Consider the following 69,250-nt stretch of genomic DNA (forward strand, 5'->3'; position numbering starts at 1 on the left):
CCTTCTTCTCTTTATCCTGGAGGCAGGTTTCTGACAAGTCCTGTTTCCATTCCCTGCAGAAAAAAAAGAAAAAAAAAAAAAAAGGAGAAGGATATTGAAGATAGAGCCTGGGAAGGTGAGGATGGAAGTGATAGATCTGGGGTGGCTTTCTTAGAATATGAACAAGTCCAGCTCTGACTTCCAAGGCAGACTCAGCCTGGATGGAACAAAGATCACATTCTGCAGAGAAAGTAGGAGGGACCCTCACGACCCCATGGTACCCAAACTTACCTGTCCCTGGTACCTGAATCTCCTCATTATAGATTTATCCTTTTGAATAGGACTTGTTAGAAATACAGATACTCCTGGGCCAGGCACAGTGATTCATGCCTGTAATCCCAGCACTTTGGGAGGCTGAGGCAGGCAGATCACCTGAGGTCAGGAGTTCAAAACCAGCCTGGCCAACATGGTGAAACCCCATCTTCACTAAAAATACAAGAACTAGCCGGGTGTGGTGGCACACACCTGTAGTCCCAGCTGCTCGGGAGACTGAGGCAGAAGTATCACTTGAACCCGGGAGCCGGAGGTTGCAGTGAGCTGAGATTGTGCCAGTGCACTCCAGCCTGGTTGACAGAGCTGGACTCTGTCTCAAAAATGAAAATAAAAAAATAAAAATAAAATAATACAGGTACTCCTGGAGGGAGACTTGTCAAACTCAGAGTGATTTTGGTGGCGTCTGTGAGGATCCTGTGTGCTTGCCCCCTTCCCCTGCTCTGCAATGGATCACAGTGGACTGCCCCCACAAACTACATTTCCCAGGCTCCCTGCCTGCTGGTTTCCTGTCAGGTTAGACCAATAGCAGCCACTGGCTGGAGGCTGGTAGGAGGGAGAAAAGGAGAAGCCCGGGTATTTCTTCCCACTCCTCTGATCTGGGGTGTCTCTGCTAGTGGCTGTTTATTGGCTTCCAGAGTTTGTCCCTCCACAATTCCGGTTCCAGTTCCAGCCTGGAAGGGCCCTGGGTAGCCCCTTCTCTGCGTCCCAGCTCCCGCTGGGCAGCCTGGCTCCTGGGCTGTCCCTATTCCTGACCTAGGGTGGAGCAGATTCCTGCCATTAGCAATCTTCGGGTCTTTCTTTCCCCATCTCCTGCTCAGCTCCTCCAGCACTTCTGTAATTTTTTTGCATATTATATTCCCTGATTGAACTGCCTGGCAAAGCTCTGTTTTCCTGCTTGGACCGTCACTGATAGAGCTTCTCACCATTAAAATATTCAACACAGAACTGTTGATGCCACCTGGCCTAACACATATCTCTTCCTTCCTCAGTTTTCTCCAGCTCAGTAAATACCACCGCCGTCCACACCACACTCAGGTCAGAAATCTAAACATCACCCTTGATTCTTTCATCACCAAATCTGCTTCCAAGTATATATTCTGAATCTTGGGTTTCCATCATCACCATCCTCCCTCCCCTGGCCTGCAACCTCCCGACTGGGGTCCCTGCTTCTCATTTCCTCCCACAATCTTCTTTCCACATGGTACCCCGACCCACACCATGTCTTCTCCCCCCAGTCTAACGTCCCTCAGTGGCACCCCCTTCAAACTATCCAGGGTCAATCAGGATGTGTGGCCCCTGTGGAACACCCCCTGCTTCTGGCTATCTTAAGAAAAGAAATGGGGGCTCAGAAGTGATGACAGCAGATCTGGAAAACAGGTAAGAGGCATCTGTTGGCGGGAACAGCCTAAGCAGAACACCCCCAAAGCCTCTCCCATTACCACTGAGAGAAAGCCTGACTTTTTCCCCATCTTTGGCCACTTGAGACTCAAAGTCCAGGCAGAAGTGAGCAGTCAAGTCAAGCCACGTTATGTGGCAAATCCTAGCTGAAAGGGAGAGAGAGAAAGGATGAGTCCAGCCCCTCTGGCTCTCTCCCTCTGCCCCCAGATGGGAGGAAGGTGGTTGCTGATGATCGGGGAATGGTAAGTGTCCTTACGTGGCCCTTGGGGCCTTGTGGGATGGCTTCTCTCTCCTCCTCCCCACAGCTCATCCACCCACCCCACCACCCCACCAGGCCCACTCCACACCATGTGGAATGTCAGTTTCTAGAACACAGCCAAACTCTTCCCTGCCTGTACAGTTTCCCGGCAGGGCTGCTCCTGGCAGAGGAGTGGTGCCCATGGCCCTAACTGTCCGTAGTCCTCTTGCTCATTCCACTGTCCCTGCTGGAGGGAGCAGTAGGGAGGGTGGGAGGGCCAGGTCTTGCTGCAGTTGGCTGTGTGGGGTGACCCTAATCCAGCCTTTGGGCCAGCGCATGTGTGAACCCTCAGTGTTGTCAGGGCAGCTTAGGGCTCTGGCTGCTCCCCTCAAGGGAGCGTCCTCTGGTGCCGGCCACCTTCCCCCAAGGCCTGGGATCTGTGGTTGGGGCGCTTCTCCCAGAGGCAGGGCTTGCCTCACTGGCTGTGGAAACTCTGCCTCTCTGTGTCCCATCTCCCAAACACATCCTCTCCCGCCTCCCCCAACCTCCTTTACCACCAACAGCTGCAGAATTTCAGCCGAGAGCATAAAAGACAGGTGCTTGTCTTTGCCTTTGTTCTTTTAAGAAGAAAAACAATGAGGAGACAAACCCTAGGAAATCAAGTGGGGGAAAAATCCAATCCTGCCTTCTGAGGAAATGTTAAATCAGCGAATTGAAATGCCGACATGAAAGCAGGATGGCCGGTGGAGCCTGTCACACCCGGGCCAGCAGGTGGGTGGTGATGGGATGGGGCATAGCTGGGGAAGGGGCCTCCAGCGGCACCAGGCTGAGGCCCCAGAGTTCATACCCCGTGGCTCCCCTTTGGCTCTCTCTGGCCCCTGGGCTCTCATAGTCCCTCCCCACCCAGCAGTACAGTGTGATTTAGGGAGAAATCTCTTGCTTCAGCCCCTCCCATCACCAAATTATACTTAAGTCCCCTGCCCCACCTACCGTGGAGGAGAGCGCTCCCTCCTGGTGGCCTCAGTGAGTTTGGCCTCCTTGGCCACCCAGGATTGGCCCCTCGGGCTGCACCTCCTGAGAGAAAGTGGCCCTGCTGCCTTCCATACCCCCGAGCGAGTTAGCCCTTGAGGAGAGGACTGCATTCCTGTTTCCTGGGCATCCACCGATGCTCAGTGCCCTGGTCAGCACCTTATGACTTTGGACCTGCTGGACACTAGAGGGATCCGAGTGAAGCACACAGGGGCAGTGAGGAAGGAAAAGGTGGCTGGGGCCTGTGAAGAGGGCCCATCGGGGGTAGCCACTCAGTGCTAGGCTGTGGGATGGGGTGTGAAGGAGACCAAACGATACTTGGAGAGGAGAACAGCAACCAGGGAGGCAGCCTCAAGACGGAGCGGGGCAGTGGGAGGAAGAGGAGGCCAGGGCCCCTCCCTGGTACTTGAGCTGGGCCTAGGCCTGGAGAGGGCATGCGGGACCTCAGGGATGGCAGCTTGGGGGTGGGCGGGTGAAGGGAAACCCCTCCGTGTGGTTATCGCCATGCCCAGGCTGTTTTGTCCTCTAACGAGCCATGTCCTCCCCATGCAGCATTGGTCCATGTGGTTCTGTGTGGAGCTGGCCTCTGTGGGAGCCTCCACACACTAAGCCGGCTGGGAGTCTTTTAGGAGTCCTTGGCCCTGTCATCATGAGCTTTTTGGAAAAACACTGAGGGGACAAACTGGACCCCTGTAACAACCTGACAAGGCCAGTGGCTGAGGGGAGGGCTGTACTCGCCATTTCATCGGCCCCCTCCCTTGGGAGCTAATAGCAAGCCCCCCCCCCAGCGGGAGGCTGAGCCCGCCCACACGCCTCTCTCCAGCTTCCTGAATCTCTTGTTTTCCTGAGTACCCTTGAATGAGGGGTAATCATTCCAGAGACTCAGCAGGAGATGTGTGGCTGCCCTTAGGGAAAAGGGAAATATGTCCAAGTCTATTTGTTTAAATTATTCAACCCTCCAGGTTTCAAAGCTGCGTGAAGGGTGGCCAGAGCCATCAGCACCACGGACAGCGCATGCGGGCCCAAGAGGCCACCAGGTACCCGCAGGCTGGAAGCTAGGGAGGAGATGGATTCTAGGCCTAAGAAAACCTCACTCTCCAGGCCCTGAGAGCATGTCCCTTTGACTGCAGCTTGAAGGGACATTGGATAAGGAATGTCACTGCCGGGCCCAGTTGCCTGGTAATCAACCATTCTCAGTGCCCTGCATGGAAAGGCAATTAAGGCAAGAATTAAAAAGCCATCGCATCATTTAAAATCCAATAACACGGCTGGCCTGAAATGTGTCCCCAGTCTCTGGGGAGGGTGTAGGTGGGGTGTGGGAGATGCTGAGGGCAGAGGGATGCGACAGCGAGGGAAGAGAAAGCTAGAAGGAGAGAAGAGGATGGCATGGGCATGGAGGTTCCTGAGGCTGCACACCTTCCCACCACCCAGCTGAAGTCCGCTCACCCACCCCCTCTTAAGAGCCTTTTCTGATGACTCCGGCCTTAAGGATATTCTCTTCTCTGGAGTCCTTCAGAGCTGGCTGCCCGTGCTAAGTGCCGTCTTCTGGTATTCAGCATTGATTCCCGGCTGTTCATCTTTCCTTCTCGAGCAGAACAAGTGCTCCTGCAGGGCTAGGCTGTGCTTACAACATCCGTGTGCACACCCCCACCCGGTGCCAAGCACAGAGCTCAATACTAGGTAGCAATTATTCACCGCTTACCAGTGGGTCCCTTGCTGTACCTTCTACATACTGCCCCTGAACTGAACACAGTCCTACCCTACTCCGCATTACCTCTCTGCAACCCAGCAAGGCCATCCCCCAAATGAAAATAATAAAACTTGTGGTCCTCACAAGTCTGTGTGTTAAATGCAAAGCGAGTAAGGGCATTTCCCCCTTTCATTTCCAGTGTCTAAAAAGGGTTCATGCACATTCCTTCATGTAAAAGCTCTGATTCACTTCTCCCTCCTAAGACAGCCAGAGAATTCCTAATCTACTAAGATGATGTTAACCCTTTTCACATCAAATAAAGCCCTCCTGCAGGTAATCTGTCTGTCACAAGCTGACTGCCTTGATGTGACTTGGAAGTGAGTGGGGATACTCCATTCCCTTTCATTTTCCATCCTCCTTGGTAAAACCTGAAAGCGGGAGGATTCGGGTTTGATTGGAGCTGTTCTTGCAATTTATGCCTTCTGTCCCTCTAGGGCTTACACGTGTCTATTTTAAATAAACTCCCCCTTTTTTATCTCCTTTTTACAAAGAACAACTCAAATCTTCTCTGAGGAGAGCTTTACTTTGGGATGGATTTCAGTTCTGACAGTTCAACATTCATGAGGTGGGCCCTGGGTGAATAATGATTAAATGAATGATCTCTGTGATAGAGTCTTGCTTGAGAGCTGGGGATATTCTCTCAAGGTCCTGCAGTGTTTTTGGCTGTAATTTCCTAATAACTTGGTCGCTCTTTCAAGGAAAATCTTATTCTAAGAGGTGGAGAAGGAAGAAAAGGGATGGATGGTGTCAGGGGAGGGAAGGGCGAACTCTAATGCCCCCTGTCTTCAGAAGTGCCTTGGGCAGTTCTTCCTTGTTTTAGTTCTAGGTAAGAGGAGCTGAGGCTTGCCACTATCTAAACTGCTATCTCCAAATTCATCCTGCCTGCGTCCTGGACACTGCAGTGTGAACACAAGATCATGACTCTGGTTCACCCTACTATCCTACCTGAGATTTTGGGACCTGCCCATTTGGTGCATAGTTAGATGTGGCACACAACAGACTACAAGGATTAGGAACAGAGGATTGTGGTCATTTATGGTGGCGGATCTGGTCTCTACTTAGCCAGACATCTGTGAAGGGGTTGGGGCCTGAGGTCCCCAGAAAATGGAAGGTGTGACTGGCCCCTTACACCAGACCTGACCAGCAAACAATTTCACACTCAATTCCTGGGTGAACTCACCCTCTTCCACCAGTGTCTCACACTTCCCCAGATCTCACCCAGCGACCCAGCCCTATCCCTGGACGCAAGAGGAAACAGAATCCTCCCCTTTCTCCTGCCACTCCAGAGTGGGCTAGTGGAAGGAGACCCACAGCTGTCAATGGCAGAGGCTGCGTGTGGCCCTCTGTTTCCATTTGTAGCGGCTGGCAGCCCCCAAATCCAAAAGCCATCAGCCCAGTAGATGTGGGGAAGTCAACAGCTGAGGTTTGCTGATGCAATGGAAGAGAAAAAATTTGGACAGCTTGCGTCTTCTACCTGAATCCACCCTGGATAAGGCTGACATTTGAAGCAACTTTGGCTCCCATCCTCATGGCATAAAACCTCTACCAAGACTTCTTTCCTTCTTAAGCATGAAAGTGCAAACTTTTCTCAACCACAGACTTCAGACTTCCTTAATCATTTATGAGAATGTGTTAGCTGTCCCTGCCTCCTGTTCTAGTGTCTGGTGACCTCAGCTCGGGGAGCCAGGAGCTCTGCCTGCCCTGAAGGGGTTGAAGAGAAAGAAGCAGCTTTGGCTTACAAGAGGCCAACCTTTCCTTAGAATTAATTCATCACTTCCAAAGCAATCTGCTTTCTCTTCACACACATCCATCATTGCCATAAAAATATAAGTATACATATTTAAAACTTGATTAAAAGGAGATCTGGTACCACAAGCTCAATTCCCAGAAGAAACAGGAAAAAAACAAATCCCATACAAGTCCAGTGCATAGACCCTGCTCTTAGCACCCACAGCCCGTCCTTGGAAAAAAAGTTATGTGATCTCTTCTTGAAGTTTTATAGCAGCAGCTTTGGCAATAAACCCCCGTAAATAGAAAGGAAACCCAGAAGCAAGTTGGTGACAGGGACATTTCTAGGAGTATTTTAACCCCCCGGGGAAATATTGACCAGGAAATCGGCAGGGATGCTATTGTAAAATTCAGCCAAGTCCCCAGGTTGTATGCACACTGTCAATAATCCATGAGGCTGAACCAAAAAGAAAAGCATTTTATTGGATTGTTTCGGGTCCAGGTTGTCACTGCACATTGAATGGACTCAACAGGAAATTGGAGATGCGGGAATGTTAATTCAAGTAGCAGATGTAACACACAAACAAGAAGCTCGGCAAATTGGAAATTAATCCTGGCCGGACCCTCTCTGTGTCAGTGTTTTCCTCTCCACTTGCACTGTGCCTGTATCATGGGGCTCTTGGCATATGGTTTCTGCTGTGTATCATTTCTCAGCAAATCATTTGTGAGTTCTGAAAAAAGATCCTGAGTCATAGAAGGAAAAGAATAAAAATACTCCACAGGTCACCAAAGCCTGTGTCCCCTGGGCCAGGGCACAGTTGTTGCCCAAAATACATCTCTCAGAGCTTTGCTTGACCCAGTTGTAAGCGTTGTCACCATCAACTCGTATTTTTGCTTATGAGTCCGGTCGCACACCTCTGTCTCTGTAAGGGACATCAAAGACTTTAGACGCGAGGTCTCGGCAACAACTCTCTCTCCTCCTGCCCTCCCTCCTGCACCTGGGTTGCCTTGCCTTGGCCTTTGCTCACCATGAGTGATGCACATTTAATTCTTCCCAGCGTTCTGGACAAGCCAACCTTTTGAAACCTTTCATTTTTCATTATTATTCCTTCAGCTTTGGCACTCCTGCAATCCTTAGGCTGTTTTGGTTCCTCTGAACTCTGCCTTCGTCTGGTCGCCACCCTCTGGCTCTTTGAGGAACTCGTCTGGAGAACAGGGCAGTGTTCAAGCTGCCCGGCCCCCGGGAGCCCCCAGTTGCACCTTTTCTTTTTGGCTGGTCCCTCCCTCTCACCCATATCCTCCATCCTGTGTCCTCAGGGCCTTGGTGACATATGTCCAGCAGCCTACCTGGCCATTTCCAGCACGCAGTTCTAACTCCTGACATCTTGTATTAGATCTCTGTCCTCCCTGATGTTTGCTACATCTCCCAATTTAGTATCATCTGCAAATTTAATTAACATGCCGTTGCCTCCCTGTTCCAGACCATTAATGAAGATGTTATGGCAGTACCCAGCAAACAATATTTTCAAGGTCATGAGGAGAGGAGAGCTAAGCTGCTAATACCTCTGCCTGCTGTGGGAGAAAGAGGCAGTCAAGTGCTCACATGTGGTTTGAGCCATTTCCTCTGAGTTTTGTCAACTTTCTTTCCCAGACTTTGGTTAGGTTTCTACGCCTCCCCTCTGCCTCGGCTGCTGCATATCCGTGGCAATTCCCACTTGGAAAATGAAGAACATCAGATTACGCCTTCCTTTTATTTTTGTCCAGTTTCTAGCAGGAGAGAAACAGCCACTAATTGAGCATTTGTAGGGAGAGCCAAGGTACATGGTAAAGACAAAGTAGTGGTTATTAGGCTTATTATCTACCCAGCTCCATTTCTAAAGCACTAACTGTGGCAGTGGAAAATGCCCAGCGAGGACCAAGGCACAAAGAAGGTAGAGAAGACGTATTCCTGGTGAGACAGTTCCCAAAGGGCTGGCCCACACGGCCTGCAGCCCAGAGGGGTGTGAGCGAAGGCCACTGCATCTCAGCAGCTTGTGACCCCAAAGCAGACCTGGAGCCCCCTGTGAGTCTACATTCCCCTTTTGCATTAGCAGGCACAGCTCATTGTGAACCCTGGTTTGCCTTCCTTCCACACCAAACTGCAGATGTCACACTGTAATACTGCAAATTACTTGGGTCAGAAACACTGAATCATGGGAGCGATCCAGGTTAGTGCTATTCACGCCCAGAGAATTGATCCCGGGTTATTTACTGTTTCCCGCACTTCCCTTCTCCCCATCTCTCACTACAGGCCTGTCTTGGGCTTGGAGGCTCCTAATCATTTCTCAGACAGAGTGTCTTGGAGGCTTCTCTGGACCAGAGCCCAGACTGGCCCAGCAGAGGTAGGGCACGGATCTCAGAGCTCTAGTATGGAGGGGCCCTGAGAAAGTGGCCTCAGATGTCTCCTTGTGCTCAGTGGACAGGCCTGGTCTGCCATCTGCAGTCCTCCTCCCAGGCCAAGCCTGGCCTCTCCAAGCCTAAGGACACACAGCACAAGCGGCACTTGTTCCAGTTGCTCAGCTCAGGCTGCCTCATGCTCAGGGACCTCATGGGGGATGGCTTAAGGAGACAGTGGCAGGTTTATAGAGTGGCAGGTTTATAGAACCAGGCCATTGTTTTGTGTCTTCCCCAGCTATAAACATCCCTATGCACACTCACCAAACAATCAGGGGCAGAAGAACAGAGTTATTAAATAAATAAATAAATAAATAAAAACTGATTCTGAAACCAGACTCCCTGGCCTGGCCATCTGAATAGCTGTGTGACCTTGGGTCCATTGTTCCACTTCAGTTTCCTCACATGTAAGTTGGGATAATAACCACACGAACCTCAGGGCTATTGTGAGGTTCTAAAAAGCAGACGCAGGCTGGGCACAGTGGCTCAAGCCTATAATCCCAGCACTTTGGGAGGCCAAGACGGGCGGATCACGAGGTCAGGAGATCGAGACCATCCTGGCTAACCTGGTGAAACCCTGTCTATACTAAAAAATACAAAAAAACTAGCCAGGCAAGGTGGTGGGCGCCTGTAGTCCCAGCTACTCGGGAGGCTGAGGCAGGAGAATGGCGTAAACCCAGGAGGCGGAGCTTGCAGCGAGCCGAGATCACGCCACTGCACTCCAGCCTAGGCGATAGAGCGAGACTCCGTCTCAAAAAATAAATAAATAAATAAATAAATAAATAAATAAATAAAAAGCAGACGCATGTAACATCTNCCCAGGAGGCGGAGCTTGCAGCGAGCCGAGATCACGCCACTGCACTCCAGCCTAGGCGATAGAGCGAGACTCCGTCTCAAAATAAATAAATAAATAAATAAATAAATAAATAAATAAATAAATAAAAAGCAGACGCATGTAACATCTGGCTGTTATTTATCACATGCTCCAGACACCGTTGAGGTCAGGGACCAGCAAACATTTTCTACAAAGGTCCATGTAATAAATATGTTCAGCTTTGTAAGCCACAGGTCTCTGCCACAGCTACTTAAACTCTGCTGTTACAGCCCCAAAGCAGCCATAGGTAACACATAAATGAATGAGTGGATCTGTTCCAATATAACTGTATTTATAAATATGGAAATTAAATTCGCATGTCACTAAATATTCTTTTGATATTTTAATTATTTAAAAAGTGTGAAAACTGTTTTTAGCTCACAGGCTGTAAAAAAAAAAAAAAGTGGCAGGCTGGTTTGGCCCATTTTGCCTGTCCTGGTCTAGGTCCTAGAGATGCAGATGTGATGTGCCCCATCACAGCAGCCCATGCTTATGGATGGAGCTCTCCAGAGCATCCCCCAGCCTGAGAAGCTGAGAGACTACTTCCTGACTCTCAAGGGACTACTTTGCCCCCACCAAGATCTGTGACTTTGTCTTTTTTTTTTTTTTTTTAAGAGACAAGGTCTCAGCCGGGTGTGGTGGCTCAAGCCTGTAATCCCAGCACTTTGGGAGGCCGAGACGGGCGGATCACGAGGTCAAGAGATCGAGACCATCCTGGCGAACATGGTGAAACCCCGTCTCTACTAAAAAAATACAAAAAACTAGCCAGGCGAGGTGGCGGGCGCCTGTAGTCCCAGCTACTCGGGAGGCTGAGGCAGGAGAATGGCATAAACCCGGGAGGCGGAGCTTGCAGTGAGCCGAGATTGCACCACTGCACTCCAGCCTGGGCCACAGAGCGAGACTCTGTCTCAAAAAAAAAAAAGAGACAGGGTCTCACTCCGTTGCCCAGGCTGGAGTACAGTGGCATGATCATGGCTCACTCTATCCTCCATCTCCCAGGCTCAAATGACCCTTCCACCTTAGCCTGCTGCATAGCTGAGACCACAGTGGCATGCCATCATATGCAGCCAATTGTTTTCATTTTTTGTAGAGATGAGGTCTTGCTATGTTTCCCAAGTTGGTCTTGAACTCCTGGGCCTCAAGCAATCCTCTTGCCTCAGCCTCCCAAAAGCTGGGATTACAGGTGTGAGCCACCTTGCCCAGCCTAGCGACCTTTTCCTAAAAGCCCCTGTTGAAACAGGGACAGTAAGACTCCAATGAGGCCCAAGGTTAAGGAATGACAACTCTGCTGCAAATCCTGGCATTTGGAGCTCTAATTCCTGAGATAAGTCTCAGACCTCAGAGCCACACCACACATCTCACAACAGCCGCTGGTCCAGTGTGCTGGAGTTCTTTTTTTTTTTTTTTTTTTTGAGACGGAGTCTCACTCTGTCACCCAGGCTAGAGTACAGTGGCCGGATATCAGCTCACTGCAAGCTCCGCCTCCCGGGTTTTACGCCATTCTCCTGCCTCAGCCTCCAGAGTAGCTGGGACTACAGGCGCCCGCCACCTCGCCCGGCTAGGTTTTTTTTTGTATTTTAGTAGAGACGGGGTTTCACCGTGTTAGCCAGGATGGTCTCGATCTCCTGACCTCGTGATCCGCCCGTCTCGGCCTCCCAAAGTGCTGGGATTACAGGCTTGAGCCACCGCGCCCGGCCAAGTGTGCTGGAGTTCTAACCGTGGGTGCAGAGTGGAGTGCTGTACACAGAGACCCCGCTGGCAGGAAGCGAGGACACCGAGCTGCCATCTGTTTTCATTAAGCGTTGCTGAGCGGGGAAGGCAGAAGTTATTTGCGCTGGGTTTGAAGCACTGCAAACATTTGTTTCTGAGTGGAAGGGCCAGAGCAGACCCAAGGACTGGCTGGGCAGGGTCTCCTGGGTAAGAAGTAGTGCCCCTCTGGATGTGTGGGGCAGCCTCTCTGGAAGGTGCTACTAGCCAACGTAGGTCGCCTGGGAAAATGGCCACTGCCCACCCAGACCCTCAGGATTCCACATCCTGATTGTACCCCACCTCGGTCTCTGCCTGGTCCATCACAGGTACCCAGAAAACTAGAGATCTTCCAGAGCGATGTTTTTGCCCTAACATCCCCTTCAAGGTATCATGAGGATGCTCAATATTCCATTTCCTCCATCAAATCTAAATCCTTCTGCTTGGTTGCTAAGGGTCCGCACACTCAGACCCGACTGAGCGGCTCCCAGACCACACAGGGGACCTCCTGTGACACAACCACACCATTCTAAGCCTGTGTGTGCCCTAAATCCCCAGAAGCCCTCACTCCTGCCCTCTGCTGCACCTGGCCACGTCTGGCCTTCACCCTCATATAAAGAGACCCTGCAGGGGAGTCACAGATGAGCTGTTTAGCAGTGCCTCTGTTTCCTTATCTATCAGATGGGGGAAAAAAACGCACCTACCTTACGGGGTTGCTGTGTTTAATCAGAATGTTCGTGTCAAGCATTTCCTGAGTAATGCTGTGCTCTGGAAATGGCCCCACCCAGCCCCAGCAACAGCAACCCAGGTCTGACTCCAGATCACATTCACCTCTTCCCTCTTCTCTCTTTGAATCTTTACACATACTGTTTGAATTGCATGATTACCATGAAACATTGCCCAGGTAGGTGTCCGTCTCCCCATTTAGGCTGCGGCATGCAGACCTCCCACACTGCCACTCCTCTGCATTTCCTTGGCTCCTTTGCGGCATCTGGCCCCACACAGCCCTGGATCTGGACTCAGTCATTTTCTTTTCATTAATCCACTGAAATGCTGTCACAAACTCCTGAACACTTTCTTTCATGAGGGGCTTCAGGGGGAAGACTGAAGAGAAGTTATCTTTCTAATACAGCACTCTGACAGGTCAACAGAAAATCTGATCACTAGAGCGTTGGACTGCAGACGCTCACCAATGTCACATATTTAAGGAACAAAAAAAAAGAAAAGGCTTTTGTTAAAATGACCTCTGAGAGGCAGCTGAGTTTTCAGTGGACGGGAGAATGCCATCTGGGTGTCATCTGACTGTCGCTGTTCCTTCCAGGAAAGCCCTGGAAGCCCATAGCGTAGCTAGCCCTGCCCGGGGTTTCCACGAGTTTCAAGAATCCAGGCTCCCCCACTGAGGGCCCCCAAAGCTGTGGTCAAAGGTTAATGGGCTCCAAGGGCAGCTCCCAGGGTTGGGAGGTATATAAGAACCCATCAGATCAGTGGGACACCAGAAGACAAGCAGAGAGACTCCTCCAGACCCACTCAGACCACACGCACGCTGTAAGTAGCCCTCGGAGAAAGTGGGTGGGGAGTGGTCGGCATGAGCCCTAAAGCAGAACGGTGGTGCAAGCCAGAGCCAGCCTGGTCCAGGGCCCTCTGCCACCTACGTCCAGTGCCCAGCTGGCCTTCACACTGAGTGCCCGAGCTGATTCCCAAGGCATTAGTGAGCAGAGGCAGGGCTGAGGCACAGAGGTTGGAGGGAAGCAGGTGGGTGCACCTCCTGGCAAAGCAGAGTCTGTTGTGGGTGGGTCTGGCACATCCACGGTGGGCCGGGAACCCAAGCCAGAGCTCATCATGGATGCAGGGCTCCTCTTGGCATGGTGGCTTTGCTCTGGAAAGGTAAGGAAAAGCTGGCCCTGCGATGACTCATGCCTGTAATCCCAGCATTTTGGGAGGCCGAGGTGGGCGGATCACGAGGTCAGGAGTTTGAGACCAGCCAGGCCAATATGGTGACACCCTGTCTCTACTAAAAATACAAAAATTAGCTGGGCATGGTGGTGGGCGCCTGTAGTCCCAGCTACTCAGGAGGCTGAGGCAGAAGAATTGCTTGAACCTGGGAGGTGGAGGTTGCAGTGAGCTGAGATGGCACCACTGCACTCCAGCCTGGGAGACAGAGCAAGACTCCATCTCAAAAAAAAAAAAGAAAAAGAAAGAAAGAAGGAAAGAAGGAAGGAAGGAAGGAAGAAAGGAAGGAAGGAAGGAAGGAAAGAAAAGGAAAGAAAGAAAGGGAAAGAAAGAGAAAGAAAGAAAGAAGGAAAGGAAAGAAAGAAAGAAAAAGAAAGAAAGAAAGAAAAAGAAAGAAAGAGGAAGGAAGGAGGAAGGAAAGAAAAGGAAAGAAAGAAAGGGAAAGAAAGAGAAAGAAAGAAAGAAAGAAAGAAAGAAAGAAAGAAAGAAAGAAAGAAAGAAAGAAAGAAAGAAAGAAAGAAAGAAAGAAAGAGAAAAGAAAGAACGAAAAGAAAAGAAGAAGTTGACCCCAGGGGAGAGCACACGGGGAGGCAAGGCTGGCCCGACCAGGAGTGCTGCAGGGGAGGGCAGACAGTCACCTCCGTCATGCAGAGCTGGGCACTTGAAGGCTGAAGCCCCCCATCTCTGATGATGGGAAAGGAAAGTTAGTGCCTCACTGTACAATGAAAAGCTCCCTCTCCCACTTCCAGCTCGCCAGAACACATGAACTTAGGTGACATGCCGACTGTCAGTTGGATCAAGAAAATGAGCAGCAATTGGATTTTGCCTTTTTTTATTTAAAGTTTTTATTGATTCCTATGGAGTGAATTAAATACACCAGAATGAAACAGGATCTATAGCTTCTCTGAGAAGGAAATGGGACGCTATAAATGTGACACATCCATCTCTGCTTGGGGGAAAAGCAGGCCCCAGAGACTCTTCAGGGAAAGCACAGGAATGAGACGGGAGCAACAGTGATGGGTCCCACCCACCTCAACCCAGTCTCCCTTCAGCTCAAGCTCCTCTGAGGCTCCGCACAGGGCCTCGGCTTCCTGGGAGGTGGTCTTGAGTGGGCAGGTGGTCCTTTCAGCCTGCTGGGAATTTGCATACAGCTGGGATGGGGCGGCTTTCGCTGTCTGAGCTCTCTTGTTCTTGTTCATGGAGTCTGAACAAAATGAAGGGGAAATAGGAAGTGGGAAGAAGAGAGAGCTGGAACAGTAAGAAGGCAGAGGGAGCGTCTGGCTTGGCAGGGTGGCTTCAGATGACTGAGGAGACAGGTCTTGACTGAGAGGCAGGATGCAAGCCTGCAGCCTTGGAAAGTTCTGTTCAAAGGGGGAGCCACGTTGAGACCTGCAGAGGAGCCCCGAGGCCTTTCCAGGGCAGACCCTCTCCTGCTGACAGAATCCAGGCTGCCTAAGGACTGGAGGAGCACTTTATCTGAAACCTTGTAACTACCTCCACCCTACCCCTACTGCTGTCTCGGCCTCCCCTCCCTGCACTCAGTAGTCCACCCAGCACAGGAACAGTGGTGCCCAAGATGCATTCAACAGGCCTGCCCCCTGTGCCTTCTTCCACCTGCTATGGGCAGAGGCAACGTGGAATGGGGTATTGGGAAAAGCACTGGGCCTCAGAAGGCCAAGGTTCCAGCCCCTGCTGCCTTTGAACGAGTCAACCACGGCTGGCATTCAGCTAGGCCGCCCACCCCCACCCCAGGACCACCCTGTCCCTGCCCAAAGTCGCCCAGTGGACGCTTTCTTAAGGCTCTGCACCCCTGCAGTCACCATGCCTAACTGCTCCCCACCAGGACCGGAGCTCCAAAAGCCCACCACAGCCCAATGTCCTGCCAGCTATTCTACACATACCTGCTTCCTGGTCAGCAATCACTGGGTTCCAGGGTGTGAGGAAAGAGGAGGCCTGCTCCCTGCTGTTTCAGGATGGTGGCCAAAGGCAGCTAGATGCACTGGAGCATGGGGCAGGGGGCTTGTTCCCAAGCCATCGCTCCCCCAACAGGGGAGGGGTGCCCTCTTGGCTCAGGGATACAGCTCCATGCTGAATTTTTCCATCTGGCTCATCCTTTGCAATGACAGAGGTTCTACAGACCCAGGGTCCTGGCCTGGCACTTCCAGGCAGAGCCCTGGTCATCTGGGCTTGGGTCCACCCCTTTTGCCATTCTAATAGGCACTGGGGCAGGGAGGTTTCCCGCGGTCTTGGGGCACAGGTCTGTTGATAATCTAGGCAGTCCTTCTCTGAAAGATGAGGTCCTCCTGCCTTATGAGCCCAGCCGACCCCAGAAGACCTCACCTGTAACAAAACAGAAGAACAGACAAGTGAAATGATTCCTCCCTGGTGTGTGGCAAGGGGCTCGACGGCCTTTCCCAGGAGCTTGGCCAGCTGCCACAGCTCTGGGGCAGAAAGGTGCTGAGAGCTCATCTGCTAAAGCTCTGATGCCAGGCCCAAATCCAGAGAGGCTGAGCTCTGGCTGAAGATCACACAGCGAGAGCTGGGGCATGGGCCAGAACTGAGGGCCCCTGCCTCGGACACAGCAGTCTGCCACTATACCCCAAACTTGGTGACAAGAGCTCCTTGTCATTGTTCAGCTCCAAGATGGTATCCCGTAAGGCTGTGGCTGCTCTGCTGGTGGTGCATGCAGCTGCCATGCTGGCCTCCCAGACGGAAGCCTTCGTCCCCATCTTCACCTACGGCGAACTCCAGAGGATGCAGGTAAGAACCTCCTGCTGCCTTGCTAGCAAGGCTGAGGTCACTATGACCTATGCCAGCGATACCAAGGAAAGTGTGAAGGACCAGGACCCAAGATAACCCCCAGTCCCAGCCGCCTCTCTGGCCACCTTTGCGCCTTCACTGGCATCACTCAGACATGTCAGTGGCTCATATGAGCAATATCTTTCCCACCCCTGCTTATCCTTTGGAGGAAATTTTTAATTAACAAGCCAATAAATATTTACTGAGCTGCTCTGCAGTATAAGAGGCCACCCTGGACGACGGGCCCGAGCATGCAAAAGAATCTCAGCACCTCCCCATGTCCAGGGAGCAGGCTGGGGTGCCAAGACACGAACATATGAAAAATTAACTAACAGTCGCAGACAAAAGAGAGACGTCACAGGCAGGGCATGATGAATTGCCCCATCAGTGGTGCTCAGGTTCAGAGGAGGGAGAATCACCAAGGGCTGGAGCATGCTTGGAAGCCTGCAGGGAAAAGGTGGAACTCAGCTGGGGGCCTTGAGAGATCAGGAGCAAGGGACCAATGGGAGCCAGCACCCAGAGGCGGGAAACAAGGCTGTGGTCCATGTAGCAGTGGCCAAAACCTCCTCTTTAGGGCCCAGAAGACAACCAGGCAGGCCTTGTGGAACTCAGGCAGTGGAGCCTAAGGAAAATGGAACTGCTGGCTCTGCCTCCCGGCTGCCTTTTACTTTAGACTTCAGGGGATGCTGAGTGTCTATGCAGATGTTTGGTTCTCTTTAATCCCAGGAGATGAAGAAAGGGACTTCCATGCTCCACCCTGTCTGAAACTGAGACTCCAATAGGGATGAATACATGAGTTAGTGCCCAGGGAGGTCTCGAGGCTGTGGGGCACAGCCTGTCTGCAACTGCCCACTCTATGCGGGGAGGTGTGTGGGGATCCACATTCCCAGTGAACAGCGCTCTTTTGAGGGGCAAGGCCGAATCCAGATCCCCTTCTTCAAGCAGACATGGGAACTGGGTAGGTACTACAGCAGACCCCAACACACTGTCTTCCACGCTGGCACACTCCCCACAGGATGACCGTTTGTTCTAGAATCACCACGTCTCAGGGCAGGCCAACAGCGGAGTCCTGAGAGTGTCACTAGAGAAAGCAAAGGAATGAGGATCTCAGTGCTCGGGGACCTGGCCGGCAGCATGCCGGGCAAGACTGGCAGCTGGACAGGAATAGTCAAACCCAGTGGAACATAAACTAGCAAAATGGCCAGCAAAAGACACTGCATTAATCTCTCCATGGCTTTTCTCCTCATAATTGCCAGGCACCGGGATTTTTATGAAGAAGCTACAAACTCCCTCCTCCATAATTTATCTCCTGTCTTGCCTCTTATAAATCACCTCCCAGGGACTCTGAGTTCCTGGGCCACCCCATGGCGCCCTCCCAGGCTAGGCTGACTTGCTACTTTTTTAATAGGCGCTCTGCTTAAAAAGACACATTTTCACACTTAATATGCTTGAAGGGTAGCCATTATTTTCAGCTTTTTAAGTTAATTAACAGTAACAATCTGGGTGCAATGTTTTAACTACAAAGGAATGGATTCCTCTTCAAGTTGATCTCTTGGTGGGCAATCTCAAGGGCCATCCATGAGCCACTAGTTAGTATCGGAGATTCCTCGTGCAGAAGGCTCCTGCGGGGAGGGTTCTTTCAGTCTGTAGGGAGCTGGGGGCAGGTAGCATCCTGGGCAGATGGAGACAGGCGAGGGGCCATCAAGGTGGGTTGAGGGAGGGCAGTTTTGTGCAATTTTCTGCTCTGCCCTTAGGAAAAGGAACGGAGTAAAGGGCAAAAGAAATCCCTGAGTGTATGGCAGAGGTCTGGGGAGGAAGGTCCTGTAGACCCTGCGGAGTCCATCGAGGAAGAAGGAAATGAAATGATCAAGGTGAGCAGACAACCGGGACAAGGGAGAGAAACTCAGAGCGGGGCATGCATTCCCCTGCCTGGCCTGGAGGCAGGGCCCACAAACCACAGCGAGCCTCAGAGTGTCCTAGGATACAGCAGTGAGCAAGACATCCAGGCAATGAGCTCCATCCTCGTAGGGAGAGACGACTCCAACAATGAGATAAATCAACCATTTCAGGCACCAGATAAGGAAGTAGGAGAGTGACTGAGTGGGGTTTGGGGGACTGCTTTGTCCCTGAGATGGGTCAAGGAAGGCCTCTTGGAGGAGGTGACATTTGACTTGAAACCTGAATGAAGGGAAGGAGCCACCTGTGCAAAGAGCTGGAGCAAGGACCTCCTGGGAGAAGGAACAGTGAGCACAAAGACTGAGGAGCACTGGTGGGCGCCAGGCCCTTATGGCAGGCGCCAGCCGAGTAGGCGAGAGGGCAGCATGGCCAGCCCAGGCAGGGCCTGCATGCAGCGCCACTGAGGATTCAAAGCAGGGAAGTCACCGGAGCCCTCTTAGAGCTGGGGCAGCATGAGTGGAGGCAGGAGGCCAGGCAGCAGGTGCTGCAGTCTTCCGGAGAGAGGTGGCGAGGGTGCCAATTCCTCCCCTCCCAGACAGAAACCCAGGAGCCAGCCACAGGCCTCAACACCCAGGGCGACTGTTGGGGCTGGGGAGAAACTTGAGCTTGTCCCGTGAGCTCTTTTATTTCACAGACTCGTTTATTTGGGTGATCAATAAATGAGCCCCTCCTAGGTCTGAGGCACTGTCCCAGGCACTGGGGACAGGGTGGCGAACAGACAAAATCTCCGCCCTTGTGGAACTCACACTCCATAGGGAAGAAGAAACAAGATCCTAGGACGACTGAAACAGACCACAAACAAGGTAAAGACAGGAAGCAAACTCAACAGTGTGGCAGGAAATGACATGTGCTATGGAGGGAAACAGAGCCACAAGGAGCCGTGGTGGGTTATGGATCTCAGTGGGCAACAGCAGGTGTCCTAGGAGACGGTAGGGGCACACAGACCAGAAGAGAGCAAGGCATGAACCACAAGGATTTCTGGGGGAAGAGCCTTCCAGGCGGAAGGGACAGCCAGTGCAAAGTTCCTGAGGCAGGAGAGGGCTTGGTGCATTCAGGAAGAGTGAGGAGGCCAGAGAGACTGGTGGAGGGGCAGGCACAGACTGTGGAGTTCACAGGCCACTGGACTCTCCATTCACTCTGCTGAAGTGGAGCCCTTGGGGGTTTTGAGCAGAGGAGGGACGGGATCTGATTTACATTTTAAAGGGGTCTCTCCAGCTGCTGAGAACAGACTGAAGGGACTGGACAAAGGCAGAGTTAGGGAGCCGCTGAGGAGGCTGCTATAGTATGAGACACAGAGAAAAAGAGAGAGGAGACTTCAGCCTCAGGCGGTCTTGGTGGAGGCAGGGCAAGGAGGTTGGATGTTTTAAATATTTTGGAGGTAGAAGCCCACAGGATTTGCTGAAAGAATGGATATAGGATGTTAAGAAAAAGTGAAAATTGACTTCAAGGGTTTGGGCCAAAACAACTAAAGAGGGATTTGCCACTCACAGAGAGAGTAGTTTGTGGTTGGCTGCAGGATGGCAGGAGGAAGGTCAGGAAGTCAGACTGGGCCTGAAAACCATGAGATGCTCTTGGGCATCCAGGCAGAGACATTGCCCGGGCAGGTGGACATACAAGTTTGGAGTTCAGGAGAGATGTGAGGGCTGGAGGCACACATGTAGGAGTCATCCGTGGTTAGAAGGAATTTCAAGCTAGGTGTGGGTGAGCCATTTGAGGGGACAGGTATGGATGGAGAATGAGAGACCCAGGCCTGAGTGTGGGTCACTTCCACACAAAGGGGCCCGAGGGGCGAGAAGACTGACATCCAGAGAGAGCAGGGGCCTTGTCACGGTCACACAGGAGTCAGGGCAGAACACAGCTGGACTCCCACCTCCCACTGGACACAGGCCAGTGATCCTTCCCGGTGCTGTTGGGCCCAGAGAACAACCTGGGTGCTGTCGCCGCACTCAGCACTCAGCAAGGTGGGGCTCCTTTCCCCCCACATCCACTCCGAACTCCTTGGGCTTCTGAGGAGGGAGCTGGGAGGGAATCCAGCAGCTGGCGAGCAGGAACACACTCAGAATCACCTCCTAAATGCACCTGAGTCGGAGTTTGAGGCACTAACTCCAAGGTTGCCCAGGGACATGGTATGTCCATGAAGCCTTCTTGGGAAGGCTTGGTTGGGGCCCCTCTCACCTCTTTCCATCTCCTAGAACCACGACACAGAGCTGGGAGGGCCCTTTGGGATTGCCCAGTCCAGCCTCCTCGTGTTCAAGTAAGGACCCTGCTAGAGGGTCTAGAAGGAGAGGCATAACCACAGCCGGGAATGGCATAAGCAGGACGGGACTGGGGCCCTTCAGACACCCTTCAGGCACCCTGAGCCCCCAAGGGTCTAGGAGGCCCATTCCTAGAACTCAGGGAGCCCAGTGGGAGGCAGAGGCCAGGAGTCTTCCAGTCTGCTGGCTAGTTTGTGCAGCAAGAGTATTGATCCAGGAAACTCTGGCGGGGGAGGGGGGGGCGGGGGCGACAGGGAGATCAATCAGTGCCCTAGGCTCTGCCTCGAGGCTGCAACTACCGCTTTGGTGGAGAGCCTCCAGACAACAAGAGGAAAGGTAGCCTGGTGATCGTGGGCACAGACCCTGGAGCCAGGCCCCTTGGATGTAACATCTTCGTCCTCTGCTCCTTACCACCTGTGTGGCCTTGAGCAAGTTACTCAATCTCATTGTCCTCAGTTTCCTCATTTGCAAAATGGGAACGTTAACCGTCCCTACCCCACAGAGCTATTAAGAGGTTAATATACATAGAGCACTTAGAATAAGTGTAAAGCATAGAATAAGGGTAAGGCTCCACAATGTTGGCTATTATTGTTGAGGGGGGAGTGAATTCCCTCCTCGTGAGAAAAGCCTGCTGGGGTTCCTGCTGACCCCACCCCTCCTGTCCCAGCATCACCATTAGGGAAGGTGTGTTGATCCTCTCAGCAGGACTCAGAGACCTTCAGGATCCAGCCCTCTGGTTAGAATTAGGGGAAGGTGGCAGAATTCCCAGCCATCCCTAGAGGCTCTAGTGGGGTCTGCAGGGTGATGTGGCTCCCGTGGGTCCCTCCTGCCACCTGTAGTGCACCCAGGGGTTAAGGGCCCTCTCCACACCTCTCCCTTATTATTAATGCTGTCTTATTTCACAGCTGACTGCTCCTCTGGAAATTGGAATGAGGATGAACTCCAGACAGCTGGAAAAGTACCGGGCCGCTCTGGAAGGGCTGCTGAGTGAGATGCTTCCCCAGCACGGTACGGGGAGGGCAGGCGTCTCTGCAGCTTGGCCAGCCTCCGCCCACCCTGGCGTTAATACTCCAGAGGCAGGGTTTCAGGGTGGCAATTTGTCTGGCGGCTTTGCACTTGAGAATGTGGAGCTGTCTTCTCCCTGGGCTATGCTGTGATACCTGCTGGTGGCTGCAGAGCCCCAGTTCTCCAGGGAGGCGGGTCTCAGACTGGGTTCCCAGCAACCCACCCCACTCTCCTGCTCCAGATATTTTAATTCCCTCCCACAACATCACCACGGGGTAGTTGCTCCGAAGGAAACCTTGATGCACTTTCCCTTCCCCATTCATTCTGCAAATTAAAGTCCTGAGCTCCATTTGGCCTTGCCCAGTTCAAGGTCTGCCTGAGTTACTTGAGCAAAGCTACATCTCCTCTGACAAACAGCCACTAATTACTTCTCATAGTCCCCAGGAGGAGAGAAGAGACTCGAGAAAGTGCTGTTAGTGATGGAGAAACTGGGAGGTTAAATGACTTGCCCCAGGCTATAGACAGCTTCCGGGCTCCTTGCAAAACATCCCACCTTCCCGCCCAGCCTGCCCTGGTGCCCCCTCCTCCCTCCGACCTACAGGCAGGTTTTAGAGGGCAGTTTCATAAGCAGACCTGCTGATGGTACTGAGTGCAAACCTCTGCTTTTCTCCAGCAGCCAAGTGACGGCCATGCTGGGGAGAAGGTGGACAGATTTGGGAGGACTCTACCGCGCAAGTGAGGCCCTGGGAATTTGCACAGCCTGCCAGCTGGGCCTGGAAGGAAAACACCCTTTCCAAAGCAAATCCCCCTCCAGCAAATAAAGCATGAAATACACAGAAATGACTCTTATTTAATATTTTAATTCCCAAAGGGCAAACTCAGGTCGCAAGAAAAAGGCGGGAAAAGTAAAGCTCAGAGAAAGTTGGCCATAAATAATGCTTACATTAACATTGTGTGCCTTTTGTGAGTTCTAAGTTCAAATATTAACTCAGATCCAAACAACTAAAAGAGTACCACTCACTGGCCCTTCCATTATAGGTGAGGAAACTCATCATTTTTTTGCCCACACACCGAGCCAGTGACAGAGTGAGGACTGGAATTCAGGTCTCCCGGGTCTCGGTCCATTTTCAGTTTACTGACATGCTGGAGGTCTAATGGGCCAGAGAATTTTAGGGCCTCTGCACTCAACCCCTTGCCAAGTAACTTCCAACCAGCCCTTTAACCTCAATGAGCCTGTGCAAAACCAAGGTGGTAATATCTGCCTTGAGATCTGGGATGGAGGCACAAGCAAAGAGCAAATTACTATTATCACCTTGTGACTATCAGCCCCAGCATCCGCAGCAGAATTACACAGCCAACCCATTTATTTTTGCCTTCTAAACAAAACTGGATGGGAAATTTCATTCTAATTTAATTTTACATTAATGAATGTTCATTTATTTATAAACTGGGGCCACATCGGAACTGCAGCTCCCTCCATCCATAGGTTACCAGCAATTAGACACAGTGTCCTTTCTGCATTTCCACCCAGGCTTAGCCACAGAAAGTAGTTACCAGAACAAGAACTCCAACGCTGAACAAGGGACCCTTGTTGGAGGTACTCTGAATTCTCCTGAGAAACACTCAAACCTCCCATGGGCTCCCACCCCTGCCACGCTACACATTCACACGCATTTCCAGCATATACCGATCAATCCCGGAGCAGCTGCAGGTTCCTGGGAAATGCTGCCAAGACACCCGGTAATAGAGAGAGAGGGCTGCGGCAGAAGGGCATGCGGGGGGCGGCGGGGGAGACACAGAAATCTATAAAGCCTGCTGCTGGGAAGATCTGGATCCAAGACTCCTCCCTGCCCTTCCGAGCTCCACCAAGCCAGTTCACCCCATTTTCTGTAACATACTCCAAGAAGCAGAGAAACGAGATGCTCACGGTGGTCCCTTTCCCCGTGGAAAATGCATTTTGTGTCCTTCCCTCATCCTCTGCTGGAATCTGCCCCTGTAACGAGACCGCCTTCCCCCATCACCAGCAGGGGGTGCCCATTTCTGGGGCGGGGCCCCAGCACTGGCTGGGGCATTTTCCCTGAGATTCTGGGTGTTGAAGTGCCTCTAGTTGAAATAGACACCCACCACGGAGGGACATGGGGTCCCCAGGAGACTCTGCCCAGGCGGTCTGCACTGTTTAGGTGGGAATTGGTCCAGCAACCACAGCACTGGGGAAGTGAGAAGGTGCGTTCTGCAGAAAAGCCCTGTTCAAAGCTCAGCGCTGCCGCCCGACAGCCCCAACCCTCACCCCGCGGCCTCGGATGTGCTTCTCGGTAATGAGCTGCAACAGGGACCCAACTACCACCTACATCTGTATGCACAGTGCCCTGGCCACTTGTTTAGATGTGTCGGCTCCTTTCTTCTCTCGTTTTCCCCCTCCTGCCACTGTTCAATTTCTCACAATCGGCTCAAATAATTCTTTTTTCACTAACAAGCTCCTCCAGTTTCCAGGACAGCCAGCTTGATTGCTTATGGGACATCCACAGCTTTGGAAGAAATTAAAATTGGGAGGAGGTTGGGGAGGATTCTGTGAGCTGAGTGAAGAGAAAATGACCATGCTTTCACAAAACAGAAGAAAAAGAGACATGCTCCTGGTTAAAGCAATAGAATGAGTGGGACCAGAGACCAACCAGGATCAGAGATAGGGAGGGTAGCCGGAGTAAGCAGGAGAGCAAAGACACCATTCCTCTTCACACGTCACCCAGGCTTATCCAGCAACATCTGCAAGAATCTCTCCAGATATCTGGCAATTACAGAGAGGCACGGATTACCCCGTGTTCATCTGGAATGTACTTTACACTTAACAGGACCACAGGTCATTACAGTGCAACTTGAACCTAGCTTCACAAAATGGAGATGATGAGGTATTTTCTTGGTAACCGCATCAGTGTGATCTTAGCATTACTGAGCTATGTGGATTTGCCATGAAATTGAATAGTTAAAAGCAAAGAGTAATTGTCTGATATCTGTATGCTGTAATTTAGTATAATCTAATCATGGACAAAGCCCAAAAGAAAATATTCTCAAAGCATTACATTTTTCTTCATACACAATTTGTTATTGACATTGGGTAATATATTCCATGCCTTTGAAGGAACTCTTACTCATGGATATCAACGTGTGAGAGCAGTCAAAAGAGTGAGGGATTTGTTTAATTTTCAACAGATTATGAAATACCATTCTGGCATTTCTCTGTGACTCCATTTTCCCCATGAGCCGATGCATCCTCAGACCTAGAGAGAGAGAAAAAGAGTGCCCTCCTCTTCCATAATGCACTGAGATGGAGCAGCGGGAAGCTGGGTGTTCGTGGGGTCATTCCAGTCAAAATCTGAGCCCCAAATGGCCCCACATTTCAACCACAATCTCCCGGTGCCCTGCCCCCACTGTAATGCCACCTATGGCGTAGGTGGGGAAGCCCTGAATAGCTGAGGCCCTCCATGAGGGGGATCAAGGACGAGTCCGTGGTCCCTGAATATCTTTGAGTACCTGATAACTGTGTGCAGGGCTTTTTGTAGGAGGAGGAGGAGAATGGAACCCACTAAAAGATTTATGGCTGTGATTATTATAAGGCTCTGCCAAGACAGAGAGAGGTCAGCGGGACGGAAGGGAGTGTGGCAGCCCCCCGGGAATCCAGAGCATGCTCCGAGCAGCCCTTCACCTCTGCCAAATGTGTGGATGTGGTTACTAAGTAGATTTAGATATTGGAGCTTGTTTTTCCTCTTCTGCCTTTAATACATCAGGAAGACGGACCACAGCCTGAGCTGCTGCTCACCTTAAAAAAAAACACAGCAGTGATGAGAAAGGAGGGCATGCAGAGCAGCCTCTGACTTTGCAACATTGCCCTTTTCTTTACAATATGCCTTCCTGCCGTGGACAGGCCCAGCAGGAGAGCCAGGCTGAAGGCACAGAAAGGCTGGCTCCCAGAAGCCCTGGTGGGCTTCGTGGGCAGCTCCCAAAGGGGCAGCAGTGGCAAAGAAGAGCAGAGGTTGAGCCCTTCCAAGCGGAGGGGAGCGTGTGGATGGTTGTGTGGAGGAAAGCAAAAAGGAACACGCCAACTTCACTAAACCAAAGAAGGGCTATAAATCTGGGCAGGAACGTGACTGGAGCTGGGAGTCCAGGATGAAAAGGGAAGGCCCAAAAACTGGGAGGAACGCCTGACTAACTTGTGAAGTTCCGTCTCAGAGGAGGTGGGGAAGGGGAGCATTGATCAGCAAATTTGCTGTTAAGTGGTCACTGGGTGTCCCTTGGTGCACACCCAAAGCCCTGCCTGTAGGATCCTGCAAGACAAGGCCATCGACAGCCAGAAGCCACCATGGAGGTAGAAGGGCTGACCATGGGTGGCCGAAGGCCACAACTCCAAGCACAGTGGGTTCTATACCAGAGGGAAGACAACAGAGTTCTGGGGGAGGGGCTGTGGGCCACTTGACCCTAGGTGTGTGGAACAGCAGCAGTGTCCTCAAACACAAGGAAGCTGACAAAGCCCACACTGCGTGCCACCACTGGGGGTGGCTCCAGTTCAGTCCATATTTTTAAATCGCCCTGAGATCCATTGTGATAAAATAGACCATAACTCTGTGAAATGCTGTAACGATAACTTTGTTTAAGCATTAGTTTCAAGCCCTCTTAGAATACGTGGGGCCAGTACTGATGCCGAAAGGCTCATTCTTTATATATTGAACTGCACAGCTGCAAGGAGCTGCACAAATGTTACCAACTCATTTGTCATGCAAACAGTGCTTCAGAAAGAAATAAAATACTATTATGTGGTATATGTGTTAGGCAATCACTATATCAAATTCATGGCATTCCGTGCAAACACAGACAGAGAAAAGGAAAACAACACTTGGTGAGAGAAATCACACCACATGGGAGCAGCTAAGTCGGGGGAGATGGGGAGGCCAACAGTGGAAGCTGACCAAGCTGAGGCTGTAATTTTCCCAGCAATTGTGGCCAGGGTTGAATACCCCCGAGGTGGAGCAAGTGGCAGGAATGCAAAACCCAGAGAAGCATAGCATTGCCCACTGTGTCAGGGAGGGGAGGGAATAAAGTGAGGAGTGGGTAAGGGGTCTGTTGGGACAGATATGGGGCAATTCCAGGGAGAAGGGGCCTGGGGGAAGGGGAGAATGGAATAGCAGGGATAGAAATAGATGGAACCTATTGGGCCAGCAATAAATGTTTGGGAATGGGAGTTGAGGGATGTGGAAGGAAGATTATAAACTGGCTCTACTTTCAGTTGCCACATTCCCTTGCTTCCCTTAGGGGTTTCCTGCTAAGAGCCTTCATGTAACCAAATCACCTGCCCTGTGGGAGACTCTACACAGCACTGACACTGCAAAGATGTGGTTTAAGTATAAACACGCATGAGCGTGTGCCCCGCACTGTCCCAAGCACCTTAGCCAAACTACCTCTTCTAATCCTCACAGCAACTCTATTGAGGTTTACTGGCAAACAAGCTAAAAACGTTAATTGAATATGATCACACATCTAATAGTTGTGAGTAGGGATTTGAAACTGAACTGTCTGGCTCCAAAGCCCACATCCTAAACCACCAGTGAGGCTACAGGACCGTGTATCTCTGGAGTCTTCTCCCACCCATGTCTCCTTGTAAAAATCCCATTACGCAGACACAGGCCCTCCGCAGAGAAGCCTCAATTGCTCACTCGAGCCCAAGGGCATTTTGCTCCTCTGCCTCCACTATGGAAACTGCGTCCTCTCCAGGCTGGCGCTCCTTTGGGGCCAGTGTCTGTCCTAAGGCCGGGATCACACCTACTTGGTGCTCAGTGTCGCCCAGTGCCCAGTTAACAAGCCCAAAGTCGGGACAGGGTCTTGGAGCATGCCTGGCGTGTACTATACGGCCCAAATAAAACCGGATCACACATCAGTCCCCAAGCCCAGATAGACAAATGATCCTCTCTCTCCATTCGCAGAAGTGGCTTCGTTCACCATTAACCAATTCATCCATTAAATCAACACTGACTTTACTGAATGCTTACCACGTGCCAGAGGCAAAGCTAGGGTTGGAGGACTCAAAAGATTAATACTGTTTGATCTAACAAACAAAGGGAAGTGGGAGAGCGGAGAGGGAAAAACAAAACAAAACAAAACACAAAATTAAATCCCCCTTGGACCTTCCCACCATGGCGGCTCTAAGAACCACGTCAGACCTCCTCATCATGGCCGACCCATATGCCGAGCGCAAACCTTCCCAACATGGCGACCGACCTTCCCATCATGGCGCGGGGCCCCGCCCGCTCCGCCGCGCCTGCGGGAGGGAGCAGTTCCGGGTGCGGTGCGCGCCGGGGGCGGGCGGGGGGCGGCGTCCTGGCCATGGCCATGGCCGGCCTGTGGACCTGGAACTGCGGCGGGAGCGGGGGGGTGCAGGACCTGCTTCCGCCAGGCCCCATCACCGACACCACCAGGATGTCTACCGCAACAACTCGCCGCCTGCGCGGGCGAGCCCCGTGCTGCGCACGAGGAGCGGCTCGGGAGGATGCGGCCGCGTAGGGAGGCCCAGTCCCGCGGAGGACGGTTACGGAAGAGGGCCCCGGCTACGCGAGATCGCCGCTGCGCGCCCGGCCCGCCGCGCTCTCCGCGCGGATCCTGCCTCCCCAGCCGGCCTCGGGCTCGGCCTTATCGCGACCCCTGGCCTACCGCGATATCCACCTCCGCGGCTTCCTGGGTAAGGTGAGCCGCGGCCTCTGCCTATCCGCTGCCGCCCACCGGCGCAGCTCAGGCGCCCGCGCCTCGTCCGGCAGCTCGAGGAGGACGAGGACGCCCGACGCCCGACAGGGCACGCAGGGCCCGGTCTCGCGGCCCGCCGCTGGTGGCAGCGTCTCCCGCCCGGCCGGCGCCTTCCGCCCTCCTCGGCCCCGACCCGCGCCCAGGCCTGCGGGCGACTCGAGCGGGCCCTACTGGCGCGGCGCGGGCCCGGCCCGAGGTGGGGCGCCGGCTGGAGCGCTGGCTGTCTCGGCTCCTGCTCTGGGCCAGCCTGGGGCTACTGCTCGTCTTCCTGGGCATCCTCTGGGTGAAGATGGGCAAGCCCTCAGCGCCGCAGGAGGCGGAGGACAACAGTACGTCCTGGGCCGGCGCAGGGGAGGGCCCTGGGGGCGCGTGTGTCTGTCGGACGACCACCCGTTCCTGTCGGCGCCAGGCCGCGCACTTCCAGCCTTGTCAGCAGCCTCTGACTGTCTTCTCATTTCCAGGCCTGCCTTCTTCCAGCTGTAGGAAGAGAGGGCCAAGGCTCCTGCATCTGCAATAATTTCTGCCTTCACTTTCTCCGGTTCTCCTTTTCTGCCCCAGCCCTCCCTTCTAACGTCTCCCTTTGAATCACAAGCTGTAGTCACTGCTCCCCCAACCTCTGGTTTTCTCCCTGGAGAGGAAGCCACACCCTCTTCTAACAGATTCACCCCATCCCTTTGGGTTCTTCCCGTTTGACCTCTGGCTTACTCACACATTTAGTGCCTGTTTGAAGGCACTCCAGATTTCACTGACCCACAGATAGGATCTGGTTGGGGGTCCCAGCTTTGCAGCACCAAAAAGTCCACTCCACTTCTTTGAACCACAGGGCCGCCGCTTTGTCAACAGGAGAATCTACCAGCCTTGCTTGCCAGACAGGTTAAACTGATAGCAACGGGAGGCGTTTACTATTGCTTGTAGCACCCTCATGGAGTGTGTTGAGCGACTGTAACTCAAGGATGCTCACAGCCATCCTTCTGGCCACACTTAAGTTACATGGTTAGATATGCCAATGAGAGGTCTTCAGAATACAGTATATATCCGGAATAGCTGAGAATTGTGTGTTTCCTGAAAAGAAACAGAGATCATTTCATTATACATTTAGGTATAAAGGGCCACTGTAGTTCACCAACTTTTAATACTCTTTACAAAGCACAAATGTGACTAATACTGTTCCCAGCTTCCAGCCAAGGCCACATCCTTCCATGCCTAGCAGGAACTGCCAACATACAGGAAAAAACTAAAGTTATGTCTTAGCTGGTGTGGCAGATGGATGTTTGGGAGTGTACAAGTCTGTGGGCAAGGGTATCAACAGACTTGTGTGCAGACACCCAAATGATTTCCCCACTATGAGAGCAGTTTATCAACTATGTGAATAGATTGTCGACCTGCTAGAGAAATTAAGCAGACCTGGGAGTGTCATGGTACTATAACTACACTGGTGATGTCAAACAGTATCACACTGGTACTCACTGCTGAAATGTTTTAAGACAACAGTGCTAGAATCTATGCTGGTATTTACCTGGACTTCCCCTCCTATTATGGTGTTAATCTCTGTTTAACATATCATTGTTTTCAGTTTACAAAACTGTCCTGTACTTTGTTTTGTTGGGGCCTAACTCCCTGAGTTAAGCAGGGAAGGCCCATTTGATCCCATTTTACAGATGAGGAAACAGAGATTCAGAGTGGTTGAGTTGCCCAAGAACCTTGAGCTAATCGTTTTCAGCTGGGACGAGGACCCAGCTATCTTAATTCCTAATCCAGGATTTGGATACCCTTACATTTTGCTGTCTGCATTTTAAAAGTGCCTTCCTTAGATGACATCTTTCTAATCCCCACCCTTGGCTTGGTAATGCTTTACTCCCCCCGAATGTTGTGAGTAGTCTCTTTGTTTTCCTTTCTCAACCCACACTTAATTTCCTCTGTGTTTCTTTTCTTGGTCTCAGTGAAGTTATTGCCAGTGGACTGTGAGAGAAAAACAGATGAGGTGAGTTTGAGTTTCTCTGGCTTTTATTATTCCTCCTGAGGATATTAGCCTCCATCAGGAGGTAAACTTCCCCAGAAAAAGAATAGGATCATTTTCAAGGAGTGCTTCCTGTAATGTACCAGAGTCACATTGTGTTCTGTGATGTTTGTGTCAGGCTCAATTGTGGCAGTGAAGGAATACTTGAAATAGAATTGACCTCCCAAAATCCAACCCTGGGCTTGTTATGGACGCTTTCCCATCAAATGTAGCATTTTCTTCTGCCTGAGTCAATCTAGGGGGATACAGTAGGTTGTTGTTGAAGGACGCCCCCAAGCTCCCTGGCACGGGGAGGAAGGGCTGGCGTTTCTAAGCATCAGGAGGCCAAGTTCTCAATTCCACATTCTCTCTCTCTGGCGGTGCAGCTGTGGCTCTGAAAATGCTGTTCTGATTTGAAACATAGGGAGTTTGTTTGGAACACATCTTAAGTGGAATTAGCCCTCTTAGTCCACATTTAGATTTGCTTTATGAAGCTCTAATATTTCCTACAAATAATATTTGGGGATGAGCAGCCCCATCCATTTATGAATCATGAAGGCAGCATTATCAAGGAGCTGGGATGCTGGTTCTGGTGACAGTCTGGAGAAGATATGGGGCAGTACATTTTCAGGTCATAAATTGTACCAGTCATGTGCTGCCAGAGGGCATGACTTAGTAGTCTAATTATTAAGTGTGCAATGCCTGGCCTCCCGAGCCCTTAGTTAACATCTCTGGTAGCTCAGGGGCTGGGAAAGAAAATGACGCATGGTCCTCTGGCCACCCCTGCATTGACTGACTGACCCATGTAAATGAGGGGACATCCTGGTGCAGATAACCACTTTTATTTCTCTTTGGCTTCTGGTGTGTCATGGTTTGGGGTGTTTTATTACATCCATTTATTGCATTCATCCACCAAATATCTTTGCTTCCCAGTTGTTTTGTAAAAGCAGATTCACAGTAAGTTTAATCTGCCTTCTATCATAAAAACTGTAGTTGATGATGAGAGGAAGTGGCCCAGAAACATAGGCAGCCAGAGGGGAAAACTGGAATTTGAAGACTTAAAACAAAAACAGGAAAAAATAACATTCTGTAAGACTTCTCAGTGCTATGAGTTTTGTTTGTCTTTTAATTAGAAAATGGTTCCATGGTTTCTATTTCTTGGTCCTTCACGTCTCTAAATTAATCAGACCCACAAGTGAATGGCACATTTGTTCCCTGGCTGCCTCTGATCTGGACACACTCAGGCCCCGCTTGAGTGAGCCCAGACAGGTACCCTCCAGGTCCTTGCTACAGATGTGCTCTGTGGACAGACAGCATTCAGCACCTGCCAGCGAGGGCTTCAGATGCAGATATTCCTATGTGTAACCATGCAGATCTTCATCAGAGCATCAGAAAGCAGGGGCTGGGCCATCTCAGTGTAGGCTTTGTGGAGCTGAGATTTCATGGGGCACCCTTCGCCTTTCTGGAGGGTGGACACAGGAATAAGCAGGTGGGGACGTGTTTCTTGGCTTTGGTGAGGCTCCTGCTGAAAGTCTTATTCTTTGCATAGCTCCAGGCTCACGGAGATCGCAGACGGGCATTTGAATTTCAGATTCGTGTTCTTTCCCTTTTCGGCCATTGAAGACAGTGACACTTTGTGTTTTTCTTTCTGCCTTTGTGCTGCCGAAAACGTGGGGACAGGCTGGGAGTGGGTGTGTTGTCTTAATCAGGCCGTCTCGTTGTCTGGTACCGTCTGTCCTCCTGTTTCCTTTAGGTGGTAGCAGCCTCTGCTGAGTGGTGTGTGAGTTTGCACCGAATCCTACCACAATCCTTACTCAGATGAGGGCCCTGAGATTCCACCTAAAGGGAGACAAGGTGGCAGCTGCTGACATTCTGCCCTGTCTGCAAGCTCTCCCAGCTCTCCCAGCTCTCCCAGCTCTGCAAGCTCTGACAGCAGTTGCTCTTCCGTCTGAGGAAGCTGAGCGACTGCATCATCCCCCGACCACGTCGCCTCTGCTCAGCCCTCTTACTGGCTGTCATTCCAAGGGAAAGGCAGGAGCCAGGAGTCTCCGATGCAGCCCCTTGGTTACAGTGTCTGCTTTCAGCTCTGCCTCTGCTTCTCCAGGGTCTTTCTCAGGCAGTTAACCCAATATTTATCAACTCTCTCCCTGAGCCCAGCACTTGGCAGAATTTGTTTCTATTTTGTAAAAGTATGAGATGTTCCTTGCTGCTTAGTATTTGACAGTGTGGCTGGAGAGGTAAAGATGGACAGACAGACCCGTCCCACCCACCCCTCCTTGCTGACCACTTGTCCCGTGCCTTTCCAGTTCTGTCAGGCCAAGCAGAAGGCAGCCTTGTTGGAGCTGCTGCATGAACTCTACAACTTCCTGGCCATCCAAGCTGGTGAGTAAGTCACGTAAGTCCTGAGATGCCTCTTGTGAGAGCTATGGGCGGCTGACCCGGTTCATCAGGCTGGTTAGTTACACTGCGGCTGGCGGGCGAGACCCTCCCTGGTTGTCTCCCAGAAGGCATATTCAGAAGCCAAGTCTCACCTTCTCGCCTCCCCACTCAGGCACATCTTTTATAAGCCTGTGTTTGAACAAAACACATTTGATTCTTGCTCCTCTTAAGGGAGGTCCTGGCCCGTGCACAGGCCTTCCTGCAGCTGTTCTCCCTTCTTGGGGATGCCCAGTACCTAATGCTTTGGGGGTCCGTGTTGGCATGGGAAGGGGCCAGGCCCCAGGTGTTGTTAGAATCTATGTCCTCCCCCCTAGAGGGACCTTCTGAACCAGATGGTTGGCTGGGCCAGGGAGAGGCCTCTTGCCTGTGCAGACAGCCTGTGTGGTGGGCCCTGGTGTCACATCTGGTCCTGATCACCATCTGCTTGTCGGACCTCGGACAAAGTCCCTGATTCTCTCAGGGTCTTCATCTCCCTGTCCGACCAAGAGCTCCTGGGTCTATCTGTTCTCTACAAATGAGAGTCAAGTGCTGTCCTCTAAAGGAGGGCATTCTCAGCTCCTCTGTGAAATGCCCCTGGAAATGCATCCAGAAGATGCATCCCCTGCTGTTTTATTTGGTGAAGTTATTCCTTGAGGCCAGAGATATCACCTGCATTATTATGTCCTCCCCGATGCCAGGCATCTAGGAGGCTCTCAAAATCACTTGCACGTGACATAGGTGAATACCAGAGTATGCGCCTTGTGTTAAATATGCTGGACACAAGAACCAGACATAGCAGTTCTATCTTAAAGGACATTCAAGAGGCGCCTCTTACCTGTGGGGTCAGAGGACAGATCTTAGGATTGTGAGGTCAACCCTTGTCTAAGGTTTCCCTAGGAAATTGGGGTCAGGTGGACTTCTGGGCCCTCAGTCCTCAGGGTCAATCTCATGAGCATCAGCTCTTCTGCCTCCTTCCTCTTGAAAGTGAGAGATTGAGAGGGTAGGGGAGGCATCCATGAGTACTTGGAGGAGAAACAGGTACTGGGGCTCCTGCTCACAGCATCATAGGAATTCCTCTGTATGGCCCAGGTGCTTGGGATGTCAATTCTGACCTAAGAGGGTGTTCTAAACCTTTGTGTCTCAATTGTGGTCCAAGGACCCATAGCATCCGCATCACATGGGAGCTCACTAGAAATTCAGAATCTCAGGTCTCATGCCAAACTCAGTGAATCAGAGTCTGTATCTTAAGATCCCCAGGGCATTTGAGTGCACCCTGAAGTTGAGAAGCTCTGCTCGAAATTGGGTCCTAGTAGATATTTCTCCTCCATCCCACCCTCCATATGTGGTCCTGCCTTATGCCCTCAAGGGTCCTGGCATCTGTTGCCCTCCGACAAGTCTGGGGGGCCGCCTTGAAGGTACATATCTCACTGAGACAGGAGTGTGCCTCACAGAGGCTCCTTAGTAGTCCTCAACCCCTCCCCACCTCTCCTGTTAGGGATCCGCTGTGGGCTGGGCACTGTGCAGGGCCTTGCAATGAGATGACTCAGCTCCAGATCCTGCCTGCAGGGTGGTTGGGGTCTACTAGAAGAGACAGGCCACCTACCTCCCTGACCACTGGGTGATACAAAATGTGATTAGACAAGAACCAAGAGGTCAAAAGTTCTGGGAGGCACAATGCCTTTTAGCTGGAGCAGTCAGGAGAGCGTTACAGGGGAGGTGGCATCTGTGCCAGGCCCTGAAGCCCAGATAAGACTGGTTATGCGTATGTGGGGAAGGACAAGGCAAAGCGGCAAGAAGTTATATCTCGGTTGGGAAGCAGCACCTTCATGGAGGAAGGGGAAGATGAGGGAGTGAAGTCTGGAAGTGTTGGTTAGGCCCCACCATAGATGGCCTTGGATGCCAGGCCACCAGAGCTCAATCTGGCAGGCAGTGAGGGCCAGAGAGGCTTTGAGCAAGGGAGTATCATGCTGAGAGCCAGGTGCCAGGAAGGCGAATGCGGCAGCAGCTTGAGTAGCACAGTGTCATTTAAGCAGAATCATTTTCAAGCATATTGACAAAACAACTGGATTGGAAAGGGGAGAGGAGGAGCTGAATCGGGAGGCCATTTACATGGTCCAGGCAGGCCTGGCAAGGGCAGGAAGAGTTCTGGTGGGAACGGGAGGATGCTAGAAGCCACCTGTATCTCAGGGGACCCCTTGGGCCAAGATCAACTTTGAAGTAGGAGGATTTGGCTGTGTTGGGGGAGGGGGACAGGCTTCAGTTCAGTTTCAACATTTTAAAATATGACCTTCAGCTACTCCCTTCCCCAGCATGCAGAAACACAGACACTGGCCACCCGAAGTCCGCCAGGCTGTGCTGGGTCCGGGCAGTCAGGCCATGCACACATGTTAAATAAATAGCGTGTGCGTGCCTGGCCCTGGACCCTCCCTGCTCTCAGGGAGTCAGGCAAACCACAGCACAGGAATAAGGACCAAGGGCTGTGGCAGGTCACTAAATGTGGGGCCATTTCATCAAACGAAAGACCCCCAGGGGCTGAGGGCTTCCCGGATGAGATGGCCCCTGGGCTGGACCCAGGAAGTTGGGTGGGACTAAGCGGGAGGCTGCCAGCTCTATCCTATGGGAGCAGGCCTCCAAAGCCACTCGGGAGAGCTGCCCCTTGGCGTGCCGTGCTGAGGCCCCACTGCCCAGCACACAGACATCCTCTTCCTCCAAGGAGCCCCTCAAGACAATAGACCTGGCATTCCAGGTCGCCTGCCTGTGTCATGAGTCAGAATCCCCGTGGTGCCCATGGCCTCCCTGCCTTTCTTTTTTCTCAGGCTGTGTTTATTTATAGTGCCATTCCGGTACCTTCCGAAGCTATCTGTCTGATCCTTTTAGGGATCAATTGCAAAGAGACCTTGGTCTTGGGCAGCTTTTTAGTCATTTAATGCAAATCGCCACACTGCTTTGCAGGTCAGGTTTTAATGATCTGGAATCGATCCAAGCTAAGTGGCTTTTGATCTTGCTGCAGAGTGAAGATGCCCCACAGAAGCCAGGAGCTGCTGGGCCACATGCTCCTTATTAGAGCTGATGGCTTGATTCTTGCTGCATGTTTTAGTCTGTTTCACAGTGATTTTTCCTCTTTGTGTTTGAGTGTGTGGTTTTTTTTCTCCTAGGTAATTTTGAGTGTGGAAATCCAGAGAATCTGAAAAGCAAATGCATTCCTGTTATGGAAGCCCAGGAATACATAGCGGTAAGTGGCTTCGGTGCTTATCCGTTCCTGGGAGGGCCTGGTGCTTTCCTATTGGTCTTTCAAGCCCTGTTGGGGTTTTTGTTTTTGTTTTTTTGTTTGCTTTGTGGCTTTTGTACTAGGCTACCTTAAGTTAAGGTTTGGTTTATGGCTTTTTGTGCTAGGCTTCCTTAAGTTAAGGCAGCCATAGTAGTGACTGCCCCAGAGCCAGGCCATGTGTAGTGGGGCGGCTCTCTCCTGACCTGCTGCACTGTAGGTGTGCCTGTTACCTGCTTCTCCCTTGGTTCACTTTGGTCCTCTTGCCTTCAGCTTTCAGGAGAAACATGCTGTCCCTTCTCTCCCTTATGATTACCATTCATACTGCCAGGGGGCCATTTGATTTCCTGTGTGGCCTCAAGATGGTAGATATAGACTATGGAGCTGGCATTCCAGGTCACCTGCCTGTCCAGTAACTTAGGGGTCATCTGGTTCCATTTGCATTTCACAGATGAAGAAACAGGCCTGGAGAGGGTCAGGGACTTGCCTGAGGCCAGACCATTTGCACTGGCCACTGGGCTCACCCACTGCCAGCCCCAACGCTGTTATTCGCTTTACCCCAAGATGAGCTGCCAGCTCTCTGGCCGGATGCTTCCATCCTCAAGAGAGTCATATTCTTTTGGCCGCCTCAGACCCACATTGTTTTCCTGCTTGTGCTTCCGCATCACCTCCTCTGGTTATAGCTTCTTCCTTGGCTTTCATCAACCCCAAATTTCCTTCCTGCCAGTTTGCTGTGCTTTTAGCAGAGCGGGGTTTTGGGGCTGTGGAGGACACGGGAGAGGGCTTCCTTAATCCAGCAGCAGAATGTTGTTCCAGCTGCTCCACCCAGATGCAGAACTAATCTTCTCCTGCGCCCTCCCACAGAATGTGACCAGCAGCTCCTCTGCCAAGTTTGAAGCCGCACTGACCTGGATACTGAGCAGTAACAAGGACGTGGGCATCTGGTGAGTGTGGGCAGGGTGGCGACGCAGCATGGGTGCCTGCAGCCACTGTCTTTGCTCATCACTAACACCCATGCTCCGACAGAGCTGTCTCAGGTCTGAAGCTGGAGGCTGGGTCTCCCAGCTGAGTCATGTGGGCTAGGATGGAAGTGGGGCAACAGAAGCAAGAATCATTTGGAATGCAGTGTAAGGAGCAGCTTCAAGATGAGACACAAAATTCAGGTGTTAGGATGTTAGCCTGGTGTTACAGCTAAATCCTGTCTCAAGTAACTCAGTCTGTGCCTTTCTCATTCATCAATACCACATGGTTTATTGGGGAAGGCATTTTTCTGCACTTTCTCTCCTCGGAAGCTAGTTTTTATTTGTAAATGAAACTATTCTTTCTATATGTTGGTTTTACTCACTATGGAAATCGCATAAGGAAATACTGGATTTTATTCTGACCAGGCAGTTTCTGCCTCATTTTAATCACTGGTGAACGCTGTTAGGAAAGATGGCAAACCCTTTCTTGAGGCTGAAAGGCTGTATCTGGAGGCTCAGCCCAGGGGGAGGGGCGTGTCACAGCCAGGCAGCCTCAGAGACCTGTCCCCTGCTGGAAGAGCAGCATTACCTACCCGCTTCCCACTCTTAGTGTTTGTGGGGGTCTCTGTTCAGGTTATAGCTCTTGATATTAAAACATCCTCTAGAGTTTTGTTCTCTTCCCCTCTAATCCACCCAGATTACTAATTCCATCAGCACTGCATCCAGCAGAAGCCCCTCGGGCAGCTCAACCTCAAGCTGGATAACTGGATGCATGGCACGATTAAAATTTGTTGGCTTAAATTAAAAAAAAAAAAAAAAAGCTGCCCCGAGTAGCTGAGCAATTTTCCTGTGTTAGAAAAGGCGGAGGAGAATACGGATTTTATCCTCAGCAGCAGCGCTCACTGAAGCTGCTAACACAGAAGAATGATGACACTCGCCTTTTCTGTTGGGGAAGGCAGCCTGGAGGGTGGCAGAGCCGCTCGCGATGACCATGTTGAAAGTGAGTCCTGAGAAATCAGGACACTTGGGATGCCAGCCATTCCAGCGTGCAGCCTCAAGAGCATGATATTCTCGCCCTGGGTCACCTAGCTGGAAGAAGCCTCCGGTGTCCACACCTCTGCAGGTCCTGACACCTCCTGGCCAGAGAGCATGGTGGAGGCGCTGTGGCTGGGGTCTGGCCTCGGGGAGCCTGGTGGTTTTCATTCCCCATGAGCCTCACGGATGCCCCATGATCTTTAGCTTAAACAGCTTATGTGCCTCCTCGCCACGGAGGAAAAGTGCAACCTCCCAGATTCTGTCTTTCAGTTCTTGCCATGCAATTGCAAAGCTAGTGATTCAGTAAACATTTCCATTTCTCTGTGCTGGGAGGTGGGAATCCAATTTACAGTTTAATCTCCTGCACGCTGAGAGAGGCTGTCAAAGACCTGACAGAGGGGGACGTCGCTTTAGCACTAGGGGTTCAAGCCTGCTGCCGTCTTTAAAGCTTTATTCATTCTAAGTAGCCAGTGTGGGAAATTTCTGGAAAGAGTGCAGCCAGGATACCAAGCCTATTCTATGAGCAAGTAGAGGTCTTGCATCCCCTCCTTCCTTCGCTTCCTCATGTTTGAAGTGGGGTTTGTGCTGACTCTCCTTGGAACTTTCCAACATGTTTAGAGCCCTGTGTCCTGTTTCAGGTTGAAAGGAGAAGACCAATCTGAATTGGTGACGACCGTGGACAAGGTGGTCTGCCTGGAATCTGCCCGCCCCCGCATGGGTGTTGGCTGCCGCCTGAGCCGGGCCCTGCTCACTGCTGTCACCAACGTGCTCATCTTCTTCTGGTGTAAGTCCTCGGCCGCCTTCCCTCCCCTTCTGTGCAGTCAAGCGCACTCCTAGGCATGAATGATGAGCTATAGAAATTCCAGGCCCGGAGGGTTCATTTCTGTCTAGTGAACCTGAGGTCTGTCTCATAAAACAGAGGAGATGAACAAGTCAGCCTCTGCCCTGGGTTGTCTTTACCTTTGGAGATTGGTGGCAGGAACGTGAGGATAACTAGAAAATGTCCTTGATTCAGGGCAGATTTCCTAAGCGGGAGCCTGGCCTGAGCAGGAGCTGGGCCCCACCCCTTCTGGGCTCTGCAGGGATCCCAGTGTGGCCCAGCTTCGAACAGGAGGCACAGTAGGGGCTTGGCCTAATTTTACTCCCTGAAAAATGTAAACATCTCCTGGAGAGCTGCAGATACCTGATGAAAGCAAGAAGGACTCAGGGTGCTGCGCTGAAAGGAGGGCACCAGTCTTACCTCCTGACATCAGGGGCCGCCTTTGAGCAGAGACCTCAGGGCGTCTCTGAAGGCGAAAGGCCAAGTCACAGAAACCACGGCTCTCCAGAGATAGTCGGAGCTACAAATCACAGACCGCCTCAGTGTGCACACAGCTCCCTCCCCCACGCCATCAGGCACAGAAATCATTATCGGCAGCAGCATCTTGGAATACAAAGGGCTCTGGCATGTATATATGTATGAAACACCGTGTTCTGGTTCACAAGGGAGGAGATGAAAGCCCCAGAATGAGGTTGGGAGGAGCCGAGATCTGGACCACAGCTGGGGATGCCGCTGTGGTGACAGCCGGCGGGAGGAAGATGATCACTTAATAGTCTGTCCTCCCTCTGCATTTCTATATCTTTTGTTTCTCACATGCTGGTCCTGAGCCTGACACGTAGTAGGTACCCAAACCCATGTGGCGGATCCCCCACAACCTCCATCACAGCATCTTGTCCATGGTGAGACCCACTGCCAAAGGAAGTGTGAGGGATTAACAGTGTTTTGTTCCCTCACAGGCTTGGCTTTTTTGTGGGGGCTCCTAATTCTCCTAAAATATCGGTGGCGAAAGTTAGAAGAGGAAGAACAGGCCATGTATGAGATGGTGAAGAAGATTATAGGTGCGTGGCCCCCTGGTGAAAAAAGGGTTGCCGACACCAGCCAGAAGGTCCTTGCCCTAAACGGTGTGCTCTCTCCTGCAGACGTGGTCCAGGACCATTATGTGGACTGGGAGCAGGACATGGAGCGCTATCCATATGTAGGCATCTTGCATGTGCGTGACAGCTTGATCCCTCCACAGAGCCGGTGAGTCCCTGGCTGGGGCGCTAGGTGTGGGGTGAGACGGGGTCCAACCCCACTGAGCTCCACAGAAGGAAGCCCGGAGCCTTGCATCTGATGTCAGCCGAGGGCAGTGCAGACCCCAGGGCCAAGAGTGGTGCTGCTCCCCCTCCTGCTGCTCCCCAGCATGCTCGGCTCTTTACAGCAGGATAAGCTAGAGAAGACGTATGAAAGCACGGTCCCACACCTCTGTAGAGAGAACGCTGGCAGTGGTGATACCAGTTGGGAGACTTTGGGCTCCAAGTAACAGCAGCCCCCCCCCAGGGCACAAGTAGTGAAGGGTCTCCTCCGTCTCTGTAAGTGGAAGTTCAGAGCTGCCTGGGCTCCAGGCACAGAGCAGTCAGGTCTCCGGTTCCATTGCTCTTGTGATTCTCATGGTCCCACACTCCTCCACGGATGTTAGCAGCAGACTGGGATCCCCCATGGTTGCAGATAGTGGCCAACAGCAGCTGGGGCACTGTCCGCCTTGTCACAGAGCAGGGAAAGTGGGCCTCCCACTACTCTCAGAAGCAAGAGAACATGTTCCCAGTCGCCCCCAGTGACATACTCCTGGAGGCTCTATTGACCAGAATCTGTTACGAGTCTGTTTATGAATCAGTCACTGGCAAGGAAAAGGAGATTGTTTTTCAAACTTTCTAAACCATGACCTGCAGTCAAAAACACCTGTTACCTGCAACATCATGGTCCAATTCCCACACACCATGTGCACACTCATGCATGTACACGTAACTGAAAGCCAAGTTTCACAGCATGAATGGGGTCAGCTCCCAGGGCACAGAGCTTCATGGGAAGGGGTGGCAGGGCCACTGTCATGTGCAGCTGCAGGTGCCTTCCACGTGGGCTGTGACTGCTAGAGTTGTATACCGGGGTCCTGACAAAACCGGGCTGGGGGAGGGCAGAGTCCCAGGAGACAGCCAGCAGGACGTCCTGTGTGTTGGCTCTGGTTGTGGTCCCTCCCCAGCAGACTCTTGCTATGGTTTCTGGCCAGATGCTATTGTCTGCTGCTGGGTGATGCTGAGAGCTCACCCTTGCTGAGTGCTTGCTGGGAGCCGGGCTCTGCTCAGAGCTCTCCACGGGTGCACACTCACTCACTTGGTCCTCACCATGGCTCACACACACAACAGAAGTGGCCCCATTTTACACATAAGGAAACTGTGCTCAGGAGTCCCATGGCTAGTGGCATTTCTGTGCTCTCACCACCATGCTCTACTGTCGGCATCATCCCTATCTGCAGCCCAAGAGGAATCAGAAAAATAGAGCCTTTAGCAGTCCACTTTAAGTCAGGCACACTGGCTCACACCTGTAATCCCAGCATTTTGGGAGGCCAAAGTGGGAGGATTGCTTGAGCCCCGGAGTTCAAGACCAGCCTGGACAACATAGCGAAACCCCATCTCTACAAAAAATACACAATTAATGGAGCCTGGTGACATATGCCTGTAGTCCCAGCTACTCAGGAGGCTGAGGCAGGAGGATCACTTGAGCCCAAGAGGTCAAGGCGACAGTGAGCTATAACTATGCCACTGCACATCAGCCTGGACAACAGACCAAGACCTTGTCTCTTAAAAAATAAAAAAAGGTCCGTCTTAAACATGAAGATGCTTGGTGCCTGTCATGCTCACCCCACCCCTGGAAAGGTGGCAGGCAGGAAGTTTAGGGTGAGCAGACTCAGCAGCATAGGCTATGCTTGCTCTGAGAAGCGCTTGCTGTTGGTTTCAGCGTGAGGCCCTCTACCTCCCAGGGAAGGCCACTTGGGGTACTTGAACTCCCACCTAATTCCTGGCCCTGAGCATCTCAGTCAACCTGTACCACAGTTTCTTTATCCTTAAATGCAAGTGATCCCGCTGCCTTGCAGAGGGCTGTGATGAAGAGACTGTCATTCATTCATTCATTCACTTCCTCCACAAATGTTTATTGAGCACCTACTATATGCCAGACACTCTGCTGGGTTACTGGGAGACAGCAGGAAGTGGACGAAACAAAAATCCCTGCCCAGCTGGAGAATTTGTTCTCAGGAAGGAGACAGATGACAAGATGCATAAGGAAAAGATGTGATATTAGGTAGTGACAAGCCCTAAGGGAAGGGGGGTTGGTATCAGTGTGGTGGCCTCAAGGTTCATTAAGTCAGTGACTAGTAGCCTGGCACGGTGGCTCATGCCTGTAATCCCAGTACTTTGGGAGGCTGAGGCGCGTGGGTCACCTGAGGTCAGGAGTTCAAGACCAGCCTGGGCAACATAGTGAAAACCCGTCTTTACCAAAAATACAAAAATTAGCCAGGTATGGTGGCATGCGCCTGTAATCCCAGCTACTCATACTCAGGCATGAGAATCACTTGAACCCAAGAGGTGGAGGTTGCAGTGAGCCGAGATCATGCCACTGCACTCCAGCCTGGGCGACAGAGCGAGACCCTGTCTCAAAAAAAAAAAAAAAAAAAGGAGACCAAGGCAGGCAGATCACAAGGTCAGGAGTTCAAGACCAGCCTGGCCAATATGGTGAAACCCCATCTCTACTAAAAATACAAAAATTAGCCAGGCATGGTAGCGGGCACCTGTAGTCCCAGCTACTCGGGAGGCTGAGTCAGGAGAATCACTTGAACCTGGGAGACGGAGGTTGTAGTGAGCCGAGATCGCGTCACTGCACTCCAGCCTGGGTGACAGAGTGAGACTCCATCTCAAAAAAAAAAAGGTCAGTGCCTAGCACGTGGGCATCATCCAAGGGTAGCCATTATGCCTTGGGCTTAGATGATATTCCACACACATGTTCACTTAAATGAGAGCATGAGACGGCATTGCAGCTTGCCTGCAGCCGGAGCTACCACCCAACCCGTCGTGCATTAGCATAGACACCTAGAGCTGCTGCCACTCAGGTAGCCAGCCCTCAGGCTCAGATCCCCGTGAACCCCAGACCCCCATGCCATTTGCTCTCTTGACTCACCTCCCAAGCCACCCAGTCAGTCCAGGCCAAGCTCCCTACGTCAAGGAGACATTGGCTAGCCAGTCAGGTCTGCCCTGTAGATGAGGGCCTGCTTGGGAAAGACTGAGGGAGATGGGAAGAGCTGGTTCCGTCGGAAAAGCGGGGAGCTGATAGGAGCAACTGACCTGGGAAGGAGGGACTGGAGTGAGGCACTGCCCACTCAGCACTGGCCGTGCTCAGGGAGCCAGCACCTCAGAGCTCAGTCCCCAGGGAATGTGTGGCCTTGGCCAGACCACCAAGTGTGGGCTGCTGAATAGGCCCATGTGGTTTGGTTGGTGGCAGGTCCTGACCCCTGGGGAAGCCCTAGCCCCCTCCCTGCCTCCTGACTCACTGGCCACCTCCGTTTGTCCTCCCCTTCTGCTCCCATGCATACACTTAAATTCACTGTCTCTCCACGTGTGGGATCATGGGGAGGTGGTCTGCAGTGATGAGAAAAGGCCGGGAGCTGTGCACCAGGGTTCACAGAGGAAAAAGATCAAAGTGACCCTCCCCATGGCTTTGGAACTTTCTTGTCCAGTCTGGAAGGGGCAAAGAAGAGATGAAGGGGAGGCTGTCCAGCGGGGTGCAAGGCCCTAGAGACCCAGTAAAGAAGGGACTCTGGCCACTGAAGGGGCCCTCCCTTGTGGCTCTGGTTTCCTAGAGCAGTTCCAGCTTCTTGGCCTCCCCCGTCTGATGCTTAGCTCATCCCATCCCCCGGAGTGCTGTGGAGCTTAGATGGAACAGCCCAGTGCTCACTCTTTAATGAGCCCACCCAGAGCAGCATCAAGGTGCAGTCGGCGGGGGTACTGGAACTGGCTTGGCGAGGGCTGCTGCAGGCAACAGGTCCCAGCAAGAGTCAGCTAGCCTAGCACAGCCCTGCACACCTAGAGACCTGGGGGTGCTCCAGACACCTCGACCCTTTAGCTCCCTTTAATTGAATGTGTTTGGATCAGTAAAGGTGGAGGAATCATTTCTCCATGGCCCGAGACGTTTTTCTCCTCTGCAGTTGTCATGTTAGTACCTACCAGCTTTTCCTCCCTTATGTAAAGTCCATGCTGGAGCTTGGAAATGTGTCCCCTTTATAGGAAGGGCATCCACAGGCTGGCTCACCTCAGCAGTGTCAGGCAGAGCCTCATCCCTCTCATTGCAGGAGACGCATGAAGCGTGTCTGGGACCGAGCTGTGGAGTTCCTGGCCTCCAATGAATCCCGGATCCAGACGGAGTCCCACCGCGTGGCGGGAGAGGACATGCTGGTGTGGAGATGGACTAAGCCCTCTTCCTTCTCCGACTCAGAGCGATAAGCCCCAGGCAGGGACTTGTTCCCGGTCAGCCTGTCCCAGGACAGCCCACTCCAGGGGCACGAGAGGGTCACCAGGCCTGCTGGTGCTGAATTCACACTTGCCTTGACTTTCAGCCTTGTCCTGACATGATTCCAAAGGTCTGCCAGACTCTTCAGAGGAGCTCGGTTCGGCTTGGGCTTCCTTTAAAGGGAGGGGGAGAAGCCAGGGTGACGACCCAGACTCTGTCCTGTTTTGCTGGCAGAAACGGGAAGAAGGGTTTAGTTTTCATGAATAGAAAACAAGAGCAGCAGCTGTCAGGCCCGGCAGACAAGCATGGGGCCAGTGGGCTGGGACGTGGCCACGCCTGGGAGGTGGGGCAGGGATGGTGTTTTGGGTGGTGGGATGGGGGGCAGCTTGGTCCATGTGCCTTCAGGGGGGTGTTACCTGGGAGCTCAAGGGTGAAGAAAGAAAGCCTGTGCTCTGGCTGGCTGGGCCTCTTTATCCTGAAGGGGGAAGGTGCTAGAAATTAGAACAAGTGACTGCAGGGGGACCGTCTAGAAACCAGGCCCTGACACGGGCCCTCAGGTCAGGAGTGAGCAGCTGGTACAGCCTCCTGGGAGGATCCCTAAGTAAGGACGGGCTGAGAGCAGAGAGGAGGGTTGGGCAGCCCGGGGTGGGCCTGCCTCAGCGTTGCTTCTCACAGAAGCCGCGACTCTAGACCAGGCCTGCAGCCAGAACGCCGATTCCGGGAGCTTGGGAGCCCTGTGTCAGGGCCGAGAGCCTGGCACTTGCTGTGTGCGAAGATCGCCTTGCTTTACTGTGACCACAGCCCCCACCCGGGGCTGTTTAACCAGAACTTCAGCGCAGCCGGCGTTTCTGTTACCCCGGCCGCGGCTCCTGGCGGCGGGAGAGACGCAGTGGCCGCAGGCTGCCCCCTGTCGGCCACACGGGAGCAGCGTCCGCGCCGCCGCCCACCAGCTCTCCCGCCAGCTCCTCAGCCCAGCTCCCTGGGAGGCAGGCTCCAGAAACACCCCAACGGGGGCCCTTATTAAGTGCGAGAAGCCTCTCCAGCAAGTCTTTTCCCGGTGTGTCCTCATCGGCGGCAGGCAGGAGAGGGGGAGCAAACAGGAGATGCCACAGCTGCCTCCAGAAACATTAACCACCTCTCTCTGGTCTTACTGGTATTTTTTGTTTCCTCAATAAAGCTCCAGTCTCCCTCATTTGAGCAATACTCTCATTTCCTCTGATGTCTGGATGATCGGCAGGGCAGGAATCTGAGCGCTGGCCCCGTGGTGAGGCCATGTTCTCATAATCAGGCTCCAGCCAGAGAAATAAACACTGCAACAGGCTTCAGTATCAGGGCTGAAACTGCTGGATGAATAAACTATTTATTAAAAATGGATGTTTCTTGCCCATGGTTCTTTGCCTTCCCCCCAAAGCTATGTCTAAGGAATGGCAATGTGTGGACTTCTTTAGCACCAGCTCTGGGAGGTGGCTGGAAGGGAAGGTGGGAGAGACAGCAGGACATGGGCTCTGCAGTTCCTCCCAGACCTCTGGCCTCTGCCACCAGTGACCAGTTCTGCATAACTCTCACAGCCTCAGTTTACACATTTGTAACATGGTGTGATGACCCTGTCTTACAGAGTGGCTATGAGGATTGCAACATGCTGCTTGGTCCCAGTGGGTGGTCAGAAGTGGGGGTCAATGGGGCCTTTTTCCTTTGGCTCCATTTCTGCCTCCCCTCAAGACCCAGAGGTTCCTCTCGGTGCTCAGCACCAGCCCCAGGAGGAGGAGGAAGAAAGAACAGGGTGAGGTTGGATGGGGCTTCCCAGCAGCTGGTAGCGTCCCTTCATGAGTCCGACTTCTTGTCTCCTGAGGCCCAACCATAGGGAAGACCACTCATTGCCCACCCATGCGGTCTGGCAGGCACATGGGGGTTCCCTTGCCAGGGCTGCTGAGTGTGCTTCTGGATCCCACTGCTGTCCTTCCTTTTGCAGAGGCCCCAAGGTCAGTCACCCCAAGAAGAAGGCAGCCAGTCCTGCCGTGCCCCATGGGGCTTGCAGGCTGTTGTCACCTTTCCTGTTCACGGTGAGCACCAGCCTGTTATCCTCGTCACTAAAACAGTTGGGTCCACAGTCAAAGGACCTGGAAACACAACTCATGGGAAAAAATGAGCCTGTCTCCCTTTTCTGTTCCTCATGAAAGACTCCCTCTGCCACGTTTTGTTTTAAGCTGAGAAGGGAGCTAATGCAGGGCTCTATTTCTGTGAAGCTGTTTGGAGAGCAGGAGCGAGATCAAAATAAACTAAATAACAAAAGGCCCCTGCCAGCCCAGCTCCTTCCTTTCTGGAACACGGAGCGCCTTGGCACAGAGGCCCCGAGGTGCGTCCTCGGCCTCACTCAGGCTGCAGACATTTCAAAGCAGGCTTTCTACTTTCCTCAGCTTCTCAGGGCCAAGTCCCCTTTCAAGCAGCTCTTATTTCACAAGGGACAGTATGGGGCGGTGGGTTTGTCTGAGGCAGGTGTCCAAGGGTATCTTTGGGCTGGAGTGATTGCTGAGAAGCCCTACTTGTTCTGCCCAAATCCCTTCTGAGCACTCCCTGGGCTGCAGACCTGTCTTTTCTCGGTGACAAACAGCCTTCTCGGGCCACAGTGGACACCGATAAAGAAGCTTCAGGGGCAGGGAAGGGGAGGCTGTACCCCACAAATCTCAGCCATGGACATCCACCAAGGAGCTCCAGGCCACCTTCCGGAGTCTCGACTCAAGAAGACGGTAAACATGGCCATTTGTCACTGACTTATCATAAGAACTGCGGTAGCAGCTGTTCCCCCTTAATTAATACACCATTGACTTTGAGCCTAAAAAAAAAAAAAAAAAAATCCCTTTGCTGAGGCAGGTGTGTGGACTCAAATCCATTATCCTGTCGGCCTCCCCCAGAAGGAAGCCCCAGGAGAGTGGTTATACAGTAAGTCACCCAACTGTTCCAAAACAGTCCTCCCCAGGCAGCCAGGCCAGCCTCTCCACCCATCCCCAGAGAAAGTTCTAGAGACAAGCAGAGAGTCTGAACAGAGGGTCCCATGATGTGCAGGGACAGAGAGGCAGAGGATGAGGGCAGGTGGGAGGACCCCGTGGGCACCGTGCCACCTGGCACTCTCATGTTTTCCCAGGGGTGACGCTGCACACGGGTGGGGGTGGAGGCCCGGGGCTCAGCATCCTCAGGACCAGCTCTGGCCTTCAGTGGCTTGGATCTTGGGCAAACCACTTTATCCCTGTATCTGGGCGAGTTACTATACAAGCCTCTGTCTGGCTCATTCACTGCTGTGTCCCCAGCAATCAGAACATTGCCAGGCCCACAGGAGGCACTCAATAAATATTCAAGAAATAGATTAACGGAAATCTTGATCTCAGAAGGAGGACAGCCTGGCACTGAGGTTTTTTTGTTTTGTTTTTGAGACAGACTCGCTCTGTTGCCCAGGCTGGAGTGCAATGGTGCAATCACAGCTCACTGCAGCCTCCGTCGCTCAAGCAATCCTCCCACCTCAGCCTCCCGGATAGTTGGGACCACAGGCACAGCTGAGACCACAGGCATATGCCACCATGCCTGACTAATTTTGTCTTTTTGTAGAGATGGGGTTTCACTACGTTGCCCAGGCTGGTCTCAAACTCCAGGGCTCAAGCAATCCTCCCGCCTTGGCCTCCCAAAGTGCTGGAATTACAGGCATGAGCCACTGCGCCCAGCCTGGCACTGAGTTTCTAAGGTCTGGATTCCTCCAGTTTCCTTTCAGGCTGGTTTTGTTTGTTGGTGTTTCTTTTTCCAATCTGAGTGACTCTGATCTGCCACAGTTCCAGCCCTCCCACTGCCTTGCAGCACGCACCCCGCCCCCTGCAGGCTGTCTCTGGGAAGGCAGCCTTGTTCTGACCACAGAGGAAACCAGGCTGGACTTTCTGAGATGGGATGAGGTTCCCAGACTGGCCAAATCGGCCAGGAGCAGCTGTGTTTACTTGCATTTCCTTGAGTGGAACAGCCAGGGGAGCACCGAGGACGTGCCTAGCCCCCAGCACCACATGACAGAAACAGCGTGGTGAAGATGGTCTAGAGACCGGGCACGGAACCACACAAACCCCAGGATTTATATAAGACACTGGCCAGGGAGGCTCTCTAAAACATGGCTTCTCACCAGCCCTGTAAGTGAGAGCTTGAAGCAGGTTTAACTTGGTTTCTAAAGAAAGTGATGGGATGTTTCTTCCTGCCAAGAGAGTGGCCCAGTTCATCACTGAGGCTCCTCCATGAAGTCAGGGTGATTGTCTCAGCATTGCAAAGGTGTGGTGAGATTCCAGGGATGGATGGCTATTTTGCAAACCAAGAAAGTGTTACCCACTAAGGGACCAGGACTGGGCTGCCCTGGCCGGGCAGATAAGCAGGAACAGTCCCAAGCAGAGTCTCGGAACAGGGAAAGAGCTGAACAACAACCTCTGAGAAGAAAGGGTAGAGGAGGTATCACTGATGATTACAGCCCAACTTCTAAGCTGCTTCTGTTTAGTAAGGAGACAGAGGAAAGTACAGTAATTTTCTTCAATGAAAACAGGCAACAGAATTCCCTTTGCCTCGTTCCCCTTGCAATTAAGCCCTTCTCTGCAAATGAAATGATTTGGTTTTCATGGGGACTAATTTAAGCACACTGGAAGGACCGCTGAACTTTTTGATTGCAAACACCAACATGTGCAAAACAGAATCCAGCAGCTATGCCAGGCTGCTGAGGCCGCCCCACCCGTGGAGCTGAGGGCTTCGACGTGGTGAGGTGGATGAGCCCTGGCTGGAAGTCCAGCTCTGTCCCTGAGTCCATGACACTTCCCATGTGGCTGACCCTCTCCCCGTCTCCAGCTGCCATCTCCTCATCCCAAGTGAGAAAGTTGGACTAGATCTGAGCTGACAAACTCAGAAGTCCCTGACATACTTGGTAATGGTGGTGGGTTGAAGATGCCACACGTTCCTTGCCACTCCTTTCATCAAGAAGTGGAGTCTATTTTGTCTCACTTGAATCTGTGCTGGCCCCATGACTGCACTGACCAGTGGAATGTGGTGAGAAGGACACTGGCCAGCTCCGCTTTGAGGCCTCAGGAGGCCTCGTTGCCTCCCCTTTTGCCCTCTTAGGCCCTGAGTCTCCATAGAAAGAGGTCCAGCTGCCCAGCTGGAGACTCCTTGTGGGGAGAAATGCCAGGCCAGCCCCACCGTTCCAGCATCCCAGCTGACACACCAGATGCGTAAGTGCAGCCACTTTGTACCAGGCCAGCTGCACCATGTGAAGAGATAAGCTGTTCCCACCACACACTGCCCAAAGGGTGGAAGCATGAGTAAATGATGGTTGCCTTATGCCACCAAATTCCTATTATTACAACTTTTTAACTTGAAATAGTTTAAGACTCACAAGATGATGCAAAAATAGTACAGAGAGTTTGTGTGTACCCTTCACCCAGCTTCCCCCAATGATAATATCCCACATAACCACAACATAGTATCAAAACAAGGAAACTGACCTTGATACAATCCTGTTAACTTAGGTGCAGGCTGTATTTGGGTTTCATCAATTTTGTGTATGTGTGTATGTGTGTGCCTGTGTATGTGTGTGTACTTTTAATGAAATGTTACACCATGAAGCTACTAAGTTTGGGGGTAGACTGTTACTCCCAATAGATAACTAATACAAGAATGGACAAGATCCCCCAGAAACACAGCTCAGACAAATTTCAGCACAAGGTGAATGTGCTGGCTCATGTAAACCAATCAACTAGAGGCAGGGTGGCAGGCCTCAGAGCAGCTCCACCCAGGGGCAGGGGAAGTATCAGGTCCTGGGCATGAGCCACATTTTCTAGAGGTCCCTTCCAGAGGACACATCTGAGAGGAAGAAGGGACCCACCCCCTGCACCACGGTGGGGCAGGGGTGGGGGAAGGACCGAGACCCGTGCCTCCACTGGGTCAGGGCACAGAACCATGCTTGGTGGCTGGTCAGAAGCACAAGGGCACAGGGAAGAGGAGCAACCCTCAAAGGAAGGGATGGGCACTGGGAGCAGAACAAGAGCGGGGAGCCATGCATTGCAGAGCAAAGGCAAGCACCCAGGGCAAACCCTGGGCATGCAGACCCCAGGTGGGAGGGGAAGGACATTCCACACTGGACCCAGAATGAATATCCAAGAGGTATTGTGGGAACTGGGGGCAACCCTGAGGGATAGGAATGGCTCATATGCAGAGTAGTCACTGAGGCCTTTTGCCAAAATTCTGGCACCAGAAAAGATTAGACTTCCCCACCCCTTTGAAGGTAGGCATGGCTATATGACTTGCTTTAGCCAATGAAATGTGAATGGAAGCGACAAATGGCACTTCAAGACAGAACCATTAAGAGCCCCTTCTTTTCCTCTGCCAGGGTGTGGTGCTGCAGCTGGAGGCTGCCCCTCAGCCTGGGTCCCAGAGCAACAGTGACTGGGAGCAGGAGCTCTAGCTGCCCCCACAATGTACCGTGTGATCAAGAAACCAAGTGATGTTGTCATAAGCCACCAAAAATCGAGGGCTTGTTATTGCAGCATCCGCTGCCCTGTGCTAGCTGCTACAGGTAACTAGCTATCACCATCTTCCCCGAGGGGAGGACACATACTCACACTGCAGTAGGGGAGGCGGGGGAACACCTGAGTCCTCTACCCTCCAGCATCCAGTGCCTGGGAGGTGGAGAATGGATGTGAAAACTCCGGAAGGCCTATTCAGGCCCTAGGATGTTTTGGCTCTGCTAAGCCTTGGTACAGAGACCAGGGCAGTGTCTGGCAGACTCTGTAGTGAGGCACTGCAGCCAATCCCTCCAAGCTGGCTACCCCCGCTGTGCAATTACCACCTACACAAGGTCTGGAGTCCCCTGAAGAGAAGAATGAAAGAAGCGGCACGCAGTAGGTGCACAGGCAAGGAGTCCTCATGCCATGCAGCCATGCCAGCTCCACCAGCAGCAGCCAGAGCCACAGCAGAGAGGAGGATGAGGCTGCACGTTTGGGTGCTGCACAGGCAGGTTAGCAGTGGAGGCAGAGCCACACAGCAGTCCCAGGAGAGCCAGGGCCCATGCCAGCCAGTCAGTCTTGACCAAAGCTTGGTGGAAGAAGCCAGTAGGGCCCAACCAGGTCAGTCAGTGGAAGTGGAAGTGAGTTAGGGTGGACATCTCATAGCGTCCCATCCCACGCAGGGACTCATGTGCACAGCGTGCTGCTGCTCAGTGCAGGCCCTGTGTGGAGCAGGTGCCCAGAATCCCCACCGGGATCTTGAAGGTGACTGGACGGGAGCGAGGAGCCCAGGCCAGAGAGAGGGAAGTGCGTGTGTGTGTGCACATGTGTGTATGTTCGCATGTGGGCACACTGACACGCACGCACACACTTGTGCTCCAGCCAGCCTGTGTGGGGAGGGGTTTCCTCTGAGACAAAAATGCTCCATGTACTTTATCAAATTTGCAGATGCCACACAGCTGGGGGGGATGATGGCAAATACGCCAGATGACAGAGCTGGGATCTAAAGAGAAGCTGACAGGCCGGAGCGATGGGGTAGATCTAATGAGATGAAACTTAACAGGGACAAACATGTTTATTTCACCTTATTTATTTATTTGTATCCTGCCTCCACGTGCTGAGGAATTGGGAAGAATGAGGCTCACAGGAGGAAAAAAGTGAAATGCCTGCCACAGTTGGTGGCCTGAGATGGGGAGGGGTGGGGGGTTGGGGTCGGTGTGGGCTTGGGGGTTTAATGATGATGGTCAGTTCTATAGGCAACAGTGGCTGGCAGGGGCAGGATTGGTCTGCGGCTGCATCAATAAAGGTGTAGCATCCAGGCTGGGGAGGGCAGTGGGGGCTCAGCAGTCAAGGCACCTGGGTTTGAAGCCCAGGATCTGCTGGGCAGGGACACAGCCTCCTCCACACCCTGTCTCTCCTTCCCTGTGGCCAGGGCACCACCAGCCTTCTCTCTTTACACAACTCCCTGCAAGTCTGGCCTGGGCCTCTGAGATCCCCCAAAGTGCAGGGAAAACAGGTCAGTTTTGCAAGAACTTTCTCTCCACTCTCCCACCAAAGCTGAGAGGGCCGGGCTTGGAGTTTCAGCAGCAGCTGAGGGTTGGGAGTTAGATACCTCTCTCCCTTCTGAAGGGCACCTCCCAGTTCTCCGAAGGCGTTCTTACTGGCTCTCTCTCTTGGCTCTGGTTGGGAAGAAGGTTCAGCAGGAAGATGGTCATTTCTCCTAAACATTGTAGGAGGGAAGGTTAGGCTGGTTCTGAGGACGCCTAAGGGGGCAGGGCTGGGCTTTGTGAGCAAAAGCCTCTGAAAACAAACCCCAGCTCTACAGGAGGAAGAAGGCCTTGGGCTGCCCCAAGAGGTAGTGAGGCTTCTGTCACTGAAGGTATGTAAGCAGAGTTACATGGTCACTCAGCAGGGATGCTAGCCCTGAATGGACGGATAGAGCTGGATGCATGCACTGAGGTCTTGCCCTACACCAAGATGGTGTGATTCTATGCAAGCTTTTGACGAAAGCTGGGCCGAGTTTCTCACCCACAGGAATCCAAATCCTCCTGAACGTGGTACCTCTCCCCGGGAAGCCGTTTGCCTGGTCTCCGTAGTTAAATTGAGAAATGGAAGGAGTTTGGGGTAGCAGCCGGGACTGAGGGTTCCTAAGCATGACTGGAGCCCTGTGGCCCTGAGTGTGGCCAAGGGTCACAAAAGGAAGGGGGACTCCAGACCTCTGGGAACCAGAACTGCCTGGAGTCCCACCCATCATGCTCCCACACAACTCCTCACCTGGCATGTGACCTTGTGCTCCAGGGAGGCTGGAGCCTAGGAAACCCCTCCACGCCCTTCCCTGTTCCTTGTCCTCTGAGGGGCAATGAAGTCTGTACCCCAGCCCTGCCCTCTCAGCACTACTGAGACCCCAACAGAACCTGGTGTCTGCTGGGCAGGGCTGGGGCACAAACCTGTAGGAAGATGTCACCCCCACTGCCACAGCCATGGCCATCTTGCCAAGGGTCAGTGTGAGACCAGACCCAGACCAGCCTGCCAAATGCAGACTCCTGGGGCCCTGCCAGGCTCTGAGTAAGGACCTCAGGTCTGGAGGGGAGGGGAGCAGTAGGATCAGACCCCTCTCCACTGAAGACCCACTCACACCACATGCAGATATGACCCCATTATCCCCTTCCCTCCTTTCCCCTCCCTGTCAGAGGATAAGGAGGGAGGGGGTAGGTGGCTCACTTCTCACACTTTGCTGTCCCTGGAGGGCTTCCAGGAGGCAGAGTCAATTCAGCTGCAAGGTCTGGAGGAGGAGGAGTGAGTTCATGTGGGGCCACAGGGCCTGGTGGGGAAATAAGAACCAGCCAGAGAGGGACAAGCAGATGGTGGGCATGGGATGGCAGTGCTGTCCACAGCACAGCTGGCAAGGCCTGGGCCCTGGATTCCAATCCCAAATTCAGTGGCTTCCTGACTTCCTGGCTAGGCGGGCTTAAATGACACACTTTCTCTGGGCCTCACGTTCCCACCTGTATAATGGGAATGACACAGGCACCAACCTCGAAGCTGCTGAATGGATTAAATGACATAGTGGACGGCGCCTGGCACACAGACAGTATCTGTTGTTGTTATCATTATTATGAAAACACGTGACTACAGACAGTATAACTAAGAATAACAGATAGAAGTAACCAATAGTCAGACTTCAGCTAATGATAAAGAACTTTTCAGAGAGGCAGAAGTGTCTCTTACTGGAACAGGCTGTGCAAGGTGCTGAGCTCCCTGTGCTGGGAGCATTCAAGCAGCAGGTCCTTGTGGAGAAATGCCTGTGTGCGGAGGGTGTGAGAGGGTGGCCAGCAGGGGTCAGCATTGCAGCAGGAGGGGAGGAAGGCCAACCTCCCCACCAGTTCTGGGGACAGGAGTGACACTGGGGTCAGGCTGCCTTGCTTCAGGGCAGAGTCCCCAGCCACTGGCCCTAAGCCCAGGCTGAGAGCTTCTCACAAGTGTCTTGCAGGGGTCAGGCCAGGGCACAGACAGCAGCCAGGCTGGGCTGGGGCCACAGGAGAGGGGAGCTCTGAGGCCTCCAGTGAGGAGCCTCAGGCTGAACACACAGGGGCTCTGGGCAGGCTGCAGGGCTGCAGCAGGGTTGCTGGCGTCCCAGGAGACAGAGCTCTGGGTTCAGGCCCCCAGAAGGGTCACTCGTGTGGCCAACATGGGGCCTGCTGACCAGGCTCTCTGTGCCTGAGCCTCCCAGACCTCTGTGCTAGGGCTGAGATCTTCTTCCCCTTCTGAGTGCCACAAAGCAGGCTGCCAGGGTCTGTCGAGCCCCACCCCCAGCACTGAGCCCGCTCAGCTCCACTGGGGGCCTCCTGGGGCCAGGAGACCGAGGATGAGGAGACCGGGCCCTGGGAAGGATGAGGAAGACCCTCATCCCAGCTGGCTCGGCCAGACAGAGACACCCAGGCTTCTCCCTCTTTGGCCCTGCAGGCCTGCAGAGCATGGGGCCTGAGACAGGGCTGCCCTGGAGAGAAGTGGGTGTGGCAGGCAGAGTATGAAGCTGTCCCCCACTCTGGAGAGGAGGGGAGAGCCTGATACATCCCTGCAGCCTGCCCTGGTACACAAAGCCCCCAGAGCCTACCACTGGGGGCCCCAGCAGAAGATGAGGGGCATATTTCTGCATCTGACTCTTGGAGGCTCCCATTCAGAGAGTGCAGCTGCAGCCCCAAGGATGGAGGTGGGCTAAGTCCAGGTAAAAGCTGGCACTGTCTCACAGCTGTGGAGTCAGATGCGGAGGTGGCTGGGATGCCCTCTGCCCACTGCGGCCTGGCCAGCCCAGGCTCCTCAGGAGTGGGGGTGCATCTTTCCTGGCCTCCCCTGGGGGAGGCTGTATCAGAGCAGGGCAGGCAGGAGGGAAGGGGACGGACTGAAGACTGAGCAGAGAGGGCATGGGTCCCTGGCAGGTGGGCTACTTTGGAGCTTAAGGAAGCTGATGTCCCCCACCTGCACTCCCACCCCAGGAAACGCTCTGTCGAAAGGGGAGAGTGACCCAGCTGACAGTGTCCAGGAGGGATCTTAGGGCTTCAGGGTGGTTCCAGGGACACAGGGAAGGTTCCCTGCTAAAACCAAGCCAGAGCCAAAACAAACAAAACCACTCCTAAGAGGAAGAGGCCTGAAATTCCACCATTAAAGATTCATTCCTTTAGTTTAACACTTCGTCCTTTTTAAAAATGCAAACCTCTCAGAGTCTCACCTACAAGTAGGTTTGTCAAAGGAGAGAAGAGAGAGGATGCATAGCCTTGTGGTGAAGAAAATGCTGGGGCTCCCAGGACTTCCTTTGCGGGCTACACAGCTCTGGCTAATGGCCAGCTCTAAAAACATCTGCAGGAGGCCAGACACGATGGCTCATGCCTCTAAACCCAGCACTTTGGGAGGCCGAGGAGGGCAGATCACGAGGTCAGGAGATCGAGACCATCCTGGCCAACATGGCGAAACCCCGTCTCTACTAAAAATACAAAAATTAGCCGGGCATCTTGGTGGGTGCCTGTAATCCCAACTACTCGGGAGGCTGAGGCAGGAGAATTGCTTGAACCCAGAAGGCAGAGGTTGCAGTGAGCTGAGATGGCACCATTGCTCTCCAGCCTGGCGAAAGAGCAAGACTCCATCTCAAAACAAAACAAAACAAACAGGAGAGGGGGGCTCTGAGTCTCCCCATTCTGTTCCTGTGTGCAGGGAGTGGACAGATTCACACCCCTCCACTGAAGACACCATTCACACAGGCACATGCCCTCACATGCATGTCAACATGTGCCCACCTGTGCACACACATGCATATGAGAAACTACATATGCAAACCTGGGCCCTCACCCCTCAGGTCATGCATTCAACATGGAACCTGGGAAACATAAGACCCTGAGCCCAGTTGACCCATAGGGGAAGGGAAGGGGTGCAGTCTCCACTGAGCACTCCTAACACCTCTCCAGGGGTGGTTGCCGTGAGCTAAATCCCACCCAAGGGTTGCTTTCTAATGTAGAGTCAAAGCTTCTAGCCAGTGAATATACACGGAGCGTCAGCAAGCTGCTGAAGAGCCCTGTGACAGCTGAGAGGTGGAGCAATTAACCCCTCAGTGGGGCTTAGTTTTTCACATGGGCATCTGTCTCCGACCTCCCACAGGCTCGCAGGCTCAGTCCCTCTCTGAGTCCTCAGCCACGCCACCTGTGCTGATCCACCTGCACTGCACATCCTTTGGTGCTTCAGCAGGGCAAGGTGGAGGGTCCACGTTGGTGCATGGACTCATATACTAGGGGCTTTTTTTTTTTCCTGTTTTTGAGACAGCGTCTTGCTCTGTCGCCCAGGCTGGAGTGCAGTGGCGCGATCTCGGCTCACCGCAACCTCCGCCTCCCGAGTTCACACCATTCTCCTGCCTCAGCCTCCCGAGTAGCTGGGACTACAGGCACCCGCCGCCACGCTCAGCTAATTTTTTTTTTTTTTTTTGTATTTTTAGTAGAGACGGGGTTTCACCATGTTAGGCAGGATGGTCTCGATCTCCTGACCTCATGATCCGCCCGCCTCAGCCTTCCAAAGTGCTGGGATTATAGGAGTGAGCCACCACGCCCCGCCTTCCCCCCCTTCTTTTTTTTTAAAAAATAAGTTTGTTATAAAAGTGACACATGGCTGGGCACAGTGACTCATGCCTGTAATCCCCAAGCTTTGGGAGGCCGAGGCGGGTGGATTGCTTGAGCTCAGGAGTTTGAGACCAGGTCAACATGGCAAAAACCCGTGTATACAAAAAATTAGCCAGGCATGGTGGTGCGTGCCTGTAGTCTCTCCGCGGGAGGCAGAGGTTGCAGTCAGCCAAGATCGCACCACTGCACTCCAGCCTGGGCGACAGAGTGAGACTCCGTCTCAAAAAAAAAAAAAAAAAAAAAAAAAAAAAAAAAAAAGTGACATGGACATAATTTTTAAAAGTAAAATAGGACTTCATGGCTATGAAGAAAGAACATCTGTCCCTGCCCTACCCCCAGGCCTACTTCCACCTCTGTTGGCCAACTTGGTTCTAAGTAATATGCATACACAATAAATTCATGGTTCTTTTATTTTCGATTTTATCTATTGACTTAGCAAAGACTGTATTTTAACTTCCCATTAGAAGGATTTAACTGGCCCATTGCCCACTCCTCCTCCCCCATCCTGCCTCTATACTTAACAATTTTTTTAACTCAGCATCCCATGTTTACATTAGTGTTATAACATGCAAATATTGTAATAGTTATTTTACATGTAATAGACTAAACATTAGTAGTCTACTAAAAACACAAAAAGTAGCCGAGTGTGGTGGCGGGTGCCTGTAATCCCAGCTACTCAAGAGGCTGAGGCAGGTGGATTTAACTGGCCCATTGCCCACTCCTCCTCCCCCATCCTGCCTCTATACTTAACAATTTTTTTCACTCAGCATCCCATGTTTACATTAGTGTTACAACATGTAAATATTGTAATAGTTATTTTACATGTAATAGACTAAACATTAGTCTAGCTGAGCCACACGGCATATTAGGATTATATTTCCTTTAATGTAAAACTTTTTGGGCAGGGCACAGTGGCTCACGCCTGTAATCCCAGCACTTTGGGAGGCCGAGGCAGGTGGATCCCTTGAGGTCAGGAGTTCAAGACCAGCCTGGCCAACATGGTGAAACATCGTCTCTACTAAAAACACAAAAAGCCGAGTGTGGTGGCGGGTGCCTGTAATCCCAGCTACTCAAGAGCCTGAGGCAGGAGAATGGCTTGAACCTGGAAGGTGGAGGTTGCGGTGAGCCAAGATGGCGCTACTGCACTCTAGCCTGGAGAACAGAGTGAGACTCTATTTCAAAAACAAAACAACAACAACAACAAAACTTTTTGGTTCCTAAAGTTAATTAATTTTCCTGTTAGTTGTTGTTTATTCCCTGAGGTTTCTGTTTTTGCTTTTGAGACAGGGTCTCACTCTGTCACCCAGGCTGGAGTGCAGTGGCACCATCATGGCTCACTACAACCTCCACCTCCCGGGCTCAAGAGATTCTCCCAAGTAGCTGGGACTACAGGCACGCGCCACCACACCTGGCCAGTTTTTTTTGTTTGTTTTTGTTTGTTTGTTTGTTCGTTTTTTGAAGAGATCGGTCTCCCTAAATCGCCCAGGCTTATCTTAAACTCCTGGGCTCAAGTGACCCTCCCACCTTGGCCTCCCAAAGTGCTGGGATTTACAGTCCTGAGCCACCAAGCCCTGGCCCCTGGGCTTTCTATGCACCTTCATCAGTTTATCCCCAAACTCTCTGACCAGACTTTAAACCTCCTTTCCAGGCAGTCACATACCTCTGGCAATCTGATCAGTCTGTTGTTCCTTTGGCGGCATCTTCCCTCCCTGGAGCGCTCCCAAGGCCTGCAGAGCCCTGAGGCCCTGCAACTTGCCTCCACCACTCTCCAGAATTGGACTCCCTGCCTCCCAGATGCCATGCCATTCTCTTTCTTGGCTTATGTCCTCATTTTGGTGGAGGGCATTATCTGAGAGCTTTCAGCTGATCCCCCTGCCGCAGATGTATGTGGGGCCTCCAGTTTCAGAGACTTTTACCTTGTTTCTTGTTGGACCCCTTGATGGCTGGCCCGCCCCAGAATGGAGAAAGCTGGATGGGAGCTATTTACCACCTGTCTGTCTCTTCACCTCTCTGAGCTGTGCTCTCTCCTCTACAGTCCTCTCTGGCTTATTCTCCCTGTCCTTGCAGGCACACACTTTTTCATCCTTTGCTATCATTTAGTTGGGTTCTCAGATACAGTGTTTAGTTCACGGTGGGGATTAACTGGAAGCACATCTCTGATTTCTTATTATAAATCCCACGAGACCTAGCACAGTGCCTGGTACCTAGCAGGCGCTGCATGGATGGATAAATAAACAAATGAAGGAATGACAAAGAGACAAACCTCTACCCTCAAAAAGCTCACGGCCCAGTTGGGTGGAGGATGCAGGTTAGAGGGAAGGGAAAGCAAATGTGCAGAAAACCTTGCTAGAACTCAGTGTGGGGCGGGTGCCGTAGGTGGCTGTGACACCAAGGCACCTCTGGAACTCAGCAGAGGGCAAGTACATCAGCTGCACAAGCAGGGAGGGCTCCCTGGAGGAGATGGCCTGCTGATCAGGGTAAAACATGGGAAGGCCAAGAAGAGGAGACAGGTGGATGGAGGGAATCGCTGGACAAGGATATCTGGGCAGCCAAGTTCAGGGAGCAGGTGGGGAGGTGAAGGAGGAGGGGCTCTCAGACTGAGGCCAGACTCACCCCATCACTAGGGGAACTGCCACAGCCTGGGTAGGAGCACGAGGAAGGCTGTGCCTCAGAGAGGCCAGGTGTGCAGAGGATAAGGGTGTCCTCCACATGAGAGGTGAAGGCTGAGGCAGTGGCCGGAGGGACCGTGCAGCAGGTGAGCAGCAGTGCAGTGAAGACAGAGAAGTTAGGAGAGGAAGACCTAGAGGTAACTGTGGCCCCCTTACTGGGAAGAGTGCAGCCAGCATGAGCCTACAAGTGTCCCGCAGGGGGCGGTGGGGCTGGAGACCAAGATGGTGTTGCAAACACAGCAGGGGACACGCCTTGAACTGGGTTTTCTTCCTGGTTTGGTCACTTACTAGCTTTGTGCTCTTAGGTTAGTGACTTACACAGTTTCTCCATCTATAAAATGGGGACAGTCTAGCCACATCTCTCTACCTCCACAGTCTGCACCCCTGTCACCTCCAGCCTGACAAACGCAAAACATCCTCACTGGCCCCATTTCATTCCTTGACCCCAAGGTTGGCTTCATGATACACGAAATAAGTTCCACACTCAGAAGGGCCCTAAGATTTCATTTTGCACTGGGCTTCACAGGTTGTTTAAATTAGGATTGACCCCTCTCCACTCAAAGGAGAAGCCAGAGTTTCTCTCTCTCTCTCTCTCTGTCTCTCTCTCACACACACACACACACACGCACACACATGCACGCACCCCTGACCCTCTTCTCTACCTCTCTCCCCTGGCTTCCTCTGCTCCAGCCACACTGCCCTCCTGGCTCCTGCCCCTGGGCCTTTGCACTTGCAGTGCCTCTTCCTGGCCTCCTCTTCTCACATCTACACCCCGGCAAACCTACCTCCTCAAATCTCTGCTCAAAAGACAGCTCGGCCAGGCCTTCCCTGACCCGCTTCTTTAACACTGAAACCCCCAATACACCCCACCATTAATTCACTGCATTTTTTTCTCTACCACACTACCATCTACCTTCTACTTGTTTTACTTTTAAAAAAAAATTTAGGCTGGGCGTGGTGGCTCACGCCTGTAATCCAAGCATTTTGAGAGGCCAGGGCAAGTGGATTACCTGAGGTCAGGAGTTCGAGACCAGCCTGACCAACATGGCAAAACCCTGTCTCTACTAAAAACACAAAATTAGCCAGGCATGATGGCACATGCCTGTATTCCCAGCTACTCTAGAGGCTGAGGCAGGAGAATTGCTTGAACCCAGGAGATGGAGGTTGCAGTGAGCTGGGATTGAGCCATTGCACTCCAACCTGGGTGAAAAGAGCAAGACTCCATCTCAAATAATAAATAAAATAAAATAATAAAAAATAAAACATTTTTAGCTGTCTGCCAGTTAACATCAAGGGTTTTTATTGGTTTTGTTCCCTGCTTAACTCCACTATCCAGATCTGTGCCTGGCCCGGAGAGGGAGTGCAGCCAGGTGTGCAGAATGAGTAATGTGGTGACGTCTCCACAGAGCCTCACAGTGGGGGGAGGGGGGATCCCCCCCAGTGAGTGTGGCAGGCAGCCTGTACATCCAGCTTGACAGGTGAAGAAACAGGCCTGGAGCTGCAGGGAGGGCTGCCACACAAAACACAGGACCCCACTGAAAGTTGAGTCGCACAGGATTAAATTCAAATGTGACTGGGCGTCTGGTATTTCTATTTGCTCTCTGGCCACCTTAACTCTAGGGACTTGCCTGCAGTCACCTCCAATTCAGTCTAGACAATTCAGTCTAGACCCAGCCTCCCACCCCTGCCCCCACGCTCCCCATCTGCTCGAGGCTGCCCTTCCTGGCACTGCCTTGGGGACACTGTCACTGCCCCAGTCTGGGAAAGTGAACAGGCTTCTCGCCTTCTAGACCTAATTTTATCTGCACCTGCAGGGGCTGGAAAGGGCACAAGAGCTCTGGGGACTGAGCAGGCCCATGCCTGCAAGTGGCCTCCTCAGGCCTCAGAACTTAGGGTCTGGGTTTCTGCCCTGGCCTTGTCCAGGGGTGCAGGCAGTTGGGGCACAGCTAGGTTAAAATAAGAGAGGTGTGAGGGAGAAAGCTTGAAGGGCCTTAAGGGTCCTCAGGGCTCAGGAGAGCCCCATAGCCTGTGGGACCCTCGTGGCCAGGTCTCACTATGTCTCACCTGATGGCTCCAGGTCTCACTATGTCTCACCTGATGGCTCCAGGTCTCACAATGTCTCACCTGATGGCTCCAGGTCTCACTATGCCTCACCTGATGGCTCCAGGTCTCACTATGTCTCACCCGATGGCTGCTGCAGCTTCCTGGGGGATTCCCCAGAATTGCAGAACCTCCCAGGGGATTCTCAACCCTGTGTGAGGAGTCAGAAGCCTGTGCCTCAGTTTCCTCATCTGTGCAATCAAGGGATAATAATGGTACTTTCCCCACAAAGTCACTGGAGGATTGACTTGAGTTGATACATATTCATGGTTATAACAGTGACTGGCACATAGTAAGGGCTTTGTATATGTCTGCTGACGTTGCTGTTACAGATGTTGTGATCTGAACCCCTGGTCTTGCCACCAGACTCCAAGCATCCCCTGCCCTCCTGGGTTTTCCCAGTCNGCTGCAGCTTCCTGGGGATTCCCCAGAATTGCAGAACCTCCCAGGGGATTCTCAACCCTGTGTGAGGAGTCAGAAGCCTGTGCCTCAGTTTCCTCATCTGTGCAATCAAGGGATAATAATGGCACTTTCCCCACAAAGTCACTGGAGGATTGACTTGAGTTGATACATATTCATGGTTATAACAGTGCCTGGCACATAGTAAGGGCTTTGTATATGTCTGCTGACGTTGCTATTACAGATGTTGTGATCTGAACCCCTGGTCTTGCCACCAGACTCCAAGCATCCCCTGCCCTCCTGGGTTTTCCCAGTCCCCTCTACTGTCTACAGCAGCCTCCGGGGACTTCCTGGGGCAGAGATGGGGCCACGGGGAGTGGGATGCCCAGAGAACAAAATCCCTGACCACCAACCTGCCCAGTTGCAGGGCCAGCTGCCAGGGCACAGTGTGTGGGCAGGCCAAGGATGGATAGCAGCTTCAGCCCCGCCAGCCCAGCTCAGCAGAAACCAGGGCCGACAGTAATGGGCTGGCAGCCCCCAGCTGCAACCAACTTCATTTTCTGCCACAATTAAATGATCGCCCGCATTTGCTCACCCTCACTTATTCAATTACTTTAGCGGCCCTGAAGGACTCTCAAATAAACAGCCATAAATAACACACGTGGCCGCCCCCCAGGCTATCATCCGTGCCCAGCAATCACAGCCCCAGCCCCGCACCTTCCTTCCAGCAGAGAGATGCTGCCTTGCGCCTCCCCATTCCCCAAGTTAATCCTCCCCAGCTCCCACCACCCATGTCTGAAAGTCCAACCCCCAGCAGGAGAGTCTGCACATCTGGGTCCCCACCTGGCTCTCCCCCTGCCCAGCTGGGTGTATCTGGGGGGCCACTCCCTCTGGGGGCTTCCATGTCCTCATCTGTGGAATCCCTGTTATTAAAAATAATAGGCTGCCAGGCATGGTGGCTCACGCCTGTAATCCCAGCACTTTGGGAGGCCGAGGTGGGTAGATCACGAGGTCAGGAGATCGAGACCATCCTGGCTAACACGGTGAAACCCTGTCTCTACTAAAAAATACAAAAAATTAGCCGGGCATGGTGGCGGGTGCCTGTAGTCTACTCGGGAGGCTGAGGCAGGAGAATAGCATGAACCTGGGAGGCGGAGCTTGCAGTGAGCTAAGATCCCGCCACTGCACTCCAGCCTGGGTGACAGAGCAAGACTCTGTATCAAAAAATAATAGGCCAAGCATGGTGGCTCATGCCTGTAATCCCAGCACTTTGGGAGGCCAGGGCAGGGCAATCCCATGTGGAATGAGGAAAAGTCCATGTGAGCTATAAAGTGTTTCTTGGCAAGGGGCTGCAGTCCTGGCTTCAGTTGAAACGGGCACCCCTGGAGAGGGAGGAGAGATGAGGTATCCTTCTACCTGCCTGCATCCCCACTTCCACCCCAGCCACCTTGAAGCCTTCCAGAAATGCCATGCTCTTCAGGCCTCTGGGCCTTTGTGGATACTGTTCCCCTTGCTGTTCCCTTCATTCACTTCTCTGCTTGGAGATTACTACAGGAGTCCTTCAAGGCCCAGCTTGGATGCCCTCTCTCCTAGGAGGCCTGCACCTCACCCCCATGGCAAGTAGATTAATCTCTCCTACCTTCTGCTCCCACAGCAATTTACGTGTGTCCTGGATTTGGGGGACAATGCCAGATTCAAATATTCTGAGCCACAACATAACCATGTCAAGACATGAATGTAAAATTAGAGTTAGACAGTATGACAACATCATTTTCACTTCCAGAGACCAAGCCCCATGTTATTAAAAATAATAGGCCAAGCATGGTGGCTCATGCCTGTAATTCCAGCACTTTGGGAGGCCAGGGCAGGAGGATTCCTCGAGCCCAGGAGTTCCAGACCAGCCTAGGCAACACAGTGATACCCCCAACTCTACAAAAAAATCCACAATGGTGCACACCCGTAGTCTTATTTCCTTAGATGGCAGGAAGATCACTTGAGCTCTGCAGTGAGCCACGACTGCGCCACTGCAATCCACCCTGGGCAACAGAACATGACCTTGTCTCTAAAATATAAAAAAATTAAAAAATAACAATATTCAAGATTTGGGGGAACCTCGTGTGATACACTGTGCTAAATGCTTTTTACTTGCATTATATCACTGAAACATCACAGCAATCCAAAGAAAATTATCCTCATTTTACAGATAAGGAAACTGAGGCCCAGTGAGGTTAAGATGCCCATCCACAGTCACACCACCAGGAAATGGCAGAGTAAAGAATAGAGCCCAGGTGAGTCCACATCCACAGTCCAGCCTCGATTCTGTGCAGCAGAAAGAACTGGCCACTCTGGGACTGGGGTTTAGTTCTGGCTCATCCACTAGGCATCCTGCAACCCCAGGCAGAGCCTCTCACCTCTTTACAGCCTAACTTTGTCTCTCCTCTCCTGGAAAATGAAAGGACTATTATCAGGTGGCCTCTTAAGGCCCCTCCAGCTCTGGTGTTCCAGGATTTTCTTTCTTTCTCTAAAGGACTGCTCTGAGTGGAGCCAACAAAGCTGTCAAACCCACAAGAGTGGCAGGCTCAGGCATGCCCTGGGGAGACGCCCAGGGCAGGGTCCTCCCAGTCTCCCCCTCCTGCCTGGAAGGCAGGTGGCAGCCTGTTCTCTTCAGGAAAGCAGCCCTCCACCTTAGAGAGGGCAGCAAAAATTTCTCCAAGAACCAGTGGGCAGGGCGGGGCCCCGACTGGCCACCTTCCTCCTGCAGCCCTTGATGTCAGCCACCGTGAAGGCCTCATAAACATTACACGCAGATTGTTTGTGGGACAAAGGAGATGCAGGCTGCCACATCAATGGCGTGTAATTGGCTTCTCAAGGTCACACATTGGCTCTTGCGTGGATTAAAAGTCCACAAGAACCTGAATCCTGGCCTGGGAGGTGGCAGCCCTGGGTCCTCTGGGTCCCAGCTCCCCGTGTGGCCCTCAGCAGGGATATCTTCTCCCTGGGCCTCAGCCAGATGTGGTGTGGTCTGGGGGATGTGGATGAATGACCCAGCACTGCTGGGAGAGCTAGCCCAGTGCCACATCCCAAGCCTGTGGCCCCGTGCAGGTGCAGCCATCTCCTCCCCTCCTCCCAGCCTTCCCCAGGCCCAAATAATGGCCCTGGGCTTAGCTGGGGAAGTGGAAGAGTGACCCGTGCCTTCCCCGTTGGGTAGAGATGTGTCTTTGCACCAAGGTGTGACTGAGGGCTGCCTGATAATGAATCCGGGTTAGGAGTGGGGGCCCCAGATTCAAATCCCGGCTAGGCCACTCTGTTTCCTCCGCTGTGAAATGAGGGGAATGATGGCCCCTCCCTCACAGGGCTATTGTGAGGACCAAATGAGATAAAGTGTGTGAAGAGCTCAGGGCAGGGCCGGCCCTCTGCCCCCTAACCTGCTTCTACTGATCATGGCCATAGCGGGGGCATGGTGGCTCCCCTCAGCACCTCCCATTCCCAGGGCCACACACACACACACACACACACACACACACACACACACGGCCTGCAGAGATTGTCTGTCCCTGAAGACCTGAGTGGTAACACCCCTGCTGCTTCCTAGTCAGTGGGGCCATCTGCCTTCCAGAGAGTTTATCACCTCCCAGATTCCCGGCTGTAGTGGTCTGGGTCGGCCCTCCTACCCCAGTCTCTTTAGCTGTTTGGGAGCCCGACAGGGCAGGCTCTGATGCAGAGCCCTGAACTGGATCCAACACCCAGGCTGGAAGCTCCCGGGTGGGGCTGGGAGCTGGGGGCCAGGTCAGGCCAGCAGGGATGTGATGCTAGGGAAGCCACAAGCCGCCCAGCCTCAAGGTCCCCCTTGCTGTGAAGGGCTGGACACTGACCTCTCTCAGGGCATGCTCCAACCTGCACTTTCTAGGGAGTGGGGCGGCGGGGAGGAGAAGGAAGGGGAAGATGCCAAAAGCTGAGGTGCAGTGACAGGGGAGCCCAGCATGGTAGGAGGGGCTTTTACTGGAACCTGGGCAGGTCTGTAGCCGCCACCCATGTTTACACTGTGGGAAGGGGTGATGACATATCCTAGAATGAGGTGGAGGTTGTTGTCTCTAGGGTAGGAACACTGGGTCATGGGAGCAGGGATGGGGGCAGCTGTTGAGGAGGGATGATGCCACAGAGCCACAGCAACCGAGCCAAAGGCCCCCATCAACAGGTCAGGGAGAGGAAAGGAAACCGCTGTTGTGCAAGCCAGAGCATGGCGAGCCCGGGAGGGAAAGCCAGAGACCGAGAATGTGTCCACGTGTTTATCCACTCATTCATTCATTCACCAAACAAGTATTGGAAGGCTGGCGCTGGGTTACATGCTGAGGACATAGCGTTGAGCAAAATGAGCCAAGTCACTGTCCCCAAGGAGGAGAGACAGGCAAGGAGCAAGTCACACACATAAATATGCAACTACAGTTGGCATAAGCATTTCTAAAAAAAGGGACTAGGTGGTGGACTGTTTTAGAAAGGGCCGGGAGGACTTCCCGGAGGTGGTGACACTGGAGCTGGAGCTGGCATCTGAAGGATGAAGAGGAGTTAGCCAGGTGTGAGGTGGGGCTGAGGAGGTGGGCAAGGGCTGAACACTGGGGGTGAAATTTGGACTTTATTCTAAGGATGGAGCCACTGACGAGTATTAAGCAGCAAACTGTCATGACTTGAATTGTTTCTAAACATCAGTCTGGGGAGAATGGCTTGTAGGAGTAGGCTGTAAAGAGATATGGGAGAACATGAGGAGCTACTGAAGTCATCCATGACCACAAGGTGGGCCAGGCCAGGGCCACAGAGATGGAGAAAAGGGGACCAATTCGAGAAACGTATGGGGCATGAAATCCACAGGACATAGTGATAGATGAACAGCCAGGGAAGGCAGCAGTGAAGGGGGAAGTCCTTAAAGGTCAGTCCAGGCTGGGGAGGGAGAGGCCAAGGGGGAGCTGGTCAGAGAGAGACCTGCCCACCAAATAGTGAGTGCATGCCTATGAGCCCCAGGCGTTTTCTGCCTCCAAATGGTGGCATCTAAGGGCTGGCCTAGGATGCTCCTAGTCCACAGAAGAGCGAGCACCATGCTGGTCAGGACTGATTTCCAGAAGCCAGGACCAGAGGGTAGGCAGGGAGCAAAGTGGGTCCCAGACATGGCTCCATGGAAAGCGTAGAGCAGCAGGCATCTTGGAAGGGAAGTTGAGCTTTGGGGAAATGACCATGGAGAGAAGTTGGCTGAAGTCGGAAAACAGCAATAAAGTGCCCTATATGACTGCGTAAGGAAAGTACCAGATCACGGATTCTGGACAGCGGGCCCCTGTGTGTGTTTACTGCTGTATGTCTCAGGTCACATATTAGGGGCTCGAAAATGTTGTTACATAAATAGAAGAATAAGAAGTCAATATGGAACCTTGCTCTTTACAACAGCAGCAAAACACACACAGAAAGCCGGTGGTGGAATGTGGACAGGCCCTCCTGGAGACCTGGGGGCCACAGCACTCACTGGCCCTCTTGCTCAAGTAGGAAGTCCTTCCCCCTCCAGAACCTGAAGGGCCTCCTGCTCATCCCTGTGGCGGTTCTGGGGTTCCCAGAATAGGGATGTGAGTCCAGCCTGATAGGGAGAGGAGAGATGGGGCAGGGCTGGGGGGAAAGGAGGTCATACCCTCTTCCAGGGCCAGGTAACCGGAGCCCAGCACACAGCTGGGCAGGGGGAGGGACAGAGCACGCAGGAGGCCATGTGCCTTCCCTGGTGAAATGTGATCAGTCACCCTGCAGGGGGAGTCATGGGGCAGGAAGGGGAGCATGGGACCCCCACCCCACTTTAAACCAGGCTTCAAGGCACCCCAGGAATTCTTGTTATATCTGTGGGACTCTGCCCTCTCTGGGCATGGGGAGGCCCACATCCATCCACACAGTGGAGATGGGAGAGGAGCTCAGCCACCCAAGGGCAGCTGGGCAGGTAGGTAGCCCCACACGGGCTGCAGCCTCTCCATCACCCCTTGTTCTTATTTTTTTTTTTTTTTTTTTGGAGACAGGGTCTCTCTGTGGTGCCCAGGCTGGAGTGCAGTGGCGTGATCAATTATGACTTCTGAGCTCAAGCATTCCTCCTGCCTCTGCCTCTGCCTCTCAAAATGCTAGGATTACAGGCGTGAGCCACCGTGCCCAGCCACCCCTTGTTCTCTTGCTGCTAACACATCTGCTGAGCGGCTCCTGCTGTGCCAAGCATTGGAGCAAGCAAAGGGGCACTGAATGGGCAATGGCTGGCGGGCGAGGGCCAGGAGAGTGGGTTCCAGTCGCCTTCCCCATCTTGCCTCTGTGAAATGAGCAGTGAGGGAGAAGGGGCCGTCCTGGAACATGTTCTCCATGGACACGTGGAAATGGAGAAAGTACTGCACCAACAGATCTGGGGGGACCAGGAGGACCAGGAGATGGGTAAGGGAGTCCTGGGGGATGACTCTGAGAGAGGCTGAACCAGACCAGTGGGCAACCTGGGCCTGAGTGAAGCAGGCAGTGTCTCTGGCCAGAGAAGAGGCTGAGCCCCTCATCCACACATGGAGCGGCCCAGGAAAGGCAGGTGGGGCACCAGTGCCCAGGGGAACTTTAGCCAGATGTCCAGGGTAGCCTGATCTTCCTAATACTGGTCCAGGGTTACTTGGACCTGAAGCCTGTCCCCTGATGAACCCTGTCCTTTGCCCCCACCCCCTCTCTCACGGTCCACCAGCCTGATTCCTCAACATCTCAGGAACTCCCCCTCTCCTTCCCCACACTGCCCCCTCTCCCAACCAGGCTAGGACTTTCCTGGAGGACAGCATCTGTCTACTCACCTTTGAGAGTTTCAGACACAAGCCTGAGCCAACTCTTCCTGGCATAAAGCACCTTAATTCCTCCCAGAGGCTGAGGACAGAGGGTGGTGAGGCTACCTTGTCCCTACCCCATCTCTCCCCAGTCCCACTCCCTGTAGCTTCCACCTCCCTGACCCTCCTTCTGCCTGTCTCTGGGCCTCTGTACAGCCTCTCCTGTAGCTACAGCCCCTTCTCACCACCCTCCCAACTCAACCAAATGACCCTGTTTCTCCTTCAGCTCTCCGCCGGTCAGCTCCTCCAGGACGCCCTCCTCACCCTCTGCAAAGTCCTC

The 69,250-nt window shown here is 52.7% G+C and overlaps 2 protein-coding genes and 1 long non-coding RNA gene across 6 annotated transcripts; 2 read left to right on the forward strand and 1 right to left on the reverse strand.

Annotated features, from left to right (window-relative positions):
• Positions 1-12,877: 12,877 nt before the first annotated feature.
• MLN (motilin) lies at positions 12,878-24,130 on the forward strand. Of its 2 annotated transcripts, none has more exons than XM_017853658.1 (5): positions 12,878-13,053; positions 16,095-16,218; positions 18,012-18,128; positions 21,374-21,476; positions 22,147-24,130. In XM_017853658.1, the coding sequence occupies exons 2-5, from the start codon at positions 16,102-16,104 to the stop codon at positions 22,155-22,157; spliced, it is 348 nt and encodes a 115-aa protein (XP_017709147.1). In that variant the 5' UTR covers positions 12,878-13,053; positions 16,095-16,101; the 3' UTR covers positions 22,158-24,130. The 2 variants fall into 2 exon arrangements, with proteins under 2 accessions (XP_017709147.1, XP_017709148.1); XM_017853659.1 differs by having other exon boundaries at positions 22,150-22,309.
• Positions 14,357-27,821, reverse strand: LOC108516266 (uncharacterized). Of its 3 annotated transcripts, none has more exons than XR_001881754.1 (3): positions 27,735-27,821; positions 15,360-15,798; positions 14,357-14,662 (listed from the first exon to the last, which is right to left on the reverse strand). It is a non-coding gene; the product is annotated as an uncharacterized LOC108516266 (long non-coding RNA). The 3 variants fall into 3 exon arrangements; XR_001881753.1 differs by having other exon boundaries at positions 14,357-14,819; XR_001881752.1 differs by having other exon boundaries at positions 14,357-14,917.
• LEMD2 (LEM domain nuclear envelope protein 2) lies at positions 27,821-45,655 on the forward strand. Its single transcript, XM_017853657.1, has 9 exons — positions 27,821-28,582; positions 30,194-30,234; positions 32,556-32,631; positions 35,823-35,899; positions 36,797-36,876; positions 38,568-38,713; positions 39,706-39,807; positions 39,889-39,991; positions 44,124-45,655. The coding sequence occupies exons 1-9, from the start codon at positions 28,543-28,545 to the stop codon at positions 44,272-44,274; spliced, it is 816 nt and encodes a 271-aa protein (XP_017709146.1). The 5' UTR covers positions 27,821-28,542; the 3' UTR covers positions 44,275-45,655.
• Positions 45,656-69,250: the final 23,595 nt, after the last annotated feature.

This window comes from Rhinopithecus bieti, unplaced genomic scaffold, assembly GCF_001698545.2.
Source record: "Rhinopithecus bieti isolate Rb0 unplaced genomic scaffold, ASM169854v2 scaffold_36553, whole genome shotgun sequence".
Taxonomy (NCBI): domain Eukaryota; kingdom Metazoa; phylum Chordata; class Mammalia; order Primates; family Cercopithecidae; genus Rhinopithecus; species Rhinopithecus bieti.

Coding starts and splice junctions, on each gene's coding strand:
- MLN (XM_017853658.1), top strand. CDS start 16,102: ATGGTATCCCGTAAGGCTGTGGCTGCTCTGCTGGTGGTGCATGCAGCT. Junction 16,219..18,011: donor GCGAACTCCAGAGGATGCAG/GTAAGAACCTCC, acceptor CTCTGCCCTTAG/GAAAAGGAACGGAGTAAAGG. Junction 18,129..21,373: donor AAGGAAATGAAATGATCAAG/GTGAGCAGACAA, acceptor CTTATTTCACAG/CTGACTGCTCCTCTGGAAAT.
- LEMD2 (XM_017853657.1), top strand. CDS start 28,543: ATGGGCAAGCCCTCAGCGCCGCAGGAGGCGGAGGACAACA. Junction 32,632..35,822: donor CTTCCTGGCCATCCAAGCTG/GTGAGTAAGTCA, acceptor TTTTTCTCCTAG/GTAATTTTGAGTGTGGAAAT. Junction 39,808..39,888: donor GATGGTGAAGAAGATTATAG/GTGCGTGGCCCC, acceptor TCTCTCCTGCAG/ACGTGGTCCAGGACCATTAT.